At 37.4% G+C, this 68551-nt stretch overlaps 7 protein-coding genes, 1 long non-coding RNA gene, 1 other non-coding gene and 1 pseudogene across 13 annotated transcripts in view; 6 read left to right on the top strand and 4 right to left on the bottom strand.

Annotated features, from left to right (window-relative positions):
• Positions 1–4804: 4804 nt before the first annotated feature.
• Positions 4805–7504, top strand: ALS3 (aluminum sensitive 3). The gene is made up of 3 exons (XM_086654768.1): positions 4805–5350; positions 6350–6595; positions 7045–7504. Exons 1-3 carry the CDS (start codon positions 5120–5122, stop codon positions 7357–7359), a joined length of 792 nt encoding a protein of 263 aa, XP_086510894.1. The 5' UTR covers positions 4805–5119; the 3' UTR covers positions 7360–7504.
• Positions 7505–8229: 725 nt separating this feature from the next.
• LOC147568308 (uncharacterized) lies at positions 8230–10517 on the top strand. 2 transcript variants are annotated; one of them, XM_086654769.1, is made up of 4 exons: positions 8230–8524; positions 8829–9007; positions 9259–9451; positions 10117–10517. In XM_086654769.1, exons 1-4 carry the CDS (start codon positions 8443–8445, stop codon positions 10317–10319), a joined length of 657 nt encoding a protein of 218 aa, XP_086510895.1. In that variant the 5' UTR covers positions 8230–8442; the 3' UTR covers positions 10320–10517. The 2 variants fall into 2 exon arrangements, 1 of the variants encoding a protein (XP_086510895.1); XR_015231019.1 differs by having other exon boundaries at positions 8295–8524; positions 9259–9585; positions 9709–10517.
• LOC147568309 (zinc/iron-chelating domain protein) lies at positions 10459–12498 on the bottom strand. The gene is made up of 4 exons (XM_086654770.1): positions 12077–12498; positions 11683–11761; positions 10766–10853; positions 10459–10674 (listed from the first exon to the last, which is right to left on the bottom strand). Exons 1-4 carry the CDS (start codon positions 12374–12376, stop codon positions 10587–10589), a joined length of 555 nt encoding a protein of 184 aa, XP_086510896.1. The 5' UTR covers positions 12377–12498; the 3' UTR covers positions 10459–10586.
• A 1532-nt stretch (positions 12499–14030) lies between these two features.
• Positions 14031–19944, top strand: LOC147568310 (exosome complex exonuclease RRP46 homolog). Of its 2 annotated transcripts, XM_086654771.1 has the most exons (10): positions 14031–14121; positions 15614–15893; positions 16673–16870; positions 16984–17097; positions 17426–17526; positions 17648–17668; positions 18484–18556; positions 18630–18697; positions 19073–19205; positions 19630–19944. In XM_086654771.1, exons 3-10 carry the CDS (start codon positions 16765–16767, stop codon positions 19746–19748), a joined length of 735 nt encoding a protein of 244 aa, XP_086510897.1. In that variant the 5' UTR covers positions 14031–14121; positions 15614–15893; positions 16673–16764; the 3' UTR covers positions 19749–19944. The 2 variants fall into 2 exon arrangements, with proteins under 2 accessions (XP_086510897.1, XP_086510898.1); XM_086654772.1 differs by lacking the exon at positions 14031–14121 and having other exon boundaries at positions 15646–15893; positions 16710–16870.
• Positions 19945–24106: 4162 nt separating this feature from the next.
• LOC147568311 (putative xyloglucan endotransglucosylase/hydrolase protein 26) lies at positions 24107–25525 on the top strand (annotated as a pseudogene). The gene is made up of 4 exons (XR_015234166.1): positions 24107–24286; positions 24388–24488; positions 24573–24765; positions 25108–25525. The product of XR_015234166.1 is annotated as a putative xyloglucan endotransglucosylase/hydrolase protein 26 (transcript).
• Positions 25526–26669: 1144 nt separating this feature from the next.
• On the bottom strand, positions 26670–26742 carry TRNAA-UGC (transfer RNA alanine (anticodon UGC)). Its single transcript has one exon. It is a non-coding gene; the product is annotated as a tRNA-Ala (tRNA).
• Positions 26743–27515: 773 nt separating this feature from the next.
• On the bottom strand, positions 27516–31967 carry LOC147568313 (uncharacterized). The gene is made up of 7 exons (XM_086654773.1): positions 31570–31967; positions 30656–30803; positions 29894–29933; positions 29668–29763; positions 28768–29006; positions 28546–28641; positions 27516–28117 (listed from the first exon to the last, which is right to left on the bottom strand). Exons 2-7 carry the CDS (start codon positions 30766–30768, stop codon positions 27691–27693), a joined length of 1011 nt encoding a protein of 336 aa, XP_086510899.1. The 5' UTR covers positions 30769–30803; positions 31570–31967; the 3' UTR covers positions 27516–27690.
• A 4778-nt stretch (positions 31968–36745) lies between these two features.
• SAC3A (SAC3/GANP/Nin1/mts3/eIF-3 p25 family) lies at positions 36746–45104 on the top strand. Of its 2 annotated transcripts, XM_086654775.1 has the most exons (15): positions 36746–37171; positions 37338–37421; positions 38066–38492; positions 38591–39004; positions 40095–40574; positions 40784–40885; positions 41153–41250; positions 41667–41868; positions 41986–42483; positions 42670–42810; positions 43025–43084; positions 43449–43579; positions 43744–43877; positions 43969–44195; positions 44746–45104. In XM_086654775.1, exons 3-15 carry the CDS (start codon positions 38340–38342, stop codon positions 44842–44844), a joined length of 2739 nt encoding a protein of 912 aa, XP_086510901.1. In that variant the 5' UTR covers positions 36746–37171; positions 37338–37421; positions 38066–38339; the 3' UTR covers positions 44845–45104. The 2 variants fall into 2 exon arrangements, with proteins under 2 accessions (XP_086510901.1, XP_086510900.1); XM_086654774.1 differs by having other exon boundaries at positions 38066–39004.
• A 3491-nt stretch (positions 45105–48595) lies between these two features.
• Positions 48596–53877, bottom strand: LOC147568315 (calcium-transporting ATPase 4, endoplasmic reticulum-type-like). The gene is made up of 9 exons (XM_086654777.1): positions 53771–53877; positions 52036–53474; positions 51571–51640; positions 51347–51465; positions 50867–51148; positions 50368–50745; positions 50065–50174; positions 49599–49827; positions 48596–49504 (listed from the first exon to the last, which is right to left on the bottom strand). Exons 2-9 carry the CDS (start codon positions 53449–53451, stop codon positions 48923–48925), a joined length of 3186 nt encoding a protein of 1061 aa, XP_086510903.1. The 5' UTR covers positions 53452–53474; positions 53771–53877; the 3' UTR covers positions 48596–48922.
• Positions 53878–68443: 14566 nt separating this feature from the next.
• The window catches only part of LOC147568316 (uncharacterized), a 1235-nt gene continuing 1127 nt past the window's right edge, over positions 68444–68551 (top strand). The window contains exon 1 of the long non-coding RNA XR_015231020.1: positions 68444–68551. This exon is cut by the window's right edge and continues 35 nt beyond it. This is a non-coding gene — a long non-coding RNA (uncharacterized LOC147568316).

The following is a 68551-nucleotide window of genomic DNA, read 5'->3' on the forward strand; positions in this document are numbered from 1 at the left end:
TTAATGTCGAACAATTGCCAATGATGCTGAATTCTTTGTCTGCAACTTGAACTTGTAATCGCATATAAACTTGATATAATATTTTTGTCTTTCGTAAGCTTGAATCTCATTATTTTCTTCTTTGCTTTCTTTCTTTCTCGAGCTTGAATAAATTTGGTGAGAGGGAGGTCAGCTTCAAATTTATCAACAAACTAATGAGGAAACGATACCATATGTAGTTGATGATGGAAGAGAGGAACCGGTGGATCCACGAAGAGGATGATGAAGACATAGTGTCACAAAAAGAAGAGATAGGTGACAGAAAGATAGCGTCTAGAAACCATGTGAAATTTCACACTCACGTGAGAGAAACCATGAGGGAGAGAGATATAGTCGAGCGGGAGGGTTATGGCCGAGAGAGAGAGATTACCCCATGGGAATTATCGATCTTGAATGATCGGGAGAGAGAGAGATAAACTCGTCGGATCACAAACCGAGAGGAAGAGGGTTGATTACTCACAAAACTGAAAAAAAAAAAAACAATTGTGGCTAGTTCGATGAAGGATTTCGATTGGTCGAAGAAAAAGCCGGGAAAGTCGATCGGCCAAAAAAAGGAAGTTCGCAATCCAATTTCTGGTGAGCTGGACAGACGAAGTTTGAAAAAAAAAAAAATTCAATTGGTTTTGGAAAAAAAACAATTCACAACATTGAATACATCAAACAACGTTGGAGGCGTACGATGAATATCGAGATGAAGCAAAAATTGTAGTAGTATATCATATTAAATATGATTTGAAGGTGGTGTAATTGGTGAGATTAGAGAGTGACCTTCAATGATGTGTGGAAATTTGCGACTCCTCATTAACAAATCCACGACAGTGATGATTGGACGATAAATACAACAAAGAAATTGTTGGAACTTGGGGAAGCTTAATCCGGATGCAAAAGAAACGATTCGGCAAAGACCGTTTTGAGAAGAGAGGGAATGATGGATTAAGGTGAACTCATCGCAGCCGATGGAACGACAATATTAAGGCGAGTAAAAAGATATTGAGAAACTGTGGAAGCTGGAATACGGATTGCTCGAAGCACATCGAATATTAGAATGATTACACAAGGTGATATTGGATATAATTTCTTCTTGAAAATCCATAAGAAGATGATCGATTGATAACGAAATCACAATGATTGGAAAAAAACGTCGGGAAAGTGCTCGTTCTAAAAACAAGTACATTGAACGGGATTTAGTCTCTTCTGGAGTAAAAAAAAATTTAAAAAGTAGTAACCTTTTATTTGAAGAAGATGACCAAATATCTCTCCAGGAACAAAAATAAAAGGAGAGACTGCTAAAACACATAGAATCAAAATCAAAAGGAGCTTCACCATTGTCAATGGGCAGAGAGAGAAAGAGATTGAGATTTTTGTAAACCCATCCAGGAGATTTCTATACTTACTAGAGAATCAAGTAAATAAACTAGGCTCTGTTTTAAAAAAACAGCAACTCACGGATGAAATAGCCTTCAATGCACGTGGGATTTGTTCTTCATATCTCATGATGATTGAAGCACGAGAACTCAAATAAGACTTTTCAATAGTCCATCAAATAATCTCTTCTCTTTCACAGAATTTTCTTGGCTTCAAGAAGAGTAATAATCACAAGAAGAGTCCAACAACTCGACGAAGTGACCGAAAGGTAGAATCACGACGAAAGAAAATCGTCGGAAATAGCGGAAGCAAAAGAATTTGATGAAACAGGATTGATGAATTTAATCGATAAAAAAAATCGAGAATTTACGAAAATTTGATCAGGATTGCCTAACCTGCTCTTGATACCATGTGAAAGTTCATGTTAGTTGGTAGATTAGAAGACATAAACTGAAATAAGTAACACAATAGTTTACGTGGTTCGGTCGGAGGATCACGACCTACATCCACGGAGAAAGCCATAACGGCTACATACTTTATTATCCACAATTGTGGAGATTCGTTACATTGATTGGTTAGTAATCGAATGCTTAAACTCCTAGAACCCATCTCTTACTTATAGGTTTTAGGGTTTCCTAGCTAGTTTCTCCTAACTAAACTAGGAAACAATATAATCTCTACTCAATATTACTATTAAATAGTTACAAGAGATATCCTAAATATATCTTCGATATCTTTCATATCTCCCAATATCTTGGACTCATCTTGATCGTCAGATCTTTTGATGTCGATCCGTCTCATCTTCATATATCTTGGACAGTTGATTTTGGATATCTTCGGATCTCGATTCATCTCGATCCTTATACTCTAACAGAACTAAAGAGTTGAATTGATTTTGGCAGTTCATGAATTAAACAAAAAACTTGGAGAGTAGGAAGTAGGAATTGATAGACATGTTCTACCCTTATGTCTTTTCAACTATGATGCAAATTCATATGTCTTTAAGTGGTTAAAGAACATCTAGTAGCTTTTTGTAAAGTTTATTTGGGGTTTGAAATGTTTTTGTTTTAGTGGTTCTAAACAGACGTCATTGATGGTTTATTATGGTTTCGTTTACGGTTTGAAATTCGATTTATGGTTGTTGTTGGTTCAATTTTGAGTGAACTATGGATCACTGTAGAGACATCCGTGGCCGTCGTCGAGTTATCGCCCAAAATTAAATGAAGAAATCGAGGTGTGTTAATAACACTACGAATGAGGCCAGTGGTTCGTGTGCAGAAAAACATGTGGGTGTATAAAATTCCCCAGCATGGGCCCTATCCAGTGAAGTGGGCAAATATATTGTAGCCCACAATCATCAGCCGATTTGAGAGTGGATGAAGGAACCTGTTCAAACTTATAAGCCTAAATCATGCTTATTTGTATTTTTTTTTTTTGAAAGGATCACTAAATTAATATAAGAGTGCTATTACAATAATTATCGGAAAAGTTCCAAAAAAAAAAAATAATTATCGGAAAAGAAAGATGCAACTATTATCCAACCAGACTTACAATTCTTAGTACGAGTTCATTATGCTAATCTGTCAGCATAGGGAATAAACATCTACTTATTTGCAGTTGAAGACTTAAACTTATAGAGTTTGCCATTTTGATATTCTTTTACTTTAAAGTTTTGAAGCAATTTGAGTCCAATCCTTCAAGAAAAACAAAACAATGGTTGGTGTGACTATCATTTTATGGATTCAATCATGTCAACAAAAATTGAAGTTACCAATTTATGGATTCAATCACGTCAAACAAGATTAGAAATCATATTGTGGAGAAATATCCGAAAAACATAAAGATAACATGAGATAGATTTTTTTAGCCTTTCAGATTAAAATTTGGAATAAGTTAAAAGTCTAGATAAGGCGAAATGTTGTGAAGAGTGTGACAACATGTGTTGTTGTCTAAAACCTTGAAGAAGATTATTAGTCTTCTGTCCACTACTACTTGGTGTAGTAATTGGACACTTGTTTTGTGTCTCGGAAGTCCCAAATGTTGTTCCTCTGGTTATCAATTGATAAGTCGTTTTCTCTCTGTCTTGACTTGATTTAGACAGATTTTCCTTTCTCTAACTTATAGAGAGATAGACTATTAAAGAATAATTTATCAATATTCCTTCTTTCGGATTAACCGAGATAGATGTTAATGTAGTCGAGGCGAGAATAAATTCTCTTTCCTTAAGACATTTTACACCCCCGTAACAGTACCAAACGTTACGGTGTATGCCTTCGGGATACAACGACTTTCCTTTCAGAGTTTTAAGATGGTACTTCTATATTCTGAAAGCGGACGAACCTTTGTAAGTATTATGAGCTCTTGGACTAATGCGGATGATCTTCTAGACGCTTCGGAAATTTAAACTTCACTCGAAACTTCTTTCTTCCTTGTTCTAAATATTCTAGGCAAACCAGAACCTCTAAAAATACTTCCCAATCAGATATTCTAGGCAAACCAGAACCTCTAATTGTTAGAAGGGAAGAGAAGAAGAGAATGAATTTGATGTACTAGATGCTTTATGTTTATCACTTCACTCAAAACTTCTTTCTTCCTTTTTCTAGATATTCTAGGCAAACCAGAACCTCTAGAATTACTTCCCAATCAGATATTCTAGGCAAACCAGAACATCTAATTGTTAGAAGAGAAGAGAAGAGAATGAATTGAATGAGAATTGGAATGGTTTTGGGTTGTTTATATAGGAATTGAATGGGTTCATGTGTCTGTTGGGTTAAAGAGACATATCTTTTCATTTTGAGGACTTATAACGAAGTCTGAAACAGTTATATAGTCGGTTGGGTTATAGACCGTCAGATCTGGGTCAATATCTCGGAAAGAACGCCAGCCACAGATAGTGATGGACAAATCCGGAACCGTGCGTAACAGATGAAGGAAGCAACGGTTGGATTAAAAGCTTGGACTTATCCCACCCTTTTACCGACGCGGGTGGGACGCAGATCGTTGGATCTATCCGATCCAACGCTATTAGCAGTGTCCCAACTCTGTCCCGCTCACCATAACACGTTACCGTCAGATCTCGGGGAATCCGCGCGGACTGAACGCCAGCCGTCCAGATTTGGATGCGCGTGGTTCGCTCAAACGGCCCCTGATCTAACTTGTCCCGTTTGACGTTTCAGACCCTAACTTAACCGATTTTTCATCCAAACTTTAAACTCGAATTTCTCATTCATCCGAATCGGATTCGAGTAATTCTTTGCTCTAAAATGAAGAGCTCGACGAGACGAGCGCAATAACGCATTCCGTTTCTTAGTTTGACGAGTCGATTCGAGCCAAAAAATGGCTCCACTGACTATCGATCCCTGGATACAAAAGGGCGCAGTTGTTATACTATTGTCGTCTCCCGAAGAAAAACCATAGTACCCTATGTACCAAAAAAAAATATTTCTTACCAAAACAAAAGTACCAAAAAATCTACTAAAATAATCGACCTCCAAGAATCCAAAAATCCACTTGTCCAATAACGACCTTCTCCAAGTCCACTCTCCATAAAAAAAAAGATTTTCCATGGGAAAACTCAACTGGGGGAGGGTGGTTTCCCTCACCTCAAACAAAAATGCCTTCTTCAAATTTCTAACAATCTGGTTTACTTAAAAAAGTATCATCAATCTTAGTGGGTGGTTTTGAAAGAAGGAAATTGAAAAAAAAACCTCTAAAAATGGATCCTGTATATGTTGAATTCTTGAAAGGAATGGTGAAACCACTATTAGCTACTGTGGTTGTTTTAATGGCTGTGCTTTTATCTTTTGTTCAAAATCTTGGACTTGAAAAAGAAATGATTTATTCAATTGCTAGAGCTTTTCTTCAATTATCTGTCATTGGATTCGTTTTGCAGTTCATTTTTACTCAGAAGAATGCTGCCTGGATCGTTCTTGCTTACTTGTTCATGGTTTGTTCTCTCTCTCTCTCTCTCAATTTTCTTCTCTTTAGGGTTTTTAATTGATTATTTCTTTGGACAGAATGAGTTAAAAATGGAGCTTTAGGAGAAATTAGGGCTACTGTAAATCTGTGATGTATATACAGAACCTATTGATTAGGGTTTTATTATTGAAATTGTTAGTGTTTAACCAAGGGACCATTCAATTATGCATCAGCAATAATCAATAAACAATTCAATATGACATTTTTGTGTAGCTTGAAATCTAGGGCAATGGAGATGTCTTTGAAACATCTACTAACATTATAATCAAGTCATGAAGAACACATCGAAGATGAACTGCCCTAGTTTCATATTTGAGTGCTCTTGAAATCAATACAAAATCGAGTTGAGAAACTATTAACCCATTTATCTGTATGTAAATTGCGAGTAACCCGAACAAGTTATGCTTTTGTTAGATTTGATCAAAGATATTGTTCAATACAAATAATTTATTGCAAGTGGAGTAACTCGAATGAGTTCAATCTCGATTTTCTTTAGGGCTCGTCCTGTTTATACCGGTGCATCTGTCCTGTCGATACTTAGGATAGGCAAGAACCAAGTAAAATTACGTGCGATATTGGGTCTAAGCCTTAGTAAAGCAAGTTGAGACTGGTTAGAAAATGAATATATATGATTGCAGGATGTAAAACCTGTCTCAATACCAGTCATATTGTCCTTCATCTACGCACCAACCAGGCCCACTAGCCTAATTCCACGTGGTACAAGGTTTTTTTTCCGGGAAACGGCTTGCCCTAGACCACCTCAGGCTTCTCTCTAAGTGCCTACCACATGAAACTTCCTATGCAATGTTGTCGAAGTGCCTACCACATGAAACTTCCATTTCACACCATCGAAATTCCATATCTTGCTGAATTGAATTCATCTTGTTCTATTGAATACTTTGATTATAGAAACCGCCTATTGCATTTCAATGTTGAACTTAGTGACTTGATTTTATTATCCCTACAGGTTACTGTTGCTGGTTATACAGCAGGTCAACGAGCAAAACATGTTCCACGTGGGAAATATGTAGCTGGATTATCGATCCTAATTGGAACCGCGATAACTATGTTCTTGCTTGTCATTTTGAATGTTTTCCCTTTTACCCCACGATATATCATTCCTGTGGCAGGTATGATGGTTGGTAACGCAATGACAGTAACTGGAGTTACCATGAAAAGACTTCGAGATGATCTCAAAACTCAAAAAGCCCTGGTACGTTATTCTTAAACAAGCATTAAACACTCATAGGCCCAGATAAGGATGGGATCGGGTTGGGTACCCACGCGCATCTACTTCGTTTGGCCGGGCTGGGAGGGATATTTCATTCTTCGGCTTATGGCTATCAGGTGGCCTCGGGCGGGCACTTTGCATTTCTGGAGTGCCCATTGCCCGCCCAAGCCTGCCAAAATTGTTGGGCCATTGTGTATTGGGTTGTTCAGACCTCAAGCTCTCGACAATAAAATGATACAGAATAGGAACAGCAAAAACAGATTCAAATGATGACTAAACCACAATGCTCCATCCACATCACCCAACAAGAAAACCTGTGTTAGACTCGATGCACGCCACATGTGAGGAGGGGAAACGTGAGAATAGTCCCACGTGGAAAAAGGGAAGTTGGTGTTCAACTGAATGTTTTTGTGTTCTATCACTTTTTGTAGGTAGAGACAGCGTTGGCACTTGGGGCAACCCCGCGTCAAGCAACCCTTCAACAAGTGAAACGATCTTTGATTCTTGCGCTATCCCCCGTTTTAGATAATGCAAAGACAGTAGGACTAATATCACTGCCAGGAGCTATGACAGGGCTCATAATGGGAGGAGCATCGCCTATAGAAGCAATTCAGTTGCAGATAATAGTAATGAATATGCTAATTGGAGCTTCCACTGTTAGCAGTATTACTTCAAGTTATCTATGTTGGTCTGCTTTCTTTACCAAAGCTTATCAGTTAGAAACCAGCGTTTTCATTTCAGAATAGATAACATCGATCAAGTGAAAGAAGAGGTTATCTATAGTGTAAAGTTTTTGTTGTAAGTATGAAATATACCGAAGATGACTGTAATAACTGTAAATCCAAACTTGTGTTTTTGTGAACTAAACAGACTCGTGTTTTTCTGGGGCTATTAGTATCTGAGTCACGAGCGAGGAAACTCTCCGTTTAATTCACGGACTAAGATGCCATTAACTTGGGTTTTATTAACTAAATAATGTTCCATAACTAACCAACTTTATAGACTTAGTTTCTCCTCTAATTAAGAGCAATATTACAAATCTACAATCACCTAAAGTTTGACTAACAACTATTCAGTTTCATGGGAAGCTTATCACTTAGAAACTTTAAAACCAAGATCCTTAGAATATCTCATGAAAATCTCCCTGCATCACGAGGACCTTTCAAGCATAAACATAGAAGAGATACACGTTCAGAGTGATTTGAACTATTGACCTCTAAGTTAAAAGAAAAACATGGAGTTCCTCCCCTAAACTACTTGCTTGACCAACCTACCGTTGATAGGTAGATAGCTCTGAAATACTCGACCTAAGGTTGATAGCTACGAAGTACTCTTAACTACTCGACCGATGATAGGTTGATAGCTCTGAAACACTCGACCTAAGGTTGATAGCTCTGAAACACTCGACCTAAGGTTGATAGCTTCGAGTACTCTTAACTACTCGATCGATGATAGGTTGATAGCTCTGCAACACTCGACCCAAGGTTGATAGCTCCGAAATACTTTTAACTACTCGATCGACCCAAGTCCCAACGTTGATAATTTAGAAGAATTGGGTGGAAACATCCAACCCTCTTGACTAGTTTATATAGTTAGGTCGTTAAAAAGTTATATTCGGTGAACTATGATTAGGAAACTTGAAAGAGGAAGAAGCTATCAACTAACTTTTCCTTCCTTGTATTATTATTCCCCAGCCAATATAGTAGTAGTGCGTATAACGCACCTTCTCTGATTGCTTCACATTTCAATATCAGAATTCATCTTTTCTCTCTTTCCTTTTGAAGATCTAATTGAATGAAAAACCTAAATCAGTCTTCGAAGCAGAGATCATGATGATTCGATCCCCAAAATCGAATCCGAAAGCGTTTGATTTTGGTTTCTTTTGTTCTGTTTTTGTCTTCTTTCTGCCAGGTATACATATTTTTTTTCTTCTAATTATATCAAAGACTTCCTTAACTCATTAGTAATTAGGGTCTCCCTTTTGATCTTGATTTGTTGTTCTTGAACAATTGATTATTGGGTAATGGGTTATCAAGATTTTGATGTTATTTACCAGTTTGATTCTTGGGTGAAACTTTTACTCACTAGAAAATCAATAAAAATAGGAAATTTTTCGTTTCAGAGAAGAAAAATTAATGATCATGATCTATATTTATTAAGATTATCATCTTCGAACTCGAGTATATGAATTTTTAATGATTAATCTCTATTTCAGGAGGAATTTTATCATCTGGAGTAGTTACACTTGAATCTATTCAAATTTTTAAAACCCATGAATGGATAAATAACAAACCAACTGTTTATTTTCGATGTCAAGACGAAAACAAGACAATTTTGCCTGATGTCAAGAAAGCTCATTTCTTATATACTTTCAGAGAAGATGAATCTTGGCAGGTTTGTTGATTTCTGATAATTACTTTTAACTAGTTCGATATGATACGATCTCCTAACTAGATCGATACCCAATTCTTGAATCATCGATAAGAAGTTCCAAATGCACAAAATTCAGTTTCTCTGTTACTATAAACCGATACCCATTTTCTTGATTACTAGTTTATTGCTTTATGGTATATTGTTGGTTTGTCGGTATTTATTCATTTGGTGAGGAAGCTAACTATAAAGTGGAAAACGTTTTATGTTTGCAGCCTCTGACAGAGCTAGATAAGAAATGCAAACGATGTGGGTTATATGAGGAAGATACAATTGAAACAGATGATATATTTGATGCATGGGAGTTCTGTCCTTCAGATTTTTCGACACCGGATGGAAACTACACCCGTTTTAAGGACAAAGAATTTAACGCAACATTTTTGTGCCCTCAATGTGTTGCTAGAATGGGTAAGTGTATCTGTATCATAACTTGTCGTAGTGGTCTAGGTTGTGCTTACAATGTGGTCTCTCTTTCGTTTACCTAATTATCAATCTTCATAATCCAATAATGTGCTACTTCAATAAATTTCCGTACGGTAAAAGTTATATAACTCTATGTGTAAGCTAAGTGGTTGGGATCGGCCAATCCCCACGAGTACGGTAAAAGTTATATAACTCTATGTGTAAGCTAAGTGGTTGGGATCGGCCAATCCCCACGAGTACAGTAAAAGTTATATAACTCTATGTGTAAGCTAAGTGGTTGGGATCGGCCAATCCCCACGAAATAACTCGTAGGCTGAATCAATATCAGGGTTTAAGCCTATCCCGTGCTGAACCCTTTAAGTTAGTTTTTTGCATGAAACTTCAAACTCTGAATGTTGAAGTCTCAATGAGTTATTAGAGTGGCCTATGAACTCTTCCGAGTTACTCGGCTCGAATAGATGGGGATCGGGAGTGGACACCTATTAGATCCCGAGCAGATCCGCCCCAACTACTTAAGGTGTAAGTGTCATTTGATCAACATACTGTGTACATGAATCTTCCAGCTCGATTTAGTCTAAATTCTACTTCATTCAACTCTTGTTCACTAAATGCTATTAAGTTTTAATCATACTTAAATGATTTACCTGCAGGAGTTTTTAAGTCGAAAGGGATGAATGTGATTCTAGTAATAGTAATTACTGTCCTAGTTTCAGCTGCATCTATTCTCGGAATAATCACTGGGTACAGATACTGGCAGAAGAAGAAAAGACAACAAGATCAAGCTCGGTTTCTAAAGCTGTTTGATGACGATGACGAACTTGAAGATGAATTGGGTCTTGGCCCTATTATATGACGAATCAAGATCTTGTACCCTTTATCCCATTCTTCTTCTTTTTCTTTTTGCTTCTAAAATAGCTTTTTAGTCCAGTATAAAATCCCTTTTACAGTTTTTCTTCATTAGCTTTTGTTCTAACAAAACACTATACCAGAAATGATGTAGTTACCTACAAATTTTTTTATTACGTATAAAAGAGTACACCTAACTACTAAACATATACAAAAGTCGAAACAGAAAGTACAAAGATGGTGGAATTAAGTCATCGAAGATTATCTGTAACTTTCAGTTTGAATTTCTTACATGTTGATTAAAATTATCCAACTCTTTTGATGATGCACCATAGATTGCTTTGATGGTATCCCTACAGCAACTGCAACAAGAAGAAGGTTCCCAGTGATAAATAAGAGGACAAGAACAAGCTAACCCTAATGAGCGAAAGATAATAGATATAGGAATTTAACCTGCAAGCGTCCTTGTTGAATCTCTTCTCGTCAATACCATATAATTCTTTGAACACACCCGGTTCTACTCGGCAAAAATATGGACGATCTAAGGAGCAATTGGTTCGAAAGTGTACCAAATAAATGAAAATTCGTAAGAAACCAATGAAGAGACAATGTCTATATGACACACCTATGTATAAGGAACAAGAATGCAAAGACTTCATAAGAGTTCTATCTGACAACCCTAAAACTATGCGCCTCCTTAACGCCTCCAAGACAGAAATACATAATTCCACCATTTACATTGATAATTAACCGCCCTTGTAAAATTAGCCCAAAGATGATTGAAAATGTCAAGATGATTCCACCATATATGAAGAACAAGATTACACCGGTTTCAGAAGAGCTTCTTCTCGACAATGCTAAAACTATGCCCCTCTTTTTCACCCCTAAGACGAAAACACAGAATTCCTCCAATTACATTGATAACCGCCTTTATAGAACTAGCCCAAAGACAGTCTCAAATGACTAGATTTTCTTCTCGACAACCCTAAAACTATGGGCCTCCTTTGCACCCCCAAGATGAAAAACACGATTCTACCACATACATTGATAACTGCCTTCATAAAACTAACCCAACGGGCGGTCGAAATGTCAAGATGAATGATTCCACTATGTACGAAAAACAAGATTACAAATATTTCATTAGAGCTTCTTCCTAAAACCCTAAACTATCACCTCCTTTTTACCTCTTAGACGAAAAACAAAATTTCACCACATACATTGTTAACCGCCTTTATAGAACTAGCCTAAAAACGATTTTCGGGTTTTACTTCAAGTTTGAAACTAACCCATATTCAAGACACATTTTCGATATGAATGATGCTAGCTACTGAATTCAAATTGTAGTTGAACTAACTACATTAAAGACTCACCAGAGTAAATAGAGCAAGTTCGCGTTGTTTTCTCGTAGTGTTTACACCATCCATCTGAACCTATCAAACTCTTATAAAGCTGCAAATTCATGAAACTAGATTATGTCAATGAAGAAGATAGAGGGGCTGAGTGTTCTTCAAGTCAAATTGTTATGTGAAATCCATTTTTCACTTGAAAGAAAACGAACTTGCTCAAATGGTGGTATTCTTCATTGAATACAGAAATTAACTTGCTCTTCTACTTTATGAGAATTTGGGTAAGATTGTTTTTTATAAAGTCTTACACAAATTGAGCAGCAATTCAACTGAAAAATCACTTAAAAGACTAAAATATGATGAATTCTGGGTACCCAAATACCCAAATCATCTAATAATATTCTAGAGAGAGAGAGACCTGAATGTCAGAAGGGTTTTGGAAGATTTCTTCAGGAGTAGCAAAAGAAGGGCCTTTATCAAGCTTGCAACAAGCTCCACAACCTTGAACGCAACCCCAAGATGGTTCTTTTCTTCCTCCACCGAAGCCATTAACGCCAGTGTTGTTATTTTTGTGGGGTTTTAGTTTTGAGATGATTTCTATCGACTTGGTTGTGTTTCTTGGCTGCATTAACTTTGGGTTGCTTCTTCTTCTACTACTTTTAAAAGACTGAGATGATACCGGAGTGGTGGTGAAAGTCACCGGAAGAGAGATGATCATATTAAAGCTCTTTTTATGGTCCTGCTTGCTGTTTCCTCCTACTTCTCCCAGTATAAAAAGAGAGGCAAAAGAGAAGGGGGAAAGAAAGAAGAGATAAGCTAAAAACTGCTTCTGGTTTTTTATATATAAATAATAGAGAGAGAAAAAGAAAGAAAAACATGGAGAGGCAAAGCGAGCGCTCTACCATTTGAGCTACATCCCCAATCTTGTTAGTTGGCCTCTTTTTATTGTCCTTTTCTAATAACAGCCAATGCAACTATATGGTCAGAAAATATAACATTCCGTCATCACTTGATTTCCCAAGTGGTTGAAAGTGTTGACATAAACTCCAAAACTCTAACTCCTAGGTTCGATTTTCATAGGAGGCGGAATCTATGTTTATTGAACTTTGATTATTAAAGGTATAAATAATGTAATAAATTTGTCGGACTTTAGGTCTCTTTCATGTTATTGGCGTTAGGCCTCTTTCATTATTGATTTACCTTAGGCGGTTACCGTGCTTATAAAATTTTCATGATGTGTTAATGTCTTGTAACGACTAACGTTGATCGTAGTCAATTTCTCAAAAAAATATATAATATAAATTTCTTATAGAAAGAAGTCAAACTCTAAATAGAACCTAAGAAAAAAAAAACAGTAATTGTTGTCAATATCTGGGCAACTATATTTTAGATGGAGAAAAGAATTGGGTGCAAGTAAATTTTGTTTGTTCTTAACAAAAAAAAAAAAAAAAAGTAAATTTTGTTTGAGACACTCAACTCCAAGGCCTAAAACTGAATATCTCCTTTTTGTTTTCTTCTCCTGGACAATCCACTTTGGCCGACAACCACCACTTCCTCTGGCGAACATTATTTTTCTCTGGTAGTAAGTTCACATTCATATTCTTACATCTTTATCAATCCTCTCTTCATCTTTACCTCCACCAACATCATCTCCTCTTTTTCTTTCTCCTTTTTCTTTTTATTTTCAAAATAAAACTAGGGCTTCCCTTCTCTCGACACGCACTGTAGGCGAGGGGTTCTTATCTTCACCGTTTCTTTTTTATTAATCAGTCATGTAAGAAAGTTGCTGATATCACAACAAAAAATTGTATCTCTGCTTAAGTGGGAGCATATATGATAAATTAAAAAATTGTATATTTCAACACGGTAAAATACAAACCTTGCTCTCAACATAGGAGACACCCTCCGAAATCTAGTTCCACTGTGAGGTACCACATAGGTTGTTTTCTCTCATGAGGTAGCTATCATTTCGTTACTTTAAGCGAGAGCATGATAAGAACTTGTTATGTCTATTTCCAGGTCTCAATAAGGGGAGGGTAGTAGTCTCTATACTTCGCCAGTCAATCAATTGCAGTTATTATCAGAGCAGCCTTCGGTAAATAATAAATTAATATCATCGACCAAGTTAGTTCATTAAAGACGGTCTAAATCTGTCATTAGCAATCACTTAATACCACCCTGCCAAATTAGTTTGTTACTAAATGGTACAAAGTGCGGCTAATATGTTTTTAACAACGAGGTGAGAAATGACATCAAATTAAATTCTAAGGCCTAACTTTTTTTCCTACGAAAAGCAACGATCATGTCTTGCTAAAACCCTAAAATCAAACTTTCGCTACTGATTTTTTTCCTTTACCCATTTTTCTCTCTATACCACGAATTTGAAATAAATATGTACGAGGACGATTCTGAAAACATGGAGACGCTTGATCTTTACGATCGTAAGAGAGAGAGAGCAAACAAGTGTTTTCACTTTGGAGGACTGGGCATTCGTCTTCCTCTTCTTGACAACCAGGCCTTCCTGAACAAGATCAACTGGCGTATTATTAATAATCCTAATGCAGTTTGGGTTAAAATTCTTAAAGGAAAATATTTTCCTAAGTCGCATAAACCCACTCCTCCCAAAGCTAACCACTCTTGGATTTGGAAATTCATAAATAAACAGTTTATCCATATGCAGAACCTGATCTTCTGGGACATCAACAAAGGAGACAATATTGATATTTGGCAGGACTACTGGATTCCGGATTACCCTCCTCCTCTCACGAATCATAACGAGTCAAACCTAAAATGGGTTTCGCAACTTATAGATAATAATACTTGAAATACTAATAAGATACAAAGTTATCTGTAACTCTATACTTAGCATCAATATCCAAAGCAATCAAGAGGATATTCCCAGATGGACGCTTACAAAATCAGATAATTTTCCAATTAAATCTATGTATAATTTTTTGAGAATTAGAAGTACTAATCTTATGCAGGATCAAACCGACTGGTTTTTTATATGGAATATGAATACTATTCCACGAGTTAAACTATTTCTGTGGAAATGTTGTACTAATGGTCTACCAGTAAAGGAAAAAATATATAGGTAAATACATTGGTAACCAATTCTCTTGTATTAACTGTATCGAAAACGAAACATTAGATCATGTTATGCTGCACTGCACCTTCGCGAAAGCAATATGGTTTCATTTTCAGGTAAGAACAGATCATATAGACTCGACAATTCAATGGATCCACCAATGGAAAAACCTAGATGAAGAACTTGGCCTACTATATGCCAAAATTATATGGTTCATATGGAAAGCTAGATGTGAAAACTGCTTCACCAAAACAAAACAAAATCCGAGACAAATCATTGAAATGATATATACCACATCTATTATGCCTATTAAGATTGAATCTATTATATCTAACGTATGCAGGGAAAAAACTAAGCAAAAAATATGGAGACCTCCATCGACACCATTTCTAAAAATTAATGTTGACGCTTCCTTTTCCAAGAGCTCAGAACCAGCCGGCATCGGTTGTATTATTAGAGATGAAAAATCATCTTTTATTATCGCAGCGGCAGACTCAGTACGATGTCAGAATGCGGAAGAATGTGAAAACATCGCCATACTATTTAGCATCAAATGGGCTTTAGAATTGAATATTAACTATGCACATATTGAAAGTGATAACCAGGCTCTCATCCACTTTATCAATGGTCAAAATGTTAGCCTCCACTGGCAATCCAAAAAGATTATGCAACAAGTTAAAGAGTTCAGGGATAAATTTGACGGTACAATATTCACTTTTGTCAATCGGGAATGCAACACTCAGGCTGACGCTATAGCTAAATGGGGTAGAAGAATGTGGAATGTAATTTTTTGTTATGGATGTACGTTAAAACTTTGTATTTGACCTTTTAGTTATGCTATGTTTACTTCATAAAAAAAAAAACAAGTGTTTTGCGCCGAAACTGAGAGAGAGAGAAGTGGTAAAATAAATTTCAAATCGAGGTGGAAAAATAATTTTTATTGATTGAAGATTCTCTTACCAAACGGACCCTTGCGGCGACACTTTTCCGCCAAAAATCCCTTTCGTTTTCTTTTCTCGGGGAACAACGAATGAAGAAACCCTAACTAGCTTGAAACTTTCAGGCAAATTGATTCAACTTGCTTCTCTCTAAACTAGACTGGTTCCGTTTATCCTTCAGACGATAATCACTCCGGCGAATCAATCAGGTTAGGATAATTAATACATTCAAAGTTAACACAGTTTTCTCCTTTGACTAGTCTGTTCATCCAAATGCACTTTAGTTATTTATTCTACTCAATCTTCTTTTTTCTTCTGATAATTATATGTTAGGGTTTTTCTGATTGATGTAATTCACTGCTTCCTTTATGAATTAAATTAACTAGAAATGGGTAATTCCGTTTACTATTTGTTCTATGAGAAAATATCTCCTTGAATTGCATTGTGAAGCTCCACCATTGACAGTAACTCTTACTTGGTGAAGATCTTATTGAAGTTGGACTAATTGATACAGAATTTGATTTCTTTCTTGGGAATTTAAGATTTTCTGAAAATGATTGAGATAACTCACGATTCAAAACTCTAATTGATGATTGTTGTTTATTTTGTGATACTTTCTCGTAAAATGTGTTCACTTTGTTTTATGTATTTCGTCATCATTTCCTTAGCTGATTTACTCATCGTTTTCACTGAAAATACCTGAAAAATTACCCATTATCGACTTCGTTTTTCCATTCATTTCGAAACACATTTGAGAATCTAGCAAAAGTAATTGTGAGCCCTTATTTTTTAGGTATTCTTTTCAAATGGGTTTGTGTTTGAAGTAGTAAGCTTTACTTCCGTTAGGGACCGTTCGTTTATCTAGGGCTAATTTTTTTTGTTCTATTGGAGTTCTAAATACTTTTGAAAAGTTGAATTAATCATTGAAGGGAAAAAGAATTTGAGTTCTAAATGATAGTTTTCGTGTTATGTAAATTTTGATGATTAGGTCAAAACTTCTCATTTCTCCCAAGTTTGAATATCAGTAAATTGGAACTTCTCCTGTCAAAATTTGAAGAAGGTTGAAGTTTGAGAAGGAAGATGAAGATTGATAGAGCGGATGGCCGTACACCTAACCAGTTAAGGCCACTAGCTTGTTCTCGCAACCTTCTTAATCGTGCCCATGGTTCGGCTCGTTGGTCTCAAGGTCATAATCCCTGTAACAAGTTATTCTTTATTTTCTTCTAATCTTGTTCAGCGTTTTACTTTGTTCTTTTGATGCTTTCTAGAGTTAATTTTTATCGATTTTGATTGCTTTAGGTGATACTATTGTTCTTGCTGCGGTTTACGGGCCAAAAGCGGGAATAAGAAAGAATGAAAACCCTGAAAAAGCTTCGATAGAGGTCATTTGGAAGCCCAAAACTGGGCAGATTGGTAAGTTCCTAATATCAGCCCAAAACCCTGGCTTTATATAATAGTTTTGGACACAATCATATATTCTGTTTCCGCTCTTATACAATCTGCAAGCTATCTTTGCTGTGTGTGAATTGCTATACTTGTGCACGGTTTTGCTTAGAGTTATGGTTCCTTTGTTATAATCTAATTTGTCAATTTTGACCTTAAAAAACTATGGAACTTTCAAAGAGTAGGCTCTGCTGTTTGTGATCTCCTACCGTTGTCACTCAACATAATCAGATTTGTTTATAACTTTGCGTTAATTCTTTAGTTGTGCTTGTGCATGACATTTTCCAACCCTGTGCAGGCCAAGAAGAAAAAGAGTATGAGATGATACTGCGGAAAACCTTGCAAAGTATCTGTCATTTGAACATCAACCCAAATACAACGACCTCAATTATACTTCAGGTAAATATTCCCATTTTGGTTGTGATATACACCATAATAAATTTTGATGATACCTTATTGGAGTTTATTAGTGATTTTGTATATCACTCATTCAAAACTAACGAGTTCTGTTCTTATGCAGGTTATTAATGACGATGGCGCTGTATCCTTCATTCTTATGTTGCCAATTAAAACAGTACATTAATTTAGTATAACCTCAGTAGGGAAGTCTTGATTGTACTCAATAGCTCACATCAAGTAATTAAATATTCCATGCCTACTGATATTTCCGTGGAAATTGAAATTTAACTAATGGTGTGTTTGGTTGCAGGATTCCGAAGTAGGATTCCTATCAAAAGTGGAATTTGGTAGGAATCATGAATCCTTGGTCTGTTTGGCTACCAAGAATCCTAGGACTCTTGAATCCTAAGGATTCCTAATTCCAAAATTTGTATTGGACCAAAATCCCACCCTACCCCCTAGGATTTGCTAGGATTTTGGATTAATGAACCTAAATTTCAAACTTAAAATCAACAAAAAAATATTTCCTTCTACAAAATCATTATTTTTTTTTTCAAAATCATTGTTTTTTTGAAAAATCATATTTTTTCTAAAGACGTTTAAAAATACTCAAATAATAATAAATCATAGGATTCTTAGTTGTCAAACAAGCCAAAAAATATTACTTGGATTCATGAATCTGTGGAATCATGAATCCCAAGGACTCATGAATCCGCGGATTCATGATTCCGCCATCCAAACACACCATAAGTTTTTCTTAAAATGCCTTGTCAAGGAAATAAATTTCGAGATATATTCATTTCCATGTCTACCAAAATTTCATTCCTTGGCTCACATAACTAATATTTTCATATAAATATATAATACCTTCCAGTTTTATAGTTCTAAGATCATCTTTTATACGAATTCATTCTGAGAGAAGGATCGCGACGACTTCCTTGACATAATTTTTTCTAGCTTTTCCCTTGTGCTGTAAATGCAGCCTGTGCTGCACTTGTAGATGCTGGGATTCCTCTAAAACATCTCGCTGGTTAGTCTCATGGTGTTTTCCATTCTTTTCATACGTTCTCAAATCTATTCACTGTTTACTGGTTTCTTTGCAGTCTCTATTTGTTGTGGTCTTTCAGAAAATGGGTCTGTGATTCTCGACCCCACCAAGTTCGAAGAGCAGGTCGGTTTTCTTATCTCGGTGTATTCATGATTTTCTCATATCCTTATTTTGCAGCATTCCAATATAATTCCTACACCATACGTTAATAACGATCATCCTTGTTAACCTATAGTAGATGAAAAAGTTTGTCTCCATCTTTGTTATAGTTTCTCCATCCAAAATCTCGGGCACCGCCATTTAGCAGTCGTGTTGGCTTCATAAATATTTAGATTGCAGCTCTTCACTTAAAACTGTCGAAAACCTATTTATGCCCATAATTCCTAAACTACGTAGATTGAGACACCGTCCTCCTTCCTAATATGAAGTTTCTTAGGTTATTTGTTGCTTGCCTTTTGTTTAAAATACTCAAATGGGCTTGTTTCTATAAAATTACAGAACCTGCAAGCCTTCACCTATTTAGTCTTTCCCAACTCAGTTCATTCAGTCCTTCCTCAAGAATCTTTACGGGCAGAAGGTGAACCGATGGAAGATGGAATCATCACTTCTGTTAGCCGTGGTGCAATGGCAGGTATAGCGAATCGTACCTTAGTTTTCGAATACCAATATCTAACTTACAATTACATATTTTCCAATTTCACAATTTCATGTTTTCCGTCTTATTATATCTATAAATGGCATATCCTCCTATATGACCTTTTGGGATCATCTCATTTACCAATATCTCACAATGATGTTAATTATATCTATAAATGGCATATCCTCCTATATGACCTTGTGGGATCATCTCATTTACCAATATCTCACAATGATGTTAACTACAAATTCTACCAATTTCGAGAAACTTGAATCGAGAGTGAGCCCACCCAAAAACCTCGCATTTTCATTTCAGAATGATTTTCTAATTGAAAGAAGACGATACATTTCTTATTAACTGGCCTATTTGTACATTAACTTAAGTTTTATACACTGAGTTTACTTTTTTCTTGTTTTAGTGGATGACTACCTTAACTGCCTCGAACGAGGGAGATCAGCGAGCACAGAGATGTCAAAGTTTCTAAGAAAAAACTTCCAATCGAAACTTTTAGAAGATTCGTCCGCCAAGGTTGCATAACTTATCATACATTCTGCTGATGATCAAGTTAGCCTTTAGTATGACTGTCTGTTGGAACTATGAAGCTTTTGCAATATTCCAATATATTTATACAGAAGTGTCGTGTTATGGAATAATCAGGTTGGATGTTCTGAAAATTTTCAGACGATAAAATTGCCTTACTACCGCGATTAAAATAATATCTGGTTACACCGCACTAGGCTTCCCAAGCGCCACTGCTTTTTCCCAAAGCTTCTTCCTTTCTATCCTCGTGACAGAGATGACCTATCAACCCGTTGATGGAGAAGAAATATGAGTCATGCGCGACTTGGTTGATACCCCTTGATGGGAAGAAATATGAATCATGCCCGACTTGTGGAAATCAACAGTTGAAACTCCTCGTAATCAGAGGGAATTCGGAGCCGTTTATATAATAATGGTAAAAGTTGAACGAACATATGGTTGTGTTTTTTAAACTACAAAATTGAAATAAACCGAAGTTCTTATACGTCAGAAAAAGTAAAACTTCATGAGGATGCAATTCAAAGTGGAACAAGTTTGTTTTTTAGGGCTAAAACAAACTGGGGTTGGAGTCGCTCTAAATGACCACACGAGACTGTTATAGAAACTTGACTGGATAATTTAGTTCATTTTTACATGTACTTGAAACAAAAAAAATTTCTGTTCAATTTCAGAGTAAGTTGGTACATACGAACAAAAAAAGGTATACCCGAATACACAGTAAACCTAAGATTTCACTCATTTAAACAAGTAAACTTTCGTTCTAAAGCATTTGAAAATCAGAAACAATCAAACTTAAAGAGCTTTTTAACCTTCAAATTAATCGAAATTTTTTAGCGAAAGTCTAATACATCAAACAAAAAAAATCCGAACTACATTCTTCTGTTTCTTCATAGCAATTTCTATTCTTCCTAACTTCCAGTGTACCTATTGCGTTCCATGAAACTCTTCTTTGTAAGTCCAACCATAAACCCCAGCGGCTCTCAAGGTTTTCAAACGGGCAACCGAACAAATACGATTAGTTGTTAGAGTTGTTTAATCTTCTTCGCTTAGCTTGATTCTTGACCATCTTGATTCTCATATCATGTCTACAAAGTGGGCAAGTTAGTTTCTTGCTCATCATCCACTTAGATATACAATTGATATGAAACATATGAGAACACTCAGTAACCCCAGCTTCTTCTTCTTCAACTTTCAATTCATCTAAACAAACTGAACAAATCTCCCCACTATCCAAAATCAATACCTTTCTAAGTAATCTTTCAAACCCATGATTAGAATTCGGGTTTTCAGTTAACAATCTATGAAACTCAGCATGAATAATTATTATAGTCTCTGAACTAATTCTACCCTCAGGAGAATATATTAATTTATCCTCTAACAATCTTATCTTGGCCTTTAAATTCAGAATTCGATCTACATAAGACAACATAACTTCTTCTTCTTCTTCACTTGGGCATGATGGGTCTGAGTATCGAAAAAGTTTGGCACTCAGTCTAGCAATCTCCATTGCAACTAAATATTCACTTTGATCAACCATGATGGAACAACTTGGTTTCTTCTCTCTGTCTAACTTCTAACTGTTTCTCTCTCTCTCTCTCTCTCTGTGCTAACCAGATTGATGATATCTGCTAAGAATTCTTGTAGTAATTTGTAAAAGAGAACTTCAGATGCAATTAATTATATATAGTTGTTGGCAAACCCAGTTTCTAATTTAGGGAATTACTGATGAATAAGAGTTTCTAATTTTTGGAAAGATCTTTTCTACTGATGTCTACTGATGAGAAGTTTCCAAATATTTAGCAACTCAATGTGTTGTGGCTGTTGAAACTTGAAATACACGCACCCCTTTATAACAGTGTGTTAAATTAGAAACTTCCTAGTTAAAGTGACAGTCTCATTCTCTGTAATGGGCGTTTTTTCTACCTTCTCACTGTTTCTGGTTTCGATAACAATTCCTACGTTTTTGTTTCACTTGTTTATTGTGTTGTGACTGAGAATTTAGAGGTCTAGTACGGAAAAAAAATTGAATCCTTTCTGCGATAATGTTAGCTTGTAATTTTTGTTTACAAGTAATGCAAAAATTACTTGTAAACATTAAACATTACTCGTGCCATGAAAAAATATTAAACATTAAGTATTGAACTTCATAAACAAGTCTTAAGTAAACAAACTAACTTAAAACTAATTAACTATCTATAACTAATACTAGTTATTGTTACTAGTTCGAGATGATAATAATGAATTGACAAAATAAACTAAAAAGTGACAAGAGATTACGGAGGCAAAAGATGACTAAACTCTTTTGCTACAAAATATTTCTTTCTCACTTCTTCCTTACAACAAATTACAAAATTGGGTTTTATGATGTCGAATAGTGGTTTTCTCAATTATCATCTTGATGATGAAGATCTACCATCAGATGATAAATCTTTCTATGTAATTGATGAAATGGAGCCTATAAAAACTCAAAAACCATTCGTGGGCTCAATTCAGTAGAGTGTTTTTGTAGTTTAAGGAAATGAATTCAAAGTCAGAGTTAAATCTGTTTTTGTAGTTTAAGGAAATGAATTCAAAGTGAGTTAAATCGGGGCTCCCCCTTTATTAAGTAAACTCATATTAGAAGTTGAACCTTCGGTTTTTTATCAGGGTGAACCGGGTATGTATATATAGGCTCCCTTGTCCAACTATGATGAGTTGTTGAGATGATGCGCTGATCACGCACCGACTTAGATGAAACCGCCCTTTGATGACCATCAAAATGATAACTTTCCACGATTCCATATCTTCCGGATTTGATAGATCCTCGTTGGATATTTGCGGATTGTTATCAAGTTGGTTTTTGACATGTTATAGCCTTTCACATCACCTAGCTCTGTCCTAACTTCCGTTGGAGCTCGTGTCAAGTGTGCTTAGTTGATCGTTCTATCTCTTTTCTAAACCTCATATCAGGTCAGGGCTTAGGGTGGGTAAATCGCGACTCGTCACCTTTTGTGTCATTCCGCAAGACATGCTTAAGGTGCCGAGATAATTTCCTTGGACCTTCCTTACTATAGCTAAGACTCAGAGCAAAGCCTTAACCAAGGCTAACTTGGTTTAATTTAGAGTGAGGGAAAGGCTTTAGACGCTTAAGAAACTTATATCGACCTCCTAGTTCGAGTTTCAGACCATATCAGGGCTCAATTTGTTGAGCATGACTCAGATCCACCTTTTCGTTCCTCGAGGCAGTATGGGACTCAAGGTGCCAACTTGATTTTAGTAGATTTCCCTTATTGTGCGAAGACTCAATGCATGGCTCTTGTGAGGGATGACTCAACTGCTTCTTACAAGTTGTTTCTAAGTCAGATTAGCCCTCCCAGCATCTAGGATAGTCATGCCGCCTCCCAAAAGTGTATGTTTCGGTTAATGGGTTGACTCCTTGATTTGGTCAAAGCTTACCAACTTTTACCTCAGCTGGGTAACCCTCTAGCAACTTTAAACTTTTTTAGTTAAAAAGACAAGTTAATTTTTTTGTTAAAAAATCAAATTTTGTATTTTTTTGTTGAAACTGCAAATATTTGTATCTTGTTTGGTTAAAAACCCAATATTTTTCACAAAGGTGTTACAAAGCTGTTGTAAGGTGTTGCAAGGCGCTCCAAAACTATTGTAAAGCAATTGTAAAGTTGTGGCAAGGTGTTACAAAACTGTCGCAATACGCTGCAAAATTGTCGAAGGCGCTGCAAAGTTGTTGCAAGACATTGCAAAGTTGTCGTAAGGTGTTGCAAATTAAAAAAAAAATATTCAAGGAGTTCTTTTTTTTTAGAAATCGACTACGATCTATATTAGTCGTTACAATGCATTGATAGATCATGAATATGTGATGAGCACGATAACCGCTTAATTTAAACCAGAATGAAAGAGGCCTAATGCCCGACAAATTTATTGTATTATTTCTTAAATTACATGGGATAAATCTTAATAGCAAACTGCTTTTACCGAGATTCGATCCCACGACCTCATGGGCCTAAGAGGGGTGTCCAACCGCTGCACCAAAGGGTGGTGGAAAAATATTTAAGGAGTTGAAGATTAAGAAAAATTGACTGATCCTTTTTAACCAAAGTTCATAAAGTTTTTTTTTGAGAGTTTTGTCCAAATTTTCCTAATTTAAAACATCTTTCCACATTCCAACAATTATCACCTTTTTTTTTTTTTTTTTTGAGAGTTTTGTCCAAAGTTCATAAAGTTTTTTTTTTTTTGTTGAAAACATCTTTCCACATTTCTCAATGGGTACAGTGACAACCATAAACCGTTATAAAACTATTTTCTTATACATATATAAGTCAACAACTCCTCCAACTATTTTCTTGAATTGAGGATGGTCATGAGGAAGTTAGAAGCTATTCTCTTCTCTCTTCTTCTTGTTCTCCTGTCTTTGATTAGATTTGATGAGATTCTACTGGTTAATGGTGACATTTCTGATAGCATGTATCTCACATGGGGTCAACAGAAAGCCTCCATCAACGCCGTTCAACTTCTCCTTGTTCTCGATCAATCCTCCGGTACTCATTATTCATCTTTCTTAGACTGGTTCTTCATCATATCTTAAATTTTCGAATAAGTATAATGGTTGTTTGACTAATCCAATTCCCTTGTTCTCAAGGTTCAGGTGCTCAGACATGGAAAAAGTTTCTATTTGGAAGTATTGAAATGCTAATCAAACTAGTACCTGGAAACTCCCCTGGCGTCGTTATGGCAAACTATGTAAGTTATGCAAATAAGAAATCTTGTTGTACAGCTGTTGTAATTTTTCGTGTCGATAACTCTTTTCCAAAATAAATTTTGTAGATGTCTTCCACTGGTGAAAGTCATAATGAGATAGATTTCGAGTCCTTAGGTAATGGATCAGGACAACCGTATGTCATCCACACGAATCTCAATGTTAATGGGAATGGAAACAGAGAGGAACAATTCTACCATGGTTTGATCCAACCAATGATTTTCATAACTACACCATATTCTGGAACCCGTCACAAATCGTGTAAGTATTTAACAATTCTACAAGTTTCAGAATAATATGATTTTTGTTAGGCTTGTAACTGACAAGCTATATAATGAGTTAACCCGACCCGACAAGACACCTTACACAAATCATCATGCCATACTTGGATTAGGCTTGCCATTACACGGAGTTGCTCGAACTATATTCAAGTTTGTCCAGCCCAAAACACATAGACATAGGAGGCTAGCCAGGCTAGCTTAGGCACGTATGACAATGCCTGATTGACATATCGCTAGAATGATTTAAATTACGAGTAGATCATCTTCATAATAAATAAATCAGCCTCATGTCAGTAACCTCTGATTCTTATCGGATTTCTAGGTGGTTTGTCGATCAAATTCCTATCAGAGTTTTCCAGAACTACAAGAAATATGGAATTCCTTATCCAGACAATCAAGGAATGAACTTGTATTCAAGTATATGGAATGGAGAAAAGTGGGCAACTAGAGGTGGTAAAGTGAAGATTGATTGGAATAGTGCACCTTTCATGGCTAAGTTCAAGGGTCTTCAGGCAAGAGCTTGTCAGTGGACCGGACCAACCAGTATTACTCAGTGTTCTGCTAATACAACCGCAAATTGGTGGGCATCTCCTATGCACAGACAACTAAATTATGCTCAAGAAGGTCAGCTGAAATGGATCAGAGAGAACTTTAGGGTTTACAATTACTGCACAGACTATACAAGATTTCATGGAAATATGCCTCTTGAATGTTCTTTAAACAGTATTAGTTCATTTTGATCATTCTTACTCTCATGATCCGAATTCAAGTACACAAATTCCTATTCTTCACTCAATATCCCAATTACAAATTTTGACGAGTTTTTATTATTTCGTAATAGAAGTCTAAGTTGGTAAGTTTACTATACAACTAAACATTTTATGAGTATCGAGAAGAAACACGAGATGAAGCTTAAAACGGAGTAAATATCGACTCTTACCTGATACTTCAGGTCAGCTATTCAATGATGATAGTAGGACCTATACCGGGTCGGGTCAGGCTGGTGTCGCTGGTATGAAGCTGCATGCTGAACGAACTCCTCGGAAGACACGTGAGATCTGTGGCAAGCACAGACGATTTGTATTTGATTGTTGTCATACATATAAGAAACAACATAACAGTCTTACCATAAGGTCGAGGGTCAGTAGTACAAACCCAAGGTAGATTTGGACAAGAACCATTTCCACCGAATTTCAGACCCAGAACAATACCAAGTCTAATAGCTGAACCCTTCCACCATTTGTTGGTGCGATACTTCTTTCTCGTTCGACCTGAATGTCACGATGTTTCTTTAGTTTCGTTTTGTGAATGAGAAGATGAAGATGTAATAGTAACTACCCTTTTCTATACTTATAACATGCTGTTTCCTACCAACTTTTGCCAACTCCGAGACCTTCATCTTCTCGTGTCGTGGTCAAACATAAATTAAACGGAAAATTTTCACGCATTTAGACAACCTGAATAAACAAAAGAAAAAATTTAACCCAATAGACATGACGATAAACCAAAAAAATCTATCTATATTCAATGTTCCAAAACTAATTAAACTTGATGAGAAAATATTAGGTTGTAACAAGTTTGAGTGAAGCAAATATCTGTCTGTATCCGGAAGCCCTATTTTGATTTAGAACTAGAAGAGCCTTCATGTAGGCTGATCGGCATATGCTTGAGTGTGTGAAAACGTCTCCTAAAAAACTATACCTAATGATCACTCATTTACACACCGACATTTACTCAAACAAATCAAAAGTCCCCTAATGATCATTCATTTACACATAGAACACTAAAATTTAGTCAAACAAATATGCAAATTTTGAAAGAACTTATTAGCTCAAGATTTTTTTTTAAAAGAATTCTGCTTTTGGGTAGTAAAAGAACTTCGGATGGAGATGCAGGGGATCGAACCCTGTACCTCTTGCATGCAAAGCGAGCGCTCTACCATTTGAGCTACATCCCCAACGTGCTATATTATGCAAAAGAACTTTAATATTAATTGTGTCCTAGATAATTCTTTCAACAAAATAAATAAATGAAGTGTCCTAGATAATTAATATTAGAAAAAAAAAAAAACATTTTTACTGTGTTTATCATGGCATGCATTAACTAGACAGCACACAAGCACGGTCAAATGTTTACCAAAATGCAAACTTCTTGTCAGGTGTAAGTCTATTTTATAAGCTTGCGTCGCAGCAGTCTCTATTTTATAAGCTTGCGTCGCAGCAGTCGCTAAGCTCACACTAGCGGCAGTCATAAGATGTGTATTTCCTTTTTGAAAATGGTTAGAGCATCTCCATTGTAACACCCAAGAAAAACAGTAAAATCATCATAGGTGGTGGTAAAGTGGCCGCAGTCATAAGATGACTCCATTAGAAGAAAGTCTTCTATAAAGCGTAAGTGTAAAGTGGATATCTAAATGGTCTCTTTTCTACTTCACCATTTAGAGGTACTCTATTAGAAAGTCTTCTCCAATCCAACACTCAAGAGAAACTCGAATTATATTTTGACTACAAAACTAAATTGATTTACTTATGTCACTGAGTGTGTCCTCATAAGAATCTTTAAACCACATCACTTTTAAGATTAATGTTGAATTTTGTAGTGAAGATGGTTTTTAAAAGAGAGACTCTAAAAAAATCATATATTTAAGTTAGAGTTTGAGACTTTGAGTGTTTTATTGGAGATGCTCTTAAAATCACTTAGAATTTAACTAAAAGTATCGCTTATTGCATCTGATGGTCTGACGGGTGATTTTGAATCATTGAAATTTTTAAGATACAGTTGACAAAAAATACATGGGCTTTCAACTAAAAAAAAACAATACAAAAAACAGAGTTCGATGCCAGAAGAAAACTGCAAGTACAAGAATCCACAACGTAAAATGTCAGAAAGAGCGTTCTTGCTTCGGCTACTCGCTGCCTTTTGGAGAACCACAAACATCACCATCTTCATCTTTGCCTGGACTCCTGCCACTAATGGGGCTCCTGTCATTAGTCGGACTACTGCTCCTGCTACGGCCGTTCTCTTCAGCAGGGGTTTGGTCATAACTTTTACCAGCTGGGCTCTCTTCGCGGCTTATAGGGATACTACTCTTTGATCTTGGGCTTTGACCTTTGTCAGACCCATGTGGAGATGTGGCATTTCTACAATCCATTGGCGAAAGAGAACCTCGTTCTCGGGGACTGTTCTTGTCAGGTGTTGGACTACGCTTTCTTCCTCTGGGTGGTGGAGACATCCTCTTTGTGTTCTTAGGACTCCTACTGTAGCGAGGGCTCCTTGATCTGCTTTCTTCACGCTCAAGACTCCGCTCTCTCTTTTGTGGGGATCTCGATCGACTGAGAGAAAATAAAAACAAATGTTATTCCAAATGGGGTTCATCTTGCAAAGAGAAGAGATGGCATCCGCTGCATGTTTCTTGATAGGAGACCGTAATAGATGGAGCCCTAAATTCTAGGCCATGTTAGGCATATAGGAATTGGATGTGACTAACAGGAACACTGTTATTGATTTATTTCTCCACGCCAAACTCAAGTTTGGAATGCTACTCCTACTAACCAAATTATATATCCACACGCCAAACATGCTACTAAAGTTCAAAGGATGTGCTCATGTGTATAAGGTGTTCCAGGGTTCGAGTATATATAGTTTATCTCATACTTCGTTAATTGGCAAAATAATGAACAAAGTGCAGAATATAAGCGGATTCTGATTAGATAATTGCGAACAATTTTTGCACTAAACATCAGTGTGAATGGTGACAAACCTGTAACTGCGGCTACGGCTATAGCTTCGTCCAGGACTTTTCCCATGACGAGGAGATGCTGACCTAGAGGGGGATCTTGAGTAACTCTTTCCTCGTCTGTGCCACAGAATAAACTTCCGTTTAACAACTAAGATGCTTATCAATGTACAATATACAAGAGTTCACAGAAATCTTTTGAGAAATTATGCTAGAACCTAGAAAAGCTTTAGAAAGTGATATTACTTGAGGCTTTTTGGGCTGTTCTGGCAGTTTCGTTCTATATGGCCTCTATCCCCACATCGGTAACACTTGTTCTTCCAGTCCCCAGCTTTACAATCTCGCGCCCAGTGGCCATCAAGGCCACAATTGAAGCAACGCCCAGACCCAGGTGGAGGACCCCTGCCAAGGTACTCTCCACGAGAAACATCACCTCCACCACCGCCTCCGCCACCGCCACGACCACCGCCGCCGCCACGTGGTGTCTGTATATGATAGTTAAAATTCAGGCATATCGCCATCACAGTAAAAGGAAAGCAAGAAAAGCAAAAGAAATATATAAGAATTTCAAAATCCTGCTATAAAAGATCACCAAAATGCTACAAGGCTATTAGGATATTGACTGTTCTTGTTATCAATATTGACGGCTCATCCAAGTAAAAGTACGGGATGCGATCTCTCCCATCTTTTCGATGATACTATAAGCAAACCTCTGAATATACAATTAACAGAAAAGTAAATTTAACTTTCGCTGAAAATTTATCTCAAACCCTTTAAACCTCAAACGTTTGAGCATGATCTCTAAAATTAAAGTTAAGTGACTTGAATATTCTCTAGCTAACAGGATTTCTCTACAGATCCTGTTAACTATAGAGACATTGCTCCTTCAGCAATAGATGAACAACAATCAAGACTCAACAAACCAAAAATCACCATTAATGAACCAAAGAGGCTGAGAGTTTAACATTAATTTGGGATTAAGAAAAATAGACACCAGTATGTCATTTTTCAGCAATTTGCAGCTTACGAATTCTTGTTAACAAATATAAATATAAATATTATTAGAGAAACAACATTTCAGAACAAAAACCGACGTAGTCTTAGTGCCCAGCTAGAGTGTGACAAAAATAAAAACAAGAGACTCACTCCCTTGGCGAATTCCACTATTATACGACTTCCACTGACTTCTCGACCATTTAAACTATACCTTGCATCATCAGCATCTCGAGAATCACTAAATTCCTGTGAAGAGGAAGGGAGATAAAAAAACACCAGATACACTCATATTTGCACAACTTAAATTAAAAATTACAGAGATGTTATTGCCTATGTCCACATAAAACGGAAAGGAAGAGATTGCAAGAAAGCATACCACAAAAGCAAAATCATGCTTCAAATCCACATCACGTACTCTGCGGAAATGGTTGTCAGAAACAATAAGGCCATCATGACTTAACTACTGAAGAGTATGATATTTCGCCATCACATTGCAATTAAACACGCAACTACATTATAGAAAGAAGCGCCAAAGCCCCCTATACAGTGCAAGAAAAGCCACCAATTCCACCAAGGACACTATCTCGCCACAGGTCTCCAGGTTTGGCAAAAGCCCAAAAACCTTCAACAATATCATTTAAGTTAAAACAAACGATACTAGGGGGTGAAACATTCTAACAATATAACATAACAAAATAGGAACACAAACCCAAAGGGCATTTGGCGAAAGCCTGAGTGACATCAACTCCCTTAAATTTAAGAGATACCCTAAAATGTCACTGATCTGACACTGGCCCAAAACCTTTAGCTATAGGGTTTTAAGATTAAAGAAGAAAATAACAATGAACTCAACACATAAAACACTGCAAATCATCTCTTGGATCCTATTTAATAGGATAATAATCATTAGATATCTATCAGTAAGATGCTTTAATTTTTTATTTAGGAGATCTAGTGAGACAAATTTGTGAGGTTAAAAATAAAACTGATAAGTTTAGGAATCAATAAAACGATGACAGGAAATATATCAAGGAAACTTAAGATCTGAGTTGTGAGATGCAAATGCAAGAGAAAAATGTAACATAGATTTCACCGGAACGGCATTACCAACAACCCATGTAATTACAAAGATGATTACCTTCCGTATCTGCTGAACAGATCTTCTAGATCACGTGATCGTGTCCTTGAAGACAATCTTCCAACGTAGAGACGTGTAGTCCCATGGCGATCACGTTCATCATACCGAGGCATTCTCCACAAGCTAACAATTGATAATGTATTGGTATCTGAAGCAAATTGTAGCATACAAAAAGAACCTTAGTAAATCCCAACAGACATTTATGCAACTACCCGAAAGAAAGTATATATGAACGTTCTAATAATTGACATTGTACATGTACTAGGCAGAACCCGTGTCTTCGACCAACTGAGAAAAAACTCTCAAAACCTAAGCAAGATACAAGTAGATTATGTGATACACACATCACTATTATCTTAAGGGTGTCAACAGATGTTTAACAGAACTGATAATGCAGTACCCGAATTCGTTCCGAATATTCGAAAAATTACCCAATGTTCGAACAGATAGCACATTCGCTATTTGTATCTGTCTGTTTTCGTATCCAATAAGCTTAATTTGAATTTCCATTTTCCAACTAAATTATTCCAAGTTGTATACCCTTACAAAGTTAAACATATAGAAAATATTTTTCGGATCGGAATTTTCGAATACGGTCCATATGGCATAGTGCAGTATCTGATATCCGAAAAATACCCTTATACGTATCAGTATCTAAATTCTGGGATATTTCACTAATTAGTTCTAAAAAATACCCATTTCCTGTCATCTTTATCTTCCAATTGGCAATGGAACCAACTTTAGAAACTTTCCACCTATCTAATTGTTTCCTGTAATCGAATAGCTAAGATAACAAGTAAACCCAATCCACATATAAACCCAGAAAATGCAAACAGCAACAAGGATATTCAATCTAACAGACTTAACCTTGAGAACTTAGTAACTGCGAAAATTAACAAAGAGGAGATATTCACCTGATTGAGAAACAACAGGCGGCAGGTCAAAATGAAAACCCTAATTTTTCTGCTTCCCAACTTTAGAAGTTTTATCTCTTTTACACTTATAGGAGAGGATAATTATTGGACGATCCAGATTAGTTTCCTTGTACATAAAGGGTTTGGAAGAAAAAAATACTAACATTATTTCTACTTATTAGAAGAAGGGGGCCCTTTAACTGGATCCAACATGAACCGATCAGTTTATTCTGTTTAGCTTCTTATAGTTTTTTCTTTTTTTTGTTGAAATAAGCTTCTTATAGTTTTTTTTTTTTTTTTTTTTTTTTGTTGAGCAAGCTTCTTATAGTTAATAGTGTGTTTCTTTTGGGATGACTCATTATCATTGGCATGTGTTAGTGTACTCCACTTCACATCATACTTAGTCAAAACTCTGGGATTGGGGGCGTATGTTATCTGATCATGAAACTGGTCGTTATATTTGGTTGGTGCTATTTACAGAGCTAATAAGTGTTATTTACAAGTCCGGCTATTTACAGATCTACTTTTTATTATTTACAAATCTTTTGACTTTATCACAACTTATTAGTTATTTAGAATAAAACCCTTATTTTAGAGATAGGTCCCCCACCGAAAATGCTGAAAAATTAAACTTCAAACTGACCGAAAATGTTGAAAAATTAAACATCAAATTGACCGAAAATGTTGAAAAATAAAAATGACCGAAAATGTTGAAAATTTAAACATCAAATTGACCGAAAATGTTGAAAAATTAAACATCAAATTGACCGAAAATGTTGAAAAATTAAAATGACCGAAAATGTTGAAAAATTAAACATCAAATTGACCGAAAACGTTCATCGTTCTAAGCATTATTTCACCGAAAATTTAGGTTGTTCACTTAGAATGTTGACTTAGAAATCTGAGTTCTTTTTTAGAATAACCACCACAAATTAGTTTATCTTACCTCTAAAGTTATGGCTTCACTTAGAATGTTGTTATATGAGTCCAATGAAGAGTTGTAATTGAGTTCTTCAACATCAAACTCTTTCATTAATGAAGTCTCTTGACCACCAAGCTCCTCCATTAATGTACCTTCCTCATTGTTAGGTTCTTTTATTACTAATGTTTCTAGTAGGTGATTGTGAGTTGATTGTTCATAGTTGTGGTGGTGATTGTTAGGTGGTGGAAGGTGTTGGTGGTGGGATTTAGGAATGAAGGAAATAAAATATCTTCTAATAATCAATATATTTTTTTCAGCCTAATCCTTAGCAAAGTTTGATTTTAATCCCTATATGCTCTGTAAATAGCAAAGTCTTATTTACAGAGAAAGTGAAAAGATTCCAACTTTTGGGCTTTGTAAATAGCCAAAATAGCTCTGTAAATAGTTTTGGCCTTATATTTTGATGGACGGTCATGCTTCGTTTTAAGATTATGGCGAAGAATACAATACGTAAATAAGACAATAAACGTATAATTTTGATCGACGTTGATGGTTCGTTTTAAGATTTTAAAGGTTACGCGAACTACACTTTTAGTACTAGTATTGAAATATATATGGAGTCATAAAAAAAAGACAAATTAGGACCTAGAAGTACCAAAACCACAAGGAAAAATGGTTGTTTAGGTTCAAAATAATATCATAATAACCAAAAAAACCTAGATCTTTTTCTATTAATCAAAATGTGCTAAAATATTATAAGGAATGAGACATAGAGTTCAAAATAATATGATTAATTATCAATCAGGTCATTTTTTATTTTTTTTTCTTTCCCTAAATACCCTTTCCTATTTAAGTCACACTCTTTATCTCTCTTAAAAACCAGATACTGAATATGTTTAGGGTTTTTTTGTTCTTGCTTCACGAATCTTCTTCATCTCGGTTCTTCTTCTTCATCGATTAACATCAGTGATTATCTTCTTCTTCATCGATTAACAAAGTATTAAGAGAATATCTATACTGTTCTAATTACAAGTTCGAAACTGTTAGATTTGTGTTTGGGTTTACAAATTCATGGTAGAATAATTCAAATAAGATATGAATTGTTCTGTTGTTGTTGTTAAGATTTCTTCAGGTTCTCCAGAAATTGATTATCTGTTCTTCTTGTGATGATTGAAGATGTGGCCAAATCTTATTCAAAAAGCAAAAGATGGAGGTTTAGATGTGATTCAAACTTATGTTTTCTGGAATGACCATGAACCTGCTCCAGGAGAAGTAAGGAACTCCTACTACTACTTCACATTACTTATTTTTTTAGGGTTTTGGTATAAGAATATAATGAATTTTTTGTTTTGCTTTTGTAGTACTATTTCAAGGATAGATATGACCTAGTTCATTTTATCAAGCTAGTGAAAGAAGCTGGTCTTTATGTTCATATCAAAATTGGTCCTTATGTTTGTGCCGAATGGAACTTCGGGTAATCGAAAATCGAATATATATGGTTGATTTTATAAAACTTCAAGAACTTTGAGTACTATTTTGTCGTTTGATGATAGGGGATTTCCTGTTTGGTTAAAATATGTACCTGGGATCAGTTTCAGAACAGATAATGAACCTTTTAAGTTAAATGTTTACCTACCCATTGCCTAAAATCACTTGTTTATATTGTGTTTTAGGGTGTACTTGATTTGCGATTTAACTTCACTACCGAAAATTTATGTTGATAGGTTGCCATGAAAGGTTTACTGAAAAGATTGTGAACATGATGAAGGCAGAAAAGTTGTTTGAAAATCAAGGAGGTCCAATACTACTAGCACAGGTTAGAGTCTAAGAAAGAGATGACCGAAAGAGATGTAGCTTCTTGAAACAATGTTATATCTTGTTATCATCAGAGTGGGAAGTCTGAGAAAGTATGGAATTGTTTGACGAGATGAAGGTGGGTTCGAGCCTGGTTCAGTAACGTTTTACGACTGTTTTCTCTACATGTCCCACACTTTCGAATTTGGAAAGAGGAAAAGAAATCCAAGGATTTGATTAAGAAAGGATTCGAGTTGGATTTATTAGCTATGCTCTTGTTCGTATGTCTTTAGTTGGTTTGTTTGAATTTATTAGCTATCCCAACAACTAGTACAACCTTACTCTATGTGCATTGAAGTTCTTCCTGGATTCAGCTGTTATCATCATTTTCTCCTTTAGCTTTCACTATGTGAGGTTGTTTGTAATTTTTAAAGCTTTTTATATTTCATATATGATAAATTCTTGAGTATCTATTTATTGTAAATATAAACTATTTATTTAATAAATACAATGAAAATTTTGTGAAGATGTAAATGTGTGCAAACTCAGTTTGTAATGTTGCAAATGCAAACTCAGTTTGCATTGTCGCACATGCAAACGCAGTTTGCAAAATGACAAAAGCAAACACACGTTTGCAATATCGCAAATGCAAACACATGTTTGCAATATCGCAAATGCAAACACATGTTTGCAATATTACAAATGCAAACACATGTTTGCATAACAGATTGCTGCAAACAGTTGTTTGCAGAGCAGATTGTGCAAACACGTGTTTGCAGAAAAACGTAAGCGAAAAAATGCCTTTTTTTCTGGGTTTTTTTTTTGAAAAAAAGTATTGAAAGTGGATCTTGTTAGAAAGCTAATGAAAAATCATTTCTAAATATATAAATTTTATTGAAATCCGACATCTCAAACAAAAGTTATATCGATTTAAAGTTTAAAGAAACATAAAAGGATTTAGTTACACAAAAAGACAAAAAAGGATAATTTAGTCTTTTTATACTTTTTGACCTGAATAATAATTTTCAAAGATTTTGTGCTTTTCTACTCATTTTCAATATTATTTTGACCTTTCTAGTTATTAACCCAAACCACAACCTTTGGGAATTTGAGAAGGAGTGCACAAATAATGAGAATACAACAATGTTATCAAATCCCATATCTTTGCCTTGTGGGAGGGTTTTAAAGACACAAGTATGATTATGTTTGTGCTTATTTATATTATTGTGCCAAGATTTTAAACTAATGAATATCAACAATCGTAACCTCAACTGATACGCTTGCAACAAAAAGTCCTCAACATGCATTACTCAGTTATGCAAGTAAATTTTCTCGGTGAAAATATTTGCTTCATTCAATAATAGTGAGATAGAGCTATAATTCGTACCGAAAAGGTTTGACCCAAACTGACCATTTATGATGTTTACTTGGCTCGCTCCTATGTGTGATCACATACTGGCCACATGTAGTGGGTCCATAAGTGAAACACATACGAATATGAGATAAATAAACAGTGTAAGTTGGAATAGAAATTTTCCTTTTTCTGCTTCTCTTATGAAATGATATTGAATTGGATTACAACAACATAACCAATAGTGGGTTCATTTATTTGTTATAGCTGTCTTCGTCTTTTAGTGATAAGGAAGGGGGAAAGAGGTAGTTGGTATGATGGTGATTCTTCGATCTTCATGTGGTTTTTTTTTTCTTTCAATTCACCAAACTGAAGATGTCTTACAGAGAGGAAAGATAGATAGACATCATACAACACTTTTGATTGAGTTTTAAACGAAGATTCATTGATTGATTTCTTAAATGAAGAAGATAAAAGTTACGAAATAACTCAATCTTGATCTTTAAAATCAAATGTCAATGTTTCTGGTGACATTCATAATTCTCCTCAGAGAAATTTGGTGGTGTGCTCAATGCAACCGTCATTCGTCTTTACTTGGTTCGTCCTTCTTAACGAAGTATAATAGCGTTCACGATCTTTAGGGTTTTCTCATTCGTGATCTTTAAGATCTTTTATTTGTGATCTTTAGGGTATTTTATTTTTGCAGTATTGTACTCCTTTCCCTTCATGTTGTCTTTATTTTTGTAAATTTTATGTTGTAATTTGCTTTAATAAATTCATGTTGTACTCAGTCAAAACTCTGAACCATGTAATGTATTGGATTGAATTCGGTAGGAATGAAAATTGTGGTTTTACTCGAGAAAAGAAAAACATAACCAACCCACAACAACTTGTAACTGGGCTCGAGCAATTTGGTTTTATTACCCCAAATACACCTAGTCACATTTCACCTACCCACATTTAACACGGGTGAACAACACTCACATCACAGGCCACCTTGAGTAAAAAACAGACAACTCGATCCGGGTACCCGTTTAAGATGGTCGGTACTCGGTACGGTACCATAGGAAAACCGTTTATAAGGTCAATTAAGTAATATTAACTTTTTTAGGAAAAACTATCGTAATTTCACAAACCCAGTTATCTTCACTTCTTCTCTCTTTCTCTCTCTATTCTTCGCCTCCTTCTCCCTTCAAAGCGAAACCCCCAAAAACTCGAAAAACAACTGACCAGGAGTTGAATCAAATCAACGATTTACCTTAATCAAATATAAACCCCTCGATTAATTCTCTCATCATTATTTATTGATTGAAATCTTTCTTCAAGTTCTTCTCTCAATCAACACTAAAACAAAAATAAATTTGTTATTCTTCTCAACTCTGAAACCTCAATAAAGTCCTTCTCTCTCTTTTTTTTTTCTTCTTTGTTGTGTTTTTTGTTTTCTAGGTTTGATTGAAGTTAGATTTATTCATTCTTTGTTTCCTCTCCCGATCGATTAAATTGTCACCATCTACTCAGGATTCGAGATTTAGAAGGTAAAATCACGTTTTCTAGGGTTTCTTGTTTCAATTTGTTATGTCTCTTTTTTGATGATTTTTCTGTATTGGTGCTAATTTTGTTTGCTTACAATTTTGATTTGATGATTTTTTTTTTGTGTCGGTTGTTTAATAAAGTTTTCTTGTTTGTCGGTTTGAATTATAGGATGCTAAGGAGATGATGAATCAAGGAAGAATCAATTCAGATGCTGCTGCTGTTATTCATCATTATGATCCCAATTCGCTCGAGGTAATTGATTACCTAACTTTCCATTAATTGTATGTGTGTAATTTGATGTTTTAAGAAGGAAGTACTAAATCACTGAACTGATATAAGTGGATTTTTGATATCAAGTTCGGATTTTTATATTTGGTTTTTATTAATCCTACTTGAATCATACTATCCTCGATTGCCTCGATGACACTTGATAAGATCATTACCTCGGCCTAAATAACTTTTCGTATTTTATATCGTGCTGCACTATGTCCATCTACCTGTCGTCAGTTCGGATTAAATGGGGAAGTGTAAGTGTATTTTTATATTTGGTAACTTCTCTATATTTTTACTGTAGTTATCTTGTTCGTATTTCTGTTAAACACACACCCAGACACATACACGGACACACACACACATATAGGCTTTTGATTTTATCGATTGAGTAGATTGTATATTTATTCACATTTCACAGAAGGCTCAAGCACATATGAGCTGGTCTCTTTGCGTTAGTCTATTCCTGTATTGGCCTATATGTTTTTCCTTAGTAACCCGTCAGGTTCACAACTTTTGCTCTTTGAGTGCTGTTAGTTAATGTCTATATTGTAGAGTATGCTTCCGCCCTTGTTGTATCAATAAAGAACTAATATACAACTTTTCTGCTTATTGTTTGTTAACAGAAACATCAGTTTACGGATGAAAATCAAGGGCATTCATCTGGATATCCATCTGTAACCCTTCCACCTCCCCCTCCATATCCACCATCCATAACGGAGGCCAAAACTGCGGCATGGTCAATGTACAGGACGGATGGCAGTTTGGTTGACAATGGGAGCCTTTCGAATTCCAGCTATCGCCCTGACCAGCATTTGGAGCCTATATCAAGAGATGGCCAAGATGGCTTGAATGCTCCATCACATGGCGTGGCTTCATCTACTACCGTAGGAGCTGCAAATGGATCACAAGATTACTCCAACTATTCATCGTATTCGAGTTCAAATGACCCTTATGGGTACGGAAGTACGGGATATCAGGGTTATTACTATGGATATCAGCAGCAAGCTAACCAGCCATATTCGCCTCAAGTGGGAGGACATCAAAACTCAGGTGCTCCTTATCAGCCCCTTACCTCATTTCAGAATTCAGGCTCTTATGCGGGGTCTACAAGTTATTCAAGCACTTATTACAATACTGGTGATTATCAGACGCCTGGTGGGGTTTCAAGCAGTGGATACGGTAATCAGACAACTCAGACCAACTCATGGAATGATGGGAACTATGCAAATTATCCCTCTCATCATTATCCGAGCTATACATCGGCAGATTCAAGTAGTGCCCATAGTGCTAGTACTGTAGCTTCAACTCCTAACTATTATGAGCAACACTACAAGCAATGGGCAGATTATTACAGTCAGACTACTCTGGCAGCTCAAGCTGCGTCTGATGTTACTTGTGCTCCTGGGACAGAGAACAAATCCGTTACTAGTGGACCCACTGTTGATATTCCAGGTGTCTCTGGTGCATATCCTGTTCCACATGCCCAACCTCCGGTCCCTCCACCTCCTGGGACCACATCATGGAGGACAGAACCCAGTTCATCTGGATTGACTACTCCACAGGTTTTCTTTTTATTTACTTGTTCTTGGAGAAAATTCCCTTGGTCATATACATGAACAAGCCAAATGAAATTAAAGTGAAATATTTCCACACATAATGGAAATGACAGTAACACACAATGTCTATTTCTATATGAAGGTTGTCTCTAGTAGTGGTGCTGGAGTTGCTAAATTGAGCCTCTGTGATCATTGATCATATATAAATTAGTTTACCTATTGAAATATTTGTCCTAAAGTCACACATGCTGATATCCTACTTATGCCAAATGATGGACTCCTGCCACGTTCTTTTTGGCGGCATTTTGCACTTCTGCTCAAAATTGGTCTTGTAAACGGCTAATTTATAAGTTGAAGTCTTAGTAGTTTCTTATAATAAATAGTAATATGCAATGTTAACGTGGTTATTGAGGCCAAACTCCTCAAATGGCATAGAGGCTAGCCTGGTGCAGCTTAATTTATGTGATAAACTGTTAAAACCTCTAGTACAAGTTGGTTTATTGCTTTCAAATAGCTTGATGAGGTTAAAGATTGATAAGGTATCATAGCAAACACAATAGGAAAATATAAATGGGGCAAATGTGGTCATCTAGTTGTGGTAATCTAGCCGTAGTTTGTCAAAAAAAGATAATCTAGCCTTAGTTGGAGTCTTGGGGCTTAAAGTGATAATCTAGGTGAGGCCTTAAGGGACCTCAAATAGTCTTCTAAAAGTTGGTTGTATAAAATAGGCATTCATTTATCCCGTAGCTAAACGCAGTACGTGGCGGTAGGTTAAATAAGGTGAACCATTTTGACATTTTGTAACCTTGGTAATATGCTCTGACTGCAAGCTGTTCCATTGTGTTTTTCTTATATATATATTCTAATATTATGATATCATGCTTCTACAACTTGTACATAGGTGTCAGGTGTCCTACACTCCTAGTTATCAGATTTTCTTTCTTTTTCTTTGAAGTTTTTAGCAAGATTACTGTAGGAATAATATCAGCGGATGTTGGTTTGTTTAATTAAGATCGTAAACTCCAGAAAATCTTTTTCTTGTTTGCATTCCATTGTTATGCCATGCGCTTAACTGTTCGGTGAGTCTCTATTGCAGGTGGCTCCTGTGATAGGTAACACAAATGATGATTACTGGAGACAGGCCCCTCCTGCTTTCCAAAACCATAATATCAGTCATGTGACACCCCATCTTCAAAAACCATTAAATTCCAACCCGGTTTCGTATGAAATTCCCCCGAGCTTCCAACAGATCGCAACTTCTCAAGGACCTACTTTACAATATCCTGCTAAACATCAAGGTCCTCAAACATCTACTATACAATATCCTGCTGCACATCATGGTCCCCAGAGTTACCCATCACATTTGCAAACTACTCAGTCTGTGGATACACGGGGGTTATCTAAAGTACAGATACCTACGAACCCTAGAATTGCTTCACATTTGACTTTAGGCTTGCCAAAAACTGAGAGGGATGGTTTGACGAATTCATCAGCAAAACCGGCCTATCTAAGTGTTTCGGTTCCAAAGCCTAGTGGTGAAGTTTCTTCTCATGGTGCTGCTGATTCCATGCTTAAGGTAAGACTTAAATTATGTCTTCTCCCGAGTTTCAGCGAGTGAGACTTTTGTGATAAAGTTTATTTTTCTTTTCTTGGCTATGTTAATAGGACAACTGTGTGCCTTTTATGTGCTCAACTTAGTGGGTTCGACAAGAAACCGTATAATATTGTTTTTCTTGTCCTATTGTTTCCTTCAGTAACTGATTTTGCATTATATGTTGGTTGCAGCCTGGAGCATTTCCGCCATCACTGCGTGCATATGTTGAAAGGGCTTTAGCTCGTTGCAAGGATGATTCACAAAAGGCAGCTAGTCAGAATATAATGAAGGAGGTAAGATGAAGTATTACATTTTCTGTTGAAAAGACAAAAACATTAAACATAAGTAAGATAAGTTCTCATATTTCGTTTTTCATCACTCTTTAAGGATTATTTTGTCGTAGGCAATTATATAACAAATCCCCGAAACAATTTATTTTACATCCTCACAAATACATCACGATCGAGTTTGGTACTGTTGAATTTGATTATCTGCCATGCTTCGAGAATTGTTTGGTTTGAGTTGTCTTAATTAAAATCAGCTTTATTTCAACATTTCAGATGATCACGAACGCATCTTCTGATGGGACACTATTCACTCGAAATTGGGATATGGAACCTCTTTTCTCATTGCCTATCGTGGATACAATCAATAAGGGGTATATTACTGTTCTTGCTTTTGAAAGTTGATATGAAATGCACCGATTTCTTTTTTAAAATTTCTGCAGAATTCTGTACTAGGTTCTATCAGTAAAATTAGTCAGTAAGTTTAGCATTTTCTACTTCATTTTGGTGAGTCGTCATCATTTGGTCTTACTTCGTTCATTTTGTCTAGTAATTTATCTGAGGAGTTGACTAGTGCTGAAATATTATGACAGTTCCCATTATCCAATTTTTTTGTATTTATCGAAGTTTGACTGGATGCCCATGAGGGAATCGACGTAGTTATTTCTTTCTCGTGATTGTCGAACAGTGTGAAAGAGTCCTTTTGTGCCAAAATGGATTTGTGTGCCATCCTGGTGGTTCATATTCATACTCGGTTGATACTGATCATTGATGGATGTTCTTTGAGCAGGTTGCAGAGTTCAAGCCCTATCTCTTCCTTCTCTTCAAGCGTCGTTTCTTCTTTGTCGAAGTACAAGAGAAGCCCAAGTAGAAGAACGAAAAGTAGGTGGGAGCCGATACCCGAGGAGAAGTTGGTTGAAAATGTGGCATATGTCAATCCCGTTTCGGTAAAAGATGCTAGCTGGGACCAAGTGAAAGAAAAAGACAAAACGGTAATTTTTTGTCCCCGGTTGACCAGAAAAACACCTCAGATCTTGTGATAACCGCGAGCCACCCTTTGTTTATTCCACATGTAGTATTAACATTTATCTTCAAAATGTTCTTCACAGATTTCTAGCTCAAAATGCGAAACTAAGGTCAACGGTTGGAGCAACTCCAAATTCCTCCAATCTCGACAGCAAGCTCCCAATAAAAACGTCCAGAAGCCCGGTAAGAAACCACGGCTTGGTGGTGATGGAGTAAGTGCTGCAGAAAATGGTAATGCTTCTAGTGATAGTGATAAGGAGCAAGGTTTAACAGCATATTATGCGGGAGCAGTAGCACTAGCAAATTCTCCCGAGGAGAAGAAAAAGCGTGAGAATCGCTTTAAGCGTTTCGATAGAGGACATCGAGCGGAAATGAAACACTTCAGACCAAAAGCTGCTTCTGCTGCTGCTGGAAATCTGTACACTAAGAAGGCCAATGCAGTGGCACTAAGCAAAAATTTTGAAGATGTCAGGAGCAGGGCTGTGGAAGATATTGATTGGGATTCTCTTACAGTGAAAGGAACTTGCCAGGAAATTGAGAAGCGATACCTGCGCCTTACTTCTGCTCCCGACCCCAACACCGTAATTACTTATTCTTTCTCATGTCAATGCTTCTCCAGTTTCTTAGGCTTTTATTTTATCTTCTTGTTTTGAATTATTATTTTATTAATTGATGGTAGTAAATCCTCGTTGAGAGTTGAGACATGCCTCAGTTACTATCCAATTTGCCTGTACTGCTTGTAGTTGAAAAGACATGTTTTCTTACAGGTGAGACCAGAAGAAGTGCTTGAGAAAGCTCTAGTAATGGTTCAAAATTCTCAAAAGAACTACCTTTACAAATGTGATCAGTTGAAATCAATACGTCAAGATTTAACTGTTCAAAGGATACACAATGAGCTAACGGTGAAGGTACGTTCTCTGAGTAGCTTGATTGCTTAAAAATGATGTGATCTATAATTCTGGAGGTCTGTTCGATCAGGGTCCATATTCTCATGTTCCTCACATTACTGACTTTCTGTTTATATATCTAGCAACGGACAACATGCTTGTTCTATTTGGTTGATCTTTTGCTCTTTTTTTTGCTAAGAAGTGTACGATTCCATTCGTGTTACCTTTCCTGCAGGTATATGAAACTCATGCACGCTTTGCGCTTGAAGCTGGAGACTTGCCAGAGTATAATCAGGTTGGTCTCTCTCTCTCTCTCTCTCTCTCTCTCTCTCTCTCTCTCTCTATCTCTATATATATTATATATATATATATATATATATTGTACCGATGTTCTCCACAAACTGGAGGTTCCATTTGCTTGCAAAGCCGTAGGTCATCCTCCATAGTTAGTTACGGGTTGCCCTCTGTGACCAGATTCATGGGCTCTTGTAAGATTGCATATAGTTGCATTCTGCTGCAATACACGATTATTGGTTCCTTAGTCAGCTCCTAATATTTGATGAATATGCATTCTGCTCCTAATATTTGGGTTTTTCATTTCTCTCCCTTTGCCAAGTTTCAGAAAGAGAATCATCACCCTATTCTGTGTCTGTTTGCAGTGTGCGTCTCAACTACAAGGCCTTTATGCAGAAGGAATTAAGGGATGCAATATGGAGTTCTCTGCTTACAACTTGCTCTGCGTGATTTTGCACTCCAATAACAACAGAGATCTCGTAGCTGCAATGGCAAGGTCAGTTTACTGCTTCTCTTCATGCCCAAGATCTTACTGGGCATTAGGCTATTTTTATGCAAAAAGTAGTATCACTATCTAATTTCAGGCAATCCTACTTACTGGGTACTGATATTATGTTCTCGAAATGAATGTCATCTTGCTGGTTCTGAATTGTTTTTCAGGTTACCAAAAAAAGCGAAAAAAGACGAAGCAATAAAGCACGCTCTTGCAGTTCGATCAGCCGTTACGTCAGGAAACTATGTTCTGTTCTTTAGATTATACAAGACAGCTCCAAACCTGAGTACCTGCCTGATGGGTGAGTAATTATGATTAACCACTCTCTTTGACTGGGATATAATGTGTTTTCTTTTGAAAAGCTGATCTCTTCATGTAATTACCATACACAGATCTTTACGTTGAGAAAATGCGGTTTGAAGCTGTGAAATGCATGTCACGGTCATATCGACCTATAGTTCCAGTTGCTTTTATTGCCCAGGTTCTGGGTTTCGTAAATTCATCACCAATATCTGAAGGAAGTAGTGACATGGGGTTGGAGGAGTGCAAGGAGTGGTTACGAGCACATGGTGCTTCACTTAATGTTGATGATAGTGGAGAGATGCAGCTCGATACAAAGGTATGTTGAACTCCACAGGCTTAAAATTCTACATGAACCCAAGTAGTTGGGTTTGGGCCTACGTCCCGACTTGGCTAGCCCAGAAGCCCAGGGGACTCACTCGGGAAGAGACTTGGCTGCCGCCATGTATACACTTTCTCTTCAATCCTTTAACAATTAGGGAACAAAAACAAGTCGAGCTTCGGCCTCTATCTAGATTCCCAACATGGCGGCATGGCCCAATAGTTTCCCATGGTATACCTGGCTCCCCAAATTCACACTTCGACATGGCGGCATGGCCCAATAGTTTCCCATGGTATGCCTGCCTCCCCAAATTCACACTTCGACGTGCCTTTTAGTGTCATTATAAGAGGTGGACCATGCTTCCGTGGCCTGTCGTAGGCCAACATGGTCTGTCCATAAAATCTAGGCTTAGTTCCCTAAAACTCTGACTTACTGTTTAGTTCTACCAACTCCTACGTTATTCGGTAACCCCGACTACCTACCTCACTCTTAAAAGTGAATGAGAGTTTTCCGTCCTACTAAAAATTTGTACTGATAAATTTGGCAGGCATCATCGACGAGTCTTTTCATGCCGGAACCAGAAGACGCAGTGGCTCATGGAGATACGAGTCTAGCAGTTAACGATTTTCTGACGAGGACATCTTAAAACAGCCAGCCGCTTTTGTTTTTGTAACTTTAGTGTGCCAGAGAACATAGGAAAGGAAATTCAGAATGATAAGGGGGTTGGTTCTTTTTTCTGATAAATTAAGAATTGGACTGACTTGGCCAAAAGGTGGAGTCAGCTGTGTTAAGTAGTGTATAAGATCTCTTTTAACATTTAAGAGGTTATGAGTTTATGTCACCAACTTTTTAATGTAAAAAGAAAAAAAGATCCCCTCTTATGACACACGATGGATAAGTCGGACATATCTACTTCTCCTCCCAAGTTCATTATAGACATTCTTTTACTTCTGTTTTGGCTTATTCTATAAAACACACATTTATTTACACCCCTTTCTAGGGGCCCCTAGGTTCTTATCTTTTCTCTCCATATTTGAATTTATCTTGGTTTAGTCCCTTTCTGTGCTGTTGAACCTCAATTTGACGGCCCAGATCTGAATAAACACATATCAGGAATTTGATGGGTCGATTTGGAACATCTAAGTTGCCACTGTTGTAAGATAGCTCTAAATATGAAAGAGCGGAAAACTCTTCCGTCAGAAACCTCTTCTGCCATTAAGGTCAACACTAAATTCATTTAAGATCACTGCATTTTTATGAAAAACGGAGAGAAGTGAGAAAGAATTCAGACGGAATATCACTTTCTTTCTCATTTAGTAAGTTTTATAGGCCGCCTGATATGGTTAAAAGAGCCCCTCGGTTGAAAGCACCCCAAGTCATGCTTTTTCGTTAAAAGGACCCCTCCAGAAATGAGCATTCACCTTCCTTACATTGACCTAGCGACAAAGTTAACGTGTTAGATCTAAGTTAAGGTCCAACAGATCATTCCCTCCCTTGACCGATTCCTCTCCTTGTCAAGCTCGTTCTTCTTCATTTCATATTCTCTCTCTCTAAAAGTAACCCTTAAAACGAGAAGCCGTGTGCATCACCCTCTCTCTTTCATTCTTTCTCCCTCTCTGTCGCTCTCTCTCTTTCATTCTTTCTCCCTCTCTGTCGCTCTATATCTCTGTCTGTTTCCATTACACAGTCAAACCCTAGGTTCATCCTCTCTCTCTAAAATCAATCACCATGAAATCAAGCAAATTTCTTCTCATTCTCTCTCGACCTCTTTCTCGTTCTTTCTCTTGTTCTCTCTCGTTCTCTCATCCTCTCTCTCGCTCTATCTCGGTTTCCCTCTCTGTCTTTCCGTTGGTGAAAACCTAACACCCCAGGCGATTTCTTGAAATAACATTGTTTGAATACTTAAATCTACTGGTTACCAACACAAGGAAGAAGATTTTCAAACCTTATTTCGTCTGGAAGTGGATGAAAATTAAGAGAGGAAGAATACCTCCAAGTGAGCTTTCCCGTCGCACCACACTGAAAAGCTACTGGTGGCATTTTTCGGTGGGATCAGGCTGAAAAATGTGCATAATTCAGCCCGAGACCACCGGATAATGTTGCATAATTCGGTCTGAGGCCATCGGATAATGTTGCATAATTCGGCCCGAGGTCACTGGATAATGTTGCAAAATTCGGACTGATCCAACCGAAAATCAGGTCAGTAGCATCAGTTACCACTGGATCAATTTCCGGTGGGCTCAGGCCGAGTTATGCAACATTATCGGCTCGAGCTCACCGTAGGTAATGAATCCACTACGGTGTTTTTTCCATCGGTTATATTTTTTTACTAAGAGAAATCATATTCGGTCTTGTCTCACCATATTATGTTCACATTATTCGGTGGAACCAGACCGACTTGAGCTCCGTGTTGAACAAAAAAAAATTAATACAACCAACAAATAGATCATAAAACATGTAAAACATTGTTAAGAAATGTCCACATACCTCTTGGGAGACTGAATCTTGTCCAAAAATTGATGTTTTTAGATCTTTTGTCATTTCTTCAAAAAATTTGGAAGTTGTTTCATCCATGGTGGTTTGCAACAATGAAGATACTTCGTAGCTTCAGAGATGAGTGCAACAACAATGTGAGATGTTGCACAATCTCGGTGAACTTTCCCCATTACTAATGGTTGCCGGTGACGGATGACAATTCCGGTATAAGAAGTGGGAAGAAGAGGAATGTCTAGGGATCTGGGTTTTGAGAAGATCTATGATTTTTTTAACTAAATTGCTAACGTGGGTGAAATACACCCTTAAAAGGGGGTTTGTTTCACCCACTCCATGGGAGGGCCCTTTAACCAAATTAAGTCAACGAAGTTTTACTAAGTCGACGGAGTCACGGGGAGGCCTTTTATAAAAAACAGAGCCCTATAAAATCTCCCAAATAATAGATATCCACTTGTTCTTCATCAATGTCCACGTCCACTGAAGTAAATATATATATATATATATTTGAAATATTAATAAGAATATGTTATTCCATATGATAGGATGATAATAATAATAAATAATAAATAATAATAGTATGCCAAATATACATGTTGTCTACGGACTTAATATCTTGAAATGTCTACAAGAGATTTTGTCTACAGACCAAATACCCTAAAATGTCAACAAGACATTTTGTTTATAGACTCAACGTCTTGTAATATCTATAAAGAGAGTTTGTCTTTGGGAAAATGTCCTGAACTAAAATGTCTTAAAGTGACTACATTTTATCCATGTGTTGGTTATATTATCCTGAAGCAAGTAATGTTTCTATATGGTTTTCGGGTTTTCATAGGCCAAGTTTTTCTTTCTACAGAACTATTGCCTTCCTTCTAGCGAGTCAAATTTCATATCGCAGTATAACTATCTATAGTAATAAGAGCTTTTAGAGTCTCATCATCATTTTCAGAATCGTTCTAACCGCATTACATGGGTTTTTCTGAAGAATATTTTTAGAATTGGGTCGTGAAATTAGTGTTTGATCAAGAAGATCATTTCATATTTGTTTTTATCATTTTCTTTTACGAAACCTTTAGATTTATAACATGTTTTCAACTAATGTTCTCTGATTTCTTCCCACAAAATTGTTTCTTATTCACCATTCTTTGGTTCAGTTGTATGAGGCTTCGTTTGATAGTATGGAACTTTGTTAAGGTCTCGTTTGTTTTGAAAGATGACGGTTTTAATAATTTTCTAAGAACTATGAAACTTCGTTAATATCTTGCTTGTTTTGAAAGATCACGCTTTTAACAATTTTCTAGAAAAACAGAGAGCTGGGTGCGAACTGATGGTATATCGTGTCTGTTTTGTCCCTCTTGCTCTATCCGCGTGACACCATAAACACGAGTGTTATTATCCCACACATCTTTGGATTAAAATTCACGTTTTGAAGTCTTTTTAACTGCTCCCACCCTTTAATCACCAGGCCACTGGGGAATGTCCAATAACCTCACCACCCTTTTTCCTCTTTATCATAACAAATTTTTTTTTTTTTTCGCAAAATAACAATAAAATCAGACATTATAGGCAGCTGCATTCCTATAAATAATAGGGATATGCAACAAAAAACATATAAAAAGAGTAAGATGATAAGAGCTCAGGCTGGAGCATGTCAAGTCACTCTCTCTCTCTATAATCCTGACGGGACAAATACCCAGGCCACGATATGTGCTAGGTAGAAGCATCACGGCCGTTTGGGTTATGGACCATCCAAACCAACTCCGGCCTTGCTCAGGCCACCTCGCTTAACTTGATTCACATCACCTTAAATACTTATAACAGACAAACAATTCAATCAAAACCAAGTTTAGTATGAAACACAAGTACATCCAAGCAAGCACTTGAAACAAACAGCACTGAGAATATATGCAACCCTTCTTCATTTCTCAAGTCAAAAATAAGTTTGATGAAAGAGATAGAGAGAGAGAAAAAGTAAAATATACCATCATGGATTGGGATATTAGAAAGAATTTGGGTCTCTCACCAAATTCTCACTTCCGAAGGAAATACTAAAACCGTTTTAAACATTACCACCTATTTATTCTTCAAGGTTTATCACAAACCTCATTTATGAACAAGGAGGAAAGTTAAGTCTGGTTCAATTAAACAGTCAATAATTTGGGAAATTCAGACCTCATTCTGGATCACCCATGATGTTAGAATTCTAATTACCAGAGAAAGCCAATCTGATCTCACTCTGCCTTTGTCTTCACCACCTTCCTCTTTGATGAATTACGTAACCCACTAGTACACCGTCCGATGAACTTAAGAACCTCGTCGATTAGGATTACTGGAAATGCAACAGCTAACACCAACAACCATTCATTCAAACTGAGAGGGACGATTCCAAAAACTTGAGCAAGCACAGGAACGTAAAGTATCAAAAAGTGCAGGCCAAATGAGACTGACATCGCCACTAGGAGCCAAGGATTAACCCACGGAGGCATCGTTAAAAGACTTCCATCTTCAGATAATGCATTGAGGGAGTTGAACATTTCGATAGCTACCAAGACGGAGAGAGAAAGAGTCATTGCTTTTACTTTTCCAGTCTGGAAATAGTCGCATGGGTTGTCGAAGGTGAAATTTTGTGACCCAGCTGTGAAGGGGGAAACTTTGAAGCCTTCCCAGGTTGGGCACTGTCCCCAGTTGGAGAGCTGTGAGTAGGTAACAAGCGTGTGACCGTCTCCGCTAAGGTCAATGCCTAAAAAGGAACCATGAGTAAACCATATAATGAAAACACCTACTGTTGCAACTCCGACGTAAAACCCAATGACCTATAAGAAGTTAAGAAAGAGAGTGAAACATGAGCATAAGCATAATCTTAAGATAGTCAGATGAAAGAGACGGAGAGGGAGATAGAGAGAGTACCAGATAACGGAACAGGATCCAGGGACTGATTAAGGAGTCGTCACTTCTGCGCGGTGGTTTCTTCATTACATCCCTATCCGGTGGATTAAAACCCAAAGCTGTAGCAGGAGGGCCATCGGTAACAAGATTGACCCATAGAAGCTGAACAGGGATCAGACCTTCAGGAATGCCTAAAGCAGCTGTGAAAAATATAGAAGCAACCTCGCCCATATTCGAGGAGATCATGTACCTGCAATTAACGAAAGACAAGTAATTAATTACAACTATTAAAAACAAGACAGAAAACCACATATTTATTGGACACCACTCCCTAATATTCTGTTCAATTTATATATCTTCTGTGTATCAATTTGCTGCTAGACCAAAAATTGCAATTTTATAGCCAAAATATATGTACATCATCTCAGCAAGGTTTAACCCCTCAGTTTATGAAGTTAAAACTAATAGATGAGAAAACAAAATGAACCTGATAAAGGCTTTCATATTGTTGTAGATAGATCTGCCTTCACCAACTGCAGCAACTATAGTACTAAAATTATCATCTGCCAACACCATGTCAGAAGCTTCTTTTGCAACCTGAAGAAAACAAGACATACAAACCATATTGAAGAGATAAGACCGAAAATATTCCTTCTTTGATAAGCTAACTATAGTATAATGGATCGAAATGCCAAGTATATTACATTTCTTCTTTCTCTGACACCCATTCTCCAGAGAAACAACCACCATATCCAACTAAATGAGAAACTATGAAGGAACAAGCACATACCTCAGTTCCAGCAATCCCCATAGCAATTCCAATATCGGCCAATTTTAGAGCAGGTGCGTCATTAACTCCATCTCCAGTCATAGCAACCACCTCGCCATCTTCTTTAAGCAATCTCACTATATCTTGTTTATGCTTTGGCTCGGCCCTGGAAAAAAGAAGCCCACCACTTTGACGCAGGTGGTTTTTCTGATCACTGAGCTCCATAAATTCTTTCCCAGTTAAGCTTTTTGAGCTAATGTCTTCCTCTGGGCTAAATACACCTATTTCACGACAAATTGCTTCAGCTGTACTTTTGTTATCTCCTGTGATAACCATAACACGGATGCCAGCAGCTCTACAGTCCTCAATTGCTTTGTGTACCTCATTTCTAGGAGGATCCTATAGTAATTCAAAATTGAAACAAAACATTACTAGTTTCATCAGCGTGAAAAAGAGAAACACATTAAGGTAAAGATATTTAAAAAGGAAAATAAAATAATGATATCTGGTCTTCACTCACCCTCAGTCCTACGAGGCCAACAAAAATGAGATCGCTTTCGATAGAGGAATAATTGGCGGGGTGAAGTAAAAGCTCGTGAGCTGGATGATCTTCATCACCATTATATGTTGTAAATTCAGCGAGCTCTTCCTTGTAGGCGAAACCCAAACATCGTAATGCAGTTGAGGACATCTCATGAAGCGATTGCAAAATAAGGTTCTTTGAACTTTGATCCAATTTTACAACAGAACCATCAATCAGCTGCATGTAGTTGCTCCTCTCTAATAAATTCTCTACTGCGCCCTGCCACAAAGAAAAATCTTCTATATCAATCTGCTACAACCACTGTTTTATAAACCACTGGTTAAGATCTTTTCTTACCATGCATTTAAAAAACGACAGAAGACTAAAGCAACAAAAACTTAGAACTACATAATCTTGACTGGAGTCTTTGAGGTTTAAATGAATAAAAATCCCACACGAATATAGTCCAAGCAATACCTTCACTAGTAGAGAATTTCTTCCTGACTCTGATTTCGAAATAACTCCCATAGATTTCCTATCACGGTCAAACTCAAGAGTTGCAATCCGCCGTTCGACGACTTCCCAGCGTTTACAACCTTAAGACGTGAAACAAAATCAGAAAGGTGAAGATATAAATATGTATATGAATCTTAAATGATGAAAGTGAAACAAGAAGGCAACTATGCATGGGTTCAACATACATGATAGGACATCAGAACCCGAAGATGACCGACTTAACCCTTCCGGAAGCCCCATTTTCTCAACTAGGACCTGCAAGGAACAAGCAGACGTCAATGTCTTGCTTCAGCAGTTAAACCACACAACAGGTTAACTCGCGATTTCAAGCAACCCACTAGAAAAATACTCTATACATTTGTCCATTTCTATTCTCAGGAATCTAAGGACAATTAATACACTCAACAGATCAAAAAAATTACGAGTTGCATTGTCTTTTATGGTCTCTATTTGCTATTGTCACACGTTTATCTATCAACAAGTGCAGCTAGGAGTTATAGTGTTTCTTCACCCGCCCACATGATAATGTTTATTCAACAGATAACATTTATCCAAAATCAATATTAGGAGTAAGGGCAACACATGAACAGAATATATTGATGAATACCAGTTACCAGCAAAGAATTCCAGATAGGATATAGACATTTCACCTTAAGTGCAGCCTCAGTGGGCATTCCATTGGCAAGATACTGACTCCCTGATTGCGTCACACCTGCATCATTGCAGACAGCAGCTATCTTAGCTATCATTTGCAGATTTGCATCCATATGACCAGTGGGCCAATCGTGTATTTTCCCATCAAGAGGACTATACGTAGTTCCATCAACTTTGAATGATCGGATCTTATCTGATCCAGCTCCCATGGCCAAAAGCTTCGCCACTGCCATTTGATTTGTAGTCAGGGTACCAGTCTTATCAGAACAAATGACCGTCGTGCAACCCAGAGTCTCTACACTTGGCAATTTACGTACTAGAGCGTTCTTTTGGGCCATTTTACGGGTTCCCAGTGCCAAGCAAGTTGTGATTACTGCAGGCAAACCTTCAGGAATTGCAGCAACAGCCAATGCAACCGCAATCTCAAAGTAGTATGTGCACTTCTCAAACGAAAATTTGAAATTCGAAGGCCACCCATTTACATAATCCCAAGTGAAGAAATACTTCATATTAATCAGCCATACAAGTGCACATATTACTCCAATTATGGCTGTGAGAGCCTCTCCAAATTCATTTAGCTTCTTTTTCAGTGGAGTATCATCTTCACTTTGTGAAGCCTCGTGAATCTGAGAATGAACCTTCCCAAGCTCAGTGTTCATACCAATCTGAGTAACCAAACAAATAAAGTTTCCATTAACAACAGTGGTTCCAGCAAAAACCATACACCTCTTTCCTTGAATATCAGTATCAGCTGGAACTGACTTGTTAGATTTGTTAACAGCTTCACTCTCCCCTGTCAAAGAACCTTGTTCAACCCTAGCAGTGGAGCTTATAAGACTCAGAACCCTCATATCAGCAGGAACTTTGTCACCGACCTTAAGCTCAACAATATCACCAGGGACAAGTTCCTTGGCTGGAATATTAGGGACCCGTTTACCTTGACGGATGACATTAGCTGTTTCAGATTGGATTTCTTTTAAGGCTTCTAGTGCTTTCTCTGCGTTGCTTTCTTGCCAAACTCCAACAATGGCATTCAGAATCAATATCAAAAAAATGACTAGAGGTTCTACGAAAGCAGTGATTCCCATTTCACCCCCTTCATCTCCATCATACCAAGCAAGAACAAAGGAAATCACAGCTGCAACTAGAAGAATCCTAACTAGAGTGTCTTTGAACTGGTCAAGTACAAGACTCCAGATTGACGGACCATCATGCTTCTCCAATTCATTCAATCCATAGATCTGACGACGTTTTTCAACCTCATCAAAAGTTAACCCTAAATTCCTATCCACTTTGAATTCTACCATGCATTCCTCAACATCCTTCGCCCAAGCAGGGAACTTTTCCCTATTTGAAGACTTAAAGGAATCACTACTATTTTCTCTCCCATAATCTTCCCCTCCTTTACCCATCTTACCTCACCAGATCAAAAACTCTGCAAACAAGAACCAGACTCAGTCTAAAAATGATACTTTTAAGAAATCTCTATAGTGTTTTCCAGTAAAAAAATTCAATCAAAACCCTAAATTTCTAGAAACTTCTCAAAAGATCACAACTTTTCACTCTACTGAAGCAAAACAAGATATAATCAGAAGGACAAAAACTAATAAGTTCATGAAACCCTAACTAATATCAATCAAAATCTGAACTCGATGGGTTAAATTCAGCGTAAAAGATATGAAACTGTTCGTCCAAGATGAGGAAATCTGAAGAGAAGAAGAAGAAGAATACCTGGTGGAAGTGAAGAAAAACTCGTATGATTGTTGAAAGCAGATCTCAGATTCTTGGCGTTCCGATTACAAACTTCTTTTTAGAGAGAGAGAGATAGGAGTTGTGATGATAGGGTTATTTAGGTAGGGGCCTATATGAGGAGGAGGAGGAGGAGGAGTACACTCATTCTTTTCTTTCTCTCTCTAGACTACTACTAAATACTAACGATATCGCTGACGCTGTGAAAAGGAGGAACGATTCAATCGCTTCAAATATTTTATTCATCGAGATACGTAATCAATAATCGAGAGAGAGAGAGAGAGAGAGAGAGAGAGAGAGAGAGAGAGAGGAGTGGCTTCCTATCTATTTCTTGTAACAACTGCCGGCCTTGAGACGAATTTATTATAGGTTTACCAGTAGTGAGAGAAACTTCCAAGGAAGATGGCTTGGGTTTTATATTTAATTACTTCAAAGAACCTCTGTTTTTTTTTTTTGTTGAAAGGGCAAAGAACCTCTGTTGGTGGCCTTGCAACCCTAACCCTAAAAGTATATACTTTTATATAAGTTGAAATCGACATTTAGATTATATAAATAAAGATATTTTAGATCATTTAATTATATCATTTTCAAGTGTTGAAATTATATAAAGAAGAGAAAGCAATAACAACTGGTAGTCTAGTTGGTAGAACATCTATTCCATTGTACGGAGATCTTAAATTCGATTACACATAAATGTAAATTTATGATAAGTAACTTTTGAATTTATCACATTGTATTGATATATTAATACCTTTGTACTGATTATCCAATTAATATAACAAAAGAAAAGTAATTACTTTAAATTCGAGGATCTATCAAATGAACTTACTAGTGTTGAGTGCTCCATCACTTGTGTGCAATTGACGTGGTATGAGATATTGACATGGAGTGTAATTTTGTAATGGATTCCTGTCGTTCGAGAATTGAATAATCACTCTGAAATTCAAAAATCATAAGTTCAATTCTCAGTAGAAATTCAATTCTCACGTATTTTTCTTTTAATAAGAATATTTAACAACCACATAAGTTAGTTGCAAACTTTAAACTAGATGGAAACATAAACAAAATCCCATTCCAAATTTCATTTCGATCAAATCATCCGCAACTGTTTATTTGAATTATAATGATGAAACCGTCTAAAAGAAAATCACTAAGCAGTCTACAAGATGAGGAGGAAAAGGAGAATTAGGCGAAGGTCGCCTACAAGTGATCTTTTGCCGGAGAAGAAATATGAGGTGGCGAGAGGGACAGATGAAATAGGTGTGAGAACTGACGAAATGGAGGAAATTGATGTTTTAAGATTCTTTTTTTTGAAATTAATTCTATTTTGACCGCAAAGGGTATTTTCAAAAAGAAATTGAATTGGTGTTTGCCTCTGGGGCCAAATCAAATTGTCAGACGCTTATAAGGGTCAAAAGAGTGATTGATCACAAATTAAAAGCCAAAATGAGATTAATCCTATATTACCTGTCTATTTAATCTAGAATTTGGAGTCCGGGACATCCTATTGTGCCTAGAAGATAAAATCGAATTCATGAGTTATCTCCAAACAAAGTCAGAAGTATATAATTGTCTAAAGATCAAGTCATGCACATGAGTCAAGAAGGTCATCTCAAAATAAGTCAAGGAGTTCGTATTGTCTTCGAAGGTTTACCCACTTTCAGAACTGTGAAGTACCATCACAACCTGAAAGGAAGTCATTGAATTGTGGAAGACATGCGCCCAACTGTTGGTATTGATACAAGGCTGTAAAATGTCTTAAAAGAATGTAATTTAATATAGTCTCGACTTAACCCACCTTACGTCCATCTCGTTTCTGTCATGTTCATTGTTATGCAGCAACAATGTCGATCTATCTAACAGTTAGAGCAAGGGTTATTGTTGTGTGAAACAACCTAGAATTATGTTTTCTTTTAATGAAATAAATAGAATAACAACTTGAAATATAACCAAACTATTATGTTTCGTCTACGAAAAAAATCTCGTTTTTACTGAGTAAACTAGAGAAATTGAAAATTCGAATCAAACCATTTGCCTTTCAACTCTCTTTATATATTTCTTCTCTCTTAACATCCCGAAAAACACGTCTGGCGGAAAAAAAAATGATTACCTAGAAGTACAACATTAGAAATAAAACAAAAGTCAGCTGCAAGGGCCTATTTTAGGAACGGGTTAAAATGAGAACTATTTCGTGAGCTAGTTACGTTAATGGGGACTAAAATAGAATTAATCCATATAAATTCGAGTAAAAGGATCAATAATAGAGATGTAGACATCAACGGGAAATGGTAAAAGTTGAAAAAGGCAGAAGACTTGCTTCTTTGTGCCACTAAGTTGATCTTATAAAGAATTCCACATCTAGGTAAGTTCCAAGGTAATTGTACCCTATATCTTGATTATTAAGTAAAGAAGTTATTCTCTCATCAAAAAGAAAAAGTAAAGAAGTTAATTATCAAATTAAAGGCAATTCCGTCTTGATTATCAAGTAAAAAGATTATTAGTGTTGGAATCGGAGCTGATTTTGGCTCGACCCGACTCGTCAAACTTAGAAACAGAATGCACCATTGTGTTCGTCTCATCGAGCTCTTCAATTTAGAGCCAAGAATCACTCAAATCCGATTCCGGATGAATGAGAAATTCAAGGTTATAGTTTGAACGAAGATCGGTTGAAATAGGGACTAAATCGTCAAAGAGGACAAGTCAGATTGGGGACCGTTCGAGCGAAGCACGCATGTCTTAATCTGGACGGATGGCGTTCAACGCGCGGGATTTTACAAGATCCAACGGTCGCGCAAATGAGAGTGCGGGATAGCTTCGGGCCGAGCGCAGAAGCATTGGATCCTCGCGGATGCAATGGTCCGCGCTAATCCCGTGTTGGGCATGGCTCGGGATCCCACCAGATCATCATCTAACGGCTGAGTTTCTTCTCGGTTGGGCAAACTCTCGGGCACACGCATTTCCATCTAATGGATGGCGTTTGCTCCGCGTTTTCAAGCAAGATCTGAGGGCCCAGGATGCACCACCTCTAATATTCAGTTTTAGTCCGCATATTTGAATGGTTGTCTTTTGACCCCAAAAGACAAATGCACCTATTCACTTCCTATATAAACCAACCAAACCCACTTCATTTCTCATCAATTCAATTCATTCTCTTCTTCTCTTCCCTTCTAACAATTAGAGGTTCTGGTTTGCCTAGAATATCTGATTGGGAGGTATTTCTTGAGGTTCTGGTTTTGCCTAGAATATCTAGAAAAAGGAAGAAAGAAGTTTCGAGTGAAGTTTGAATTTCTGAAGCGTCTAGAAGATCATCCGCATTAGTCCAAGAGCTCATAATACTTACAAAGGTTCGTCCACTTTCAGAATATAGAAGTAACATCTTAAAACTCTGAAAGGAAAGTCGTTGTATCCCGAAGGCATACACCCTAACGTTTGGTACTGTTACGAGGGTGTAAAATGTCTTAAGGAAAGATAAAGGAATATTGATAAACCATTATTCTTTAATAGTCTATCTCTCTATAATTTAGAGAAAGGAAATTCTGTCTAAATCAAGCCAAGACAGAGAGAAATTGACTTATCGATTGATAACCAGAGGAACAACAATCTTAAGACATTTTATAACGATTATTTCTCTGGTTATAAAATATTAATTTGGTTTACTTTCTGTGTGTTTCAGAAAAGGAAATGGCACGAACAAGAACTACTCTACGAGTTATTCCGCCTAACACCAACAATGGGGAAAAACCAGAGAAGTTCAAGGGAACTGACTTCAACCGATGGAAGTTGAAGATGATGTTCTACCTAACGACATTGGGTCTGGTTAAATACTTAACCGAAGAGAGGCCCACCCATGCAGAAATAGGGGATGAGGCACAACGTACTGCTGAAATAGATGCATGGAAACTAGAAGACTTCTTGTGCAAGAACTATATCATGAACAGTTTAGACGACAGACTCTACAATATATATTCGGTTATAGAAACGTCTAAACAACTGTGGGACACCCTTATTAATAAGTATAAAACTGAAAAGGCGGGTGTCAAAAAGTTTATCGTAGGACGATTCTTGGACTACAAGATGATTGATTCAAAACCAGTTATGGTCCAAGTCCAAGAACTGCAGAGTCTCCTACAAGAACTACAGGCAGAGAACATGATAACGAATGAACCTTTCCAAGTTCGAGCTTTGATCGAAAAATTACCCAAGGGGTGGAAAGACTTCAAAAATTATCTCCGCCACAAGAATAGGGATATGAGTCTTGAAGAACTCATCCTAAAGCTTCGAATCGAAGAGGACAGTCGCATTGCCGAGAAGAACTCTGAAAGACTCTCTGATGTGAACGTCGTAGAGACCGGTCCAAGTAAGAAGCGTAAGCATCTGTCTAAAGACGGAGGAAAGCCGAAGAAAAAAACCAGGTTCGGCCAATGTTACAACTGTAGCAAACGAGGCCATCTGGCTAAGGATTGTCGTTCTAAAACTGGCAAACGACATAAGAAGGCGAATGACCAGGCCTCGCTGGTAGAAGACACCGAAACTCAGAATCTATGTGCTATGATTACTGAAGCCGAAGAAGTGTCTGAGAAACTTCAGAACTTGAACCTCTATGCAGTGGTATCTGAAGTTAACCTGGTTAACAACCAGACAAAGTGGTGGGTCAACACCGGAGCAACTCATCACATTTGTGGTGACAAAAGCCTCTTCTCTTCTTATAACGATGTAGCCGAAGGAGAAACCTTGTTCATGGGAAAGGACTCAACCACCCAGGTCAGAGGAAAAGGGAAGATCATACTAAAGTTCACTTCAGGAAAGGAAGTAACTTTGAACGATGTACTCCATACTCCAGACCTTCGAAAGAATCTGGTTTCTGGTTCTCTTCTAAGCAAGAGTGGGTTCAAACTAGTCTTTGAGTCAAACATCTTCGTCTTGTCTAAGAATGGGATGTATGTTGGGAAGGGCTACTAATGCACCCGAAAAGGTTGCACACCCAAGCGGAGGTATCAAGTAGTAATTCGGCAAAGCCGGGATCGATCCAAGGATAGGAAGGTAGTTCGGATATCGAAGGATCTTATCCATCGGTTTTAGTGTTACTAGCTAACTTAGACAAAAACGGAAAGGACAAAGGTAAATGGGGGGTTTAAAGATTGATTTAAGATGAAATAATGAAAACAAATAAAACTACTAAATAATCTAAGTAAATGGGCAAGAGAGATTCGAGAGAAGAGTCGAAGGAACAAGAGTCGTGAGGCAACAACTAAGTGAGGTGTCGAAGTCCGAGAATCCATAATGATAATCATGTCCTACTTGAGATGTCTTAATGTTAATCATGTCCTACTTGACCGATTTTATGTTCCAAATATAAACATCTTTCTCAAGCATGCTTGCTCATCATTGCCTATTAGACTTTGAGTCTTGCTTTGCTCTCTGTCATGAGTTTTGGATCGAATTTCTCTTACAGAGTGTTCGAGTTTGGATTTTTAAGAATTTTGGCGTACCAAGTTTCTTACATCAATCATATCATCCTTTCGGTGTATGGTTATAGATCCTTGATGCCCAAAATCATTTTATCCTTTTGTGTGTGGTCCTTTATTGAGTCAGTTCTTAACTGTTTACAACATCTTTATGTTGTTCTCAATTTCTGGTATGTACTCTTCATACCGGACCTAGAAAGCCTGTTACTCCCACTTACTTTCTTGAAACCACGAGGTCCAAGATTCTCTTCACTCTTCAGGAATCAAACATCTTTGATTACCTCGTTGACCCGAATATTCCAACTCTTGCCTGTTTCAATCCTTTGACGGGTTCCTGAAGCATGCGGGTTTCACCGACTTCTTAAGTCGTTAACCTTATACTTCTGTAATTTATTAGGGAGGGCGGTTTTGACTTTAATATGTTAGTCTGGACAAAATTAGACTGAAAAAGATCTTGTTCATAGTCTCTTGGTATGAACCTTTTCCTCTTTGTCTAGTTTTGGGAAACTCCAACGTTTCCATCCTTCTGTGCTTACTACTCTTGAAAACATATTTTCGTCGAATGAGTCTTACTCTATTGGAAAATTATCAAGTTTTTCAAAACTTGATGAGATATGGATTCCATAATTATTTTGGTCACATGTCAAAATCTAGAGTTGGTTTCCGTCTCTGCGCAGGTCTTTTATCTTCTGTCAGTAAGAGTTTAATATACTGAGTTTGTAAGATAAACTATTTTGACCTTAAGAGCTTAAGAACAACATTTGAAACACTCTCAATTTGAGATATTCACATTTTGAACAACTTTCAACTTCTTGAGAGTTCTCCTACGAATCACATTCGTTTTGTGCGGTAGGTAAGTAGAGTTAATCTATATTTACCTTTTATTTCTTTTTGCAAAATACCGCGGTTAACTGTTTCCAACAAATTTTGTTGAAAGTGTCTTGAATATGGGTTGAGATCGAACCCGGTTTACGACCCACCAACCCGCTTAAAAGGCAATGGTATGCGAAGCAGTGCGCCGAGGCAGAGCTGGACTCCGAGACAGAATTGGAATGCGGAAGCTAGGCTTATGTCAGTGATTAGTGTTATCCATGTATAATGTCGATCTTAGAGAGAGTCGGTGAGGCGGTGGGATTAGGGTTTAGTGGCTATATAAACTAAACCCTAAGGAGATATCAGTAGCAAATCTCACGAAATCTCTTGTGTAACTTGTTTGCTTATCATAGTGGAAATCATCGCACGCGTTGTCGCCGTAGAGTAGGTCTCACCTATCGAACCACGTAAATCTCTATGTTTTGTTCTTGATTGTTCTTTATTTCCTATTGCTTCTGCTTGATTACTCGTTATTGGTCACATTAAACCTCAGAAATGTGTATTTCTTGGTTATGAGCCAGGGTAAAAGTTTATCGGTTGTGCTATCCGTATGGGAAATCAAAGAAGTTTCTTACCAGTAGAGAGTTACTTTTGATGAGTTAGTCATGGTAACTCAAAAGGTAACGCATGTAGATGCTCGAGAGGGTGTTGGTAAACAGGTGGAGCAATAAAGTCATGCAGAGCAGTTGAAGTTTGAGAAAGACACCCCAGAAGAGGTTCGACCTCAGGTAGATGAGCAAGCTGAGGTAGATGAACCAGAGCTGGTTCATTATAGTGTTGTGAGGAAAAGGGGAAGGAGAGACATTCGGGCACCGGAAAGGTATGGAATGGAAGATATGGTTCCATTTGCACTTAGTGTGGGAGAAAGCATTTATGGAGTTGAACCATGCACCTATGAAGAAGCTATGAGGAGTGACGAATCGAAGCAATGGTCCTTTTTCATGAATGAAGAGATTGAGTCTCTTCGTAAGAACCGGACCAGGGAATTAGCCGAGCAGCCTAAGGGTCAGAAGATTGTTGGTTGCAAATGGGTTTTCAAGATGCACGACACAAAGCATGGTTAGTAGCTAAAGGGTTTACACAGCGAGAAGAGATAGATTTCAATGAGGTATTTTCTCCTGTGGTTAAACATAGCTCTATTAGCATATTACTTGTTATGGTTGTTTTGTATGATATGGAATTGAAGCAGCTTGATGCTAAGACTGTTTTCTTACATGGAGAGCTGGAGGAACAAATCTATATGCGCTAGCCATAGGGGTTTGAGATTCTCGGGAAAGAAGACCAGTTATGTTTGCTGACGAAGTCCTTGAATGGATTAAAACAGTCTCCTAGGCAGTGGTATAAGCGTTTTGATACGTTTGTGGTTATAAGCGGCTACGACAGAAGCAGGTATGATAGTTGCGTGTACCATAGAAAACTATCAGATGGTTCTTATGTATATCTACTCCTATATGTGGATGACATGTTGATAGCTTGCAAAGATATGTCGAAAATCCACATGTTAAAAGATCAGTTAAAGGGTGAGTTTGAGATGAAAGACTTGGGTGCCTTAAGGAAGATATTGGGTATGGAGATACGGAGAGACAGATCTGCTAGGAAATTGTTCTTGTCTTATAAAATGTACGTCGAGAAGGTGTTGGAACGTTTTGGTATGACAGAGGCAAAACCTGTCAGAACTTCATTGGCAGCACACTTTAAGCTTTCAGGAGAACTGTCACCGACAACTGATGAAGAGACTGAGTACATGTCTCGGGTGCCTTATGCAAATGCAGTAGGTAGCATAGCATTATATATGCTATGGTGTGCACAAGGCCTGATATTTGACATGTTGTTAGTGTAGTAAGCAGATACATGGGCAAACCTGGCAGAGGTCATTGACAGGCTGTAAAATAGATATTGCGGTATCTGGGAGGAACTTCGGATGTTGGTCTGGTTTACAACAGAAGGGCTGACACTTTTGGTTCGGTAGTTGGATTTGTAGATTCAGATTTTTCGGGGGATCTTGATAGGAAGAGGTCACTGACGGGCGAAACGTTCACACTCTGCGGGAGTGCCATCAGTTGGAGAGCAGTGCTGCAGTCGGTAGCAGCTCTGTCTACAATGGAGGCTGAGTACATTGCAGCAACAGAGGCGGTGAAGAAGTCTACTGCGACAACCAGAGTGCGATTCATTTGACAAAAATCAAATGTATCACGAGAGAACTAAACACACTGACGTCAGGTATCACTTTATCAATGACGTGATTGAATAAGGGAAGATCACGATTAAGAAGGTTTCTACGACAGATAATCCAACGGATATGCTGACCAAGGCAGTTACAACTTTTAAGTTTAAGCATTACTTAGACTTGATTGGGATTTCCAGATGTTATCCCAAGCAGGGCTGGAGCGACGACGGCACAGAGGCGCTCAGCTATGATGGTGGCAGATTTAAGTCAAGAGGAGCGTATTCAAGTCAAGGTGGAGAATTGTTGAAATGTCTTAAATATGAGTTAATATCGAACCCGGTTTACGACCCGCCAACCCGCTTAAAAGGCAATGGTATGCGAAGCAGTGCTCCAGGGCAGAGCTGGACTCTGAGACAGAGCTTGAATGAGGAAGCTAGGCTTATGTCGGTGATTAGTGTTATCCATGTATAATGTCGGTCTTCGAGAGAGTCGGTGAGGCGGTGGGATTAGGGTTTAGTGGCTATATAACTAAATCCTAAGGAGATATCCGTAGCACAATCTCATGAAATCTCTTGTGTAACTTGTTTGCTTATCATAGTGTAAATCATCGCGCCGTTGTCGCAGTGGAGTAGGTCTCACCAACCGAACCACGTAAATCTCTGCGTTCTGTTGTTGATTGTTCTTTATTTCGTATTGCTTCTATTTGATTAGTCGTTATTGGTCACATTAACCCTGATTGACATAACAAACTAGTATCAGAGCTAAGGTTTTGATGTGTCTGTGATGGCGAAATACGAGATAGAGAAGTTCGATGGAAGTAACGATTTTAATCTATAGAAGATTAAGATGCGAGTAGTATTAGTTCAACAGGGTTTGCTGAAAACGTTGAATGGGAAGGATGCACTCGCTGAATCACTTTCAGAAGCAGAGAAGGAAGATCTTATGGAGAGAGCTCATGGTCAGATTCTACTCTGTTTGAGCGATGAGGTCTTGCGGAAAGTAGCGACGGAAACTACAGCCAATGGGTTATGGAGTAAGCTGGAGGCAAGGTATATGACGAAATCTCTAACTAATCGTTTGTACCTAAAGAAGAAATTATTTAGTTTACAGATGTTAGAAGGAGAATCGATGAAAGACCATAAGGATGAACTCAAGCGAGTATTCTTAAATTTGGCAATTATAGATGTCAAATTCGAAGATAAAGATAAGGCAGTATAAACTAAAACCCTAAGGAGATATCAGTAGCATAATCTCGCGAAATCTCTTGTGTAACTTGTTTGCTTATCATAGTGGAACTCATCGTGACGTCGTCGTCGTGGAGTAGGTCTCACCAATTGAACCACGTAAATCTCTGTGTTCTGTTCTTGATTGTTCTTTATTTCCTATTGCTTTTCTTGGATTGCTTGTATTCGGTCATATTAACCCCAATATGCATAACATCGTCTATAGTACGAGGCCCTTGCTTCAATTGTTGTAATTTTTGATACATTAACTTGGTGTAGTTATGTGGAAGAAAAATTGCGCGCATATATTTCTTCATCTTCAACCACGAAGTTACAGTGAGGGTCAAAATCGCGGGTCAAGAAATCAAGTGGACCGGGTCGTTCATCGAAAATCATACCTTGACCTGTTAATATTTTTGCGGGCACCGACAACGTCTTTGGGCTCAACCTGTTGATGTGATGTGAAAACATCACATTTAGGTCACTTAACTTAGATGAATTAGTCCATTTTATGTTTCAATTCTAATAAGATATGTTTATATTCATGACAAGATACCATAAAAGAACTATGCAAGGAAATGAGCTAAGGAGACCCTAGAAGAGTTAAGAGAACTTAAAAGAATCTAAGAAGAGGTCCTTAAAATCTAGGAGCAAAAGGACCAAGTAAGGAGATAAAGACTCACCAAGGGTATTATGGGCATTTGCACCTAAGAGGGTCAAAATATAGTTTGAGAAAGTCTATGAAGTCTTGGGAACATGATTAACACTTTGGTGAAGACTAGAGATGAAAAACTTAAGAAATGAGCAAGTTAGGAGACAAGGGCAAAATTATCATTTGCACCCTTTGGTCAAGTTAGAGAGCCCATTATTCAAGTTAGAATTAAATGGAGTCATTGAATAAGTCAAAATAACTTGAAGAAGTCAAGCTAGAGAAAGGAGTAGCTATAACTACTAAAGAAGGGCAAAGTGGTCTTTTGGGTAGGAAATAGAAATTAATGCCCTAACTTGGTCTCTACACTTCATCTTATTCCTTATGTGCTGTATTTTAGAGAGAGAAAATGAATGGAGGCTAGGGTTTTGAGTTTCATGAGGATCAAGAGAGAGAAACTTAGATCTAGAGAGAAATAGCAAAGAAAACACCAAAAAGGGAGCAAAAGGGGCACTTGGACAACAATTATAGCACCGGGGCAGCAGCTACAATGGCTGACCAGCAGCTACAATGGCCGACCAGCAGCTTCATTGGGCAACCAACAGCTTGCTAAGGCATGGGACAACACCTAAAATGGCCGGAGAGCAACCCTTTTGATTCCTTTGCTTGGTTTGCTTAAAATTTTCACTCCATTTGTTCTCCAACGGTTTTTCTTACTCATTTTCCTCTTGTTCTTGTTTGGGGTGATTTAATTGATTATCTAGCTTAGTCTTGTTTGATTTTAGGGTTGCTAGCTACTTGTATGTGATGAACTCTAGAGAGAAATTAATTTATATGAGGGATTCATGTTATTAAACTTAAATTTGAGTGATTCCTTTTATATTTGATTGAATTTGTTTATTAATCTTTCTAGAGTTTGATTGCTACTTGTTCTTGCTTAATAAACCTAGGTAGAGAGAAATTAGAAATAGAGATAGTGTAATTACTTGTCTCACGATGTCTACACCATTGATTACACTCTCATTTGGGGTTGAATGCAATAATCTCTCTATGTGTAGCTAAGCCTCTTGTTGAGGATTATGATGAAATTTTGATATGCTTATGTATGTGGTTTTATTGGTTAGATGAGTATGTTTGATGTCTCTCTCACGAGGTTAATCGTTTAAGCTTGTTTCATGTCTTATGTCACGCATATGTCATAGTTACTTTTTAATCGATCTTTCCGATTTTAGACTCGATGTTAATGGAATATGATGACCCTTTGACTAGTTATGATCATTAGGTATATCTAGCACTTAGAGCATCTAATTTAAGTCGAGATGACTCAAACTCAATAATTGACCCAATCAAAAATTTACATAGGTATATCTCGATGGATTCCCGAATCCTTGACCTCTCTCATATGTGGAATAAGACCCTAGCCTCCCAATAAGCTTTAGTTAATAGTTTAAGTTTAGTTATTTCCCTTTTGTTTAATTTCGATTCATGCCTAACTATCAAAAACCCCATTTATCTTTGTTCTTTCTATTTTTGTCTAAGTTAGCTAGTAACACTAACCCGTGAACGAGACCCTCCGATACACAAGTTACCTTCCTATCCTTGGATCGACCCCGGCTTTGCCGGGTTACTACTTGATACCTTCGCTTGGGTGTGCAACCTTTCTGGTGCATCACTTGTGACAAGAGAAAAAAACACACGTGACAGTAAGATCCCTGGGACACCGGGATGGCTCCAACCTAAGGGGGCTCTGACGGTCAAGTTAGTAAACTTGCAAATATTGAATACAAATAATAAACCAGAGTTTGAGCTATCGAGTTGAATTTTTATCTGAGCAAGATGATCGATAGGAGAGAAGGTGATACAACCGGGTGTTTGCTTGCCTAATTCTCTGGTTATCGAGTGAGATAAAGTGCTTGCACCCTTTGGTCGGTAGGAGTGACAGAAGGCAATCGTCCTCCTTGATAAAGTAGTTGGCAGGAAAGAGAAAGATCGGTCCATCCTCCTTGACCAGGTGGTCACTTAGAGAGAGAAAGATCAATTGTGTTCCTTGATCAGATGGTCGTCTTCCTTGATCAGGTGATCATCTGGAGAGAGAGAGAAAGAGCAGCGCCTTCCTTGATCAGGTGATCTTCTCGAGAGAGAAAAATCAGTCGCCTTCCTTTATCTGGTGGTCGTCTGGAGAGAGAAATATCAGTCGCCTTCCTTTATCGGGTGATTGCCTGGAGAGAGAAAGATCAGTCACCTTCTTTTATCGGGTGATCTTCTGGAGAGAGAAAGACCAGTTGCTTTCCTTTATCAGGTGGTCGTGTGGAGAAAGATAGTAGAAGTCACCAGTTGCTTGCTAGTAGTTTAGATGATCGATGTGAGAGAAAGTATTTGGTTGATTGCGGGAGAGTTGGATGTCAGGTGTTGTTATCCGTAATTGGATGCCTCAGTCGATAGTTGGAGACATCCTTATATAGTGCTTCGTGGTCCACTGTCTCCTTTGGGAAACTGTCACTTGGTGGTGAGTTGTTGTCTTGATTGCGGTAACGCATGAAGTTATCACCACGAATGCGGATATCGTAACTCACATCCAATGAATATGTTGATGATATCATTGGCCAACAATTATCTTGAATAAAAGTAACACCTCAACAGGCATATAGGACGAAGGTCCGCTTAGGAAATAACTACCAACCTTTTTGTGCAGGGTTGTCTTCTTTATCGAGGGTTGACTTTTTTGTTTAATGCGCGAGCTCCCATTGGTGCTTGAAAATTTATGATGCATAAAAAGTTTATCCATTGACTGACGACTGAAAAGTCAAGATCAAACCTGAAATCTCTTGGAACGACTAGGCTTAAGGCAGCAGGACAGCTAAACACCTGACGGACCACCATACGTTCCCCTAACTGGGAGGTTGGCCGAAAGAAATCAGCTCTGCACTGAACGCCCTTGGCATGGATAGATCAGCCCTGGGATCTCAAAAGGAATAAGAGGGGTCTCTACAGGTTCAGCCCATATCTTACGCCCAGAACTGGGGAGATATCAGCGTTGCGCGACCTAACGGCTTAATCCCGGACTTTCTAGAAAGATCTCAGTCGGCCTCACATCTTGAAGTGTTTAAGCCCGATTGGACTCCACGTATCTATAAGAGGAAACTTCTCCTTTAAAGTCTATCACTCCGGCAAGATATATACAAAGTATCCTTAAACTTAGGAACTTTCACTTATCAAAGATCCGGGATAGACTCGAAGAGAAACCCTAGATACGCAAAAGAGGTAACTTCCCTTACGGTTTGATGGCCACCGCCTTGCCACCGACACTAATCACAGTCGGTCTAACTTCGCCTATAAAAGGCCCCCCACTTCGTCCTTCACAGGACACGATCTATTGACTCCAGAAAGATCGCCCCATACTCAGAGTTCTCATAACTTTCCCCCCAAAAGGATCGATCAATTGCATTCTTTTACTGCAAAGAGCACCCTGACTGTCTTGAGCGTCAGAGCGGTTTTCGAACCCTTTGCAGATTTCCCGCCTCGGGAACAGACGAACAGGAACAAGGAACAAAGGAGCAAGGAGTCGGAGCAAGGAGTGTGGAGTAGAGCAGAGCAGAGAAGCAGAGCAGAGAAGTAGAGTGATGAGACATGAAAATGTCTCATTTGAATCTCTTAACTCAGGTTAGTTAGTCCAGTTCGAGCGGTTACTCTGATGATTTGTTTGATTTTCTTTCTCAGGTCTCATTTACGGAATTCGATGCGAAAACATTGTGATAAACACATACTTGAGGGGCATTTTTGGTCATTTTAATGACAAGGGTATTCTGGTCAATATTAGTGCTCATGCGAAAGTAGAGTCCAATACGAATCTATCGGCGAAAGCGGAAGTGAAATCGGAGTCCGGATGAAGAAAGTAGAGCAAGGCAAAGTTTGAGGGAAATCATTTGACCAAATGTCAACATGAGCGGTCAGTGACACGTGGCGCAGATCAGGAACATTAGTACGAGACTTTGGTACAATGATTGTCACGAGAGGGATACTATCAGGATCAAATCTGGGCTCGCAACAAATATCACGTTCTGAGGATCTAGTAGGTTGGTCGCAGCTTACTACAATAAAATCGCGCACATCTGGCGGACAGAGAGAGGGAAAGCTGAGATCGACGGTCAATCCCTTTGTCTCGGTAATCCGCATTGCACCATAGCCGTATCTCTAGTTGGATACCTCCAACAGCTAGCAACTCACGTCCATATCTTTAAGAAATCATCTTTATTACCATTTCTTCTCTTTGACTCTTTTGAAAACGTTGGGGGGAAGATAACAGAAATAGAAGGATAATGAGGATTTTATTCTAGAGATAGAGATGGAGATATATGTAGATTTATCTCCATTACTATATTCAGAAAG

The sequence above is a fragment of the Eschscholzia californica genome, unplaced genomic scaffold, assembly GCF_041429995.1.
Source record: "Eschscholzia californica isolate CP2 unplaced genomic scaffold, dmEscCali1.0.p SCAF_1, whole genome shotgun sequence".
NCBI lineage: Eukaryota > Viridiplantae > Streptophyta > Magnoliopsida > Ranunculales > Papaveraceae > Eschscholzia > Eschscholzia californica.

What these genes read in the sequence shown, in the direction of transcription:
- LOC147568310 (XM_086654771.1), top strand. Translation starts at nt 16,765, where the DNA reads ATGAAGATTGATAGAGCGGATGGCCGTACACCTAACCAGTTAAGGCCA. An exon ending in TTCGGCTCGTTGGTCTCAAG is followed by an intron (nt 16,871 to 16,983) that starts GTCATAATCCCT and finishes TGATTGCTTTAG; the next exon opens with GTGATACTATTGTTCTTGCT. An exon ending in TTATTAATGACGATGGCGCT is followed by an intron (nt 17,669 to 18,483) that starts GTATCCTTCATT and finishes AATTTTTTCTAG; the next exon opens with CTTTTCCCTTGTGCTGTAAA.
- LOC147568315 (XM_086654777.1), bottom strand. Translation starts at nt 53,451, where the DNA reads ATGGGTAAAGGAGGGGAAGATTATGGGAGAGAAAATAGTAGTGATTCC. An exon ending in TGGGGATTGCTGGAACTGAG is followed by an intron (nt 50,175 to 50,367) that starts GTATGTGCTTGT and finishes TGTTTTCTTCAG; the next exon opens with GTTGCAAAAGAAGCTTCTGA. An exon ending in GGATCCTGTTCCGTTATCTG is followed by an intron (nt 49,505 to 49,598) that starts GTACTCTCTCTA and finishes AACTTCTTATAG; the next exon opens with GTCATTGGGTTTTACGTCGG.
- LOC147568309 (XM_086654770.1), bottom strand. Translation starts at nt 12,376, where the DNA reads ATGATCATCTCTCTTCCGGTGACTTTCACCACCACTCCGGTATCATCT. An exon ending in AAAACCCTTCTGACATTCAG is followed by an intron (nt 11,762 to 12,076) that starts GTCTCTCTCTCT and finishes ATGAATTTGCAG; the next exon opens with CTTTATAAGAGTTTGATAGG. An exon ending in TTCAACAAGGACGCTTGCAG is followed by an intron (nt 10,675 to 10,765) that starts GTTAAATTCCTA and finishes TTCTTGTTGCAG; the next exon opens with TTGCTGTAGGGATACCATCA.
- SAC3A (XM_086654774.1), top strand. Translation starts at nt 37,350, where the DNA reads ATGATGAATCAAGGAAGAATCAATTCAGATGCTGCTGCTGTTATTCAT. An exon ending in GTGGATACAATCAATAAGGG is followed by an intron (nt 41,251 to 41,666) that starts GTATATTACTGT and finishes TTCTTTGAGCAG; the next exon opens with GTTGCAGAGTTCAAGCCCTA. An exon ending in TGAAAGAAAAAGACAAAACG is followed by an intron (nt 41,869 to 41,985) that starts GTAATTTTTTGT and finishes TGTTCTTCACAG; the next exon opens with ATTTCTAGCTCAAAATGCGA.
- ALS3 (XM_086654768.1), top strand. Translation starts at nt 5,120, where the DNA reads ATGGATCCTGTATATGTTGAATTCTTGAAAGGAATGGTGAAACCACTA. An exon ending in TTCTTGCTTACTTGTTCATG is followed by an intron (nt 5,351 to 6,349) that starts GTTTGTTCTCTC and finishes TTATCCCTACAG; the next exon opens with GTTACTGTTGCTGGTTATAC. An exon ending in TCAAAACTCAAAAAGCCCTG is followed by an intron (nt 6,596 to 7,044) that starts GTACGTTATTCT and finishes CACTTTTTGTAG; the next exon opens with GTAGAGACAGCGTTGGCACT.
- LOC147568308 (XM_086654769.1), top strand. Translation starts at nt 8,443, where the DNA reads ATGATGATTCGATCCCCAAAATCGAATCCGAAAGCGTTTGATTTTGGT. An exon ending in TTTTGTCTTCTTTCTGCCAG is followed by an intron (nt 8,525 to 8,828) that starts GTATACATATTT and finishes TCTCTATTTCAG; the next exon opens with GAGGAATTTTATCATCTGGA. An exon ending in GAGAAGATGAATCTTGGCAG is followed by an intron (nt 9,008 to 9,258) that starts GTTTGTTGATTT and finishes TTATGTTTGCAG; the next exon opens with CCTCTGACAGAGCTAGATAA.
- LOC147568313 (XM_086654773.1), bottom strand. Translation starts at nt 30,768, where the DNA reads ATGCCTCGGTATGATGAACGTGATCGCCATGGGACTACACGTCTCTAC. An exon ending in AGCATGATTTTGCTTTTGTG is followed by an intron (nt 29,764 to 29,893) that starts GTATGCTTTCTT and finishes TCCTCTTCACAG; the next exon opens with GAATTTAGTGATTCTCGAGA. An exon ending in AGCCGTAGCCGCAGTTACAG is followed by an intron (nt 28,118 to 28,545) that starts GTTTGTCACCAT and finishes ATTTTCTCTCAG; the next exon opens with TCGATCGAGATCCCCACAAA.